This window comes from Ornithorhynchus anatinus, chromosome X1 (assembly GCF_004115215.2).
Source record: "Ornithorhynchus anatinus isolate Pmale09 chromosome X1, mOrnAna1.pri.v4, whole genome shotgun sequence".
Taxonomy (NCBI): Eukaryota; Metazoa; Chordata; class Mammalia; order Monotremata; family Ornithorhynchidae; genus Ornithorhynchus; species Ornithorhynchus anatinus.
In genome coordinates this window covers 88,473,512-88,543,090 of record NC_041749.1, presented here as the reverse complement: position 1 = coordinate 88,543,090, position 69,579 = coordinate 88,473,512, and the positions used below count along the sequence as shown (strand labels likewise).

The 69,579-nt window shown below is 53.4% G+C and overlaps 2 protein-coding genes and 1 non-coding gene across 5 annotated transcripts; 1 reads left to right on the top strand and 2 right to left on the bottom strand.

The window, feature by feature from the left end:
• Positions 1–11,229: 11,229 nt before the first annotated feature.
• On the bottom strand, positions 11,230–11,367 carry LOC114807066. The gene has a single exon (XR_003755119.1). It is a non-coding gene; the product is annotated as a small nucleolar RNA SNORA7 (small nucleolar RNA).
• Positions 11,368–15,717: 4,350 nt separating this feature from the next.
• Positions 15,718–29,747, bottom strand: MCM2 (minichromosome maintenance complex component 2). The gene is made up of 16 exons (XM_001518378.4): positions 29,665–29,747; positions 28,569–28,813; positions 27,451–27,626; positions 26,664–26,921; positions 26,009–26,228; positions 24,210–24,417; positions 23,769–23,903; positions 22,034–22,225; positions 21,384–21,477; positions 20,597–20,847; positions 20,287–20,413; positions 19,420–19,532; positions 18,739–18,990; positions 17,453–17,635; positions 16,928–17,083; positions 15,718–16,816 (listed from the first exon to the last, which is right to left on the bottom strand). The coding sequence occupies exons 1-16, from the start codon at positions 29,668–29,670 to the stop codon at positions 16,706–16,708; spliced, it is 2,727 nt and encodes a 908-aa protein (XP_001518428.3). The 5' UTR covers positions 29,671–29,747; the 3' UTR covers positions 15,718–16,705.
• Positions 29,748–48,503: 18,756 nt separating this feature from the next.
• TPRA1 (transmembrane protein adipocyte associated 1) lies at positions 48,504–64,377 on the top strand. 3 transcript variants are annotated; one of them, XM_007664819.4, is made up of 11 exons: positions 48,504–48,605; positions 55,316–55,467; positions 55,933–56,065; positions 56,832–56,918; positions 57,114–57,186; positions 57,664–57,743; positions 58,856–58,966; positions 59,738–59,798; positions 60,162–60,264; positions 60,564–60,644; positions 62,707–64,377. In XM_007664819.4, the coding sequence occupies exons 2-11, from the start codon at positions 55,328–55,330 to the stop codon at positions 62,942–62,944; spliced, it is 1,107 nt and encodes a 368-aa protein (XP_007663009.2). In that variant the 5' UTR covers positions 48,504–48,605; positions 55,316–55,327; the 3' UTR covers positions 62,945–64,377. The 3 variants fall into 3 exon arrangements, with proteins under 3 accessions (XP_007663009.2, XP_039766281.1, XP_007663008.2); XM_039910347.1 differs by lacking the exon at positions 48,504–48,605 and adding an exon at positions 48,676–48,750 and having other exon boundaries at positions 62,710–64,377; XM_007664818.4 differs by lacking the exon at positions 48,504–48,605 and adding an exon at positions 48,676–48,750.
• Positions 64,378–69,579: the final 5,202 nt, after the last annotated feature.

Genomic DNA, 69,579 nt, shown 5'->3' with positions numbered 1-69,579 from the left:
ATGGTGGTATTCGTTAAGCGCTTACTATGTGCCGAGCGCTGTTCTAAGCGCTGGGGTAGATACAGGGTAATCAGGTTGTCCCATGTGAGGCTCACAGATAATCCCCATTTTACAGATGAGGTAACTGAGGCACAGAGAAGCGAAGTGACTTGCCCACCGTCACACATCTGACAATGGCAGAGCCGGGAGTCGAACCCATGACCCCTGACTCCGAAGCCCAGGCTCTTTCCCCTGAGCCACGCTGCTTCTCAAGTGCCCTAATCATTAAGGTACTTGTTAAGCGCTTACTATGTGCCAAGCACTGCACTAAGCCTTGGGGTAGGTTCAAGTTACTCAGGTTGGCACAGTTCCTGTCCCAAATGTGGCTCACAGTCTAAGTAGGAGGGAGTAGGATTTAATTCCCATTTCCAGAGGAGGTAACTAAAGCACAGAGAACACAGAACACGGGAGGAGAGGATACCTTGATTCTATTTAGTTGCCATCGGTTTTTACGAGATGTTCTTCCCCTTGACTCTATTTATTGCCATCGTTCTCGTCTGTCCGTCTCCCCCGATCAGACCGTAAGCCCGTCAAACGGCAGGGACCGTCTCTATCTGTTGCCGACTTGTTCATTCCAAGCGCTTAGTACAGTGCTCTGCACATAGTAAGCGCTCAATAAATACTATTGAATGAATGAAAGTAAATTGGGTTGGACACAATTCCTGTCCCACATGGGCCTCACAGTCTCAATCCCCATTTTACAGATGAGGTAACTGAGGCCCAGAGAAATGAAGTCACCTGGCCAAAGTCACACAGCAGACAGACGGCAGAGCCGGGATTAGAACCCAGGTCCTCCGATTCCCAGGCCCGGGCTCTTTCCACTAGGCCAGCAAACAAAATTGAGACGGACCAATTGGCTAGATGAAAGGAGTATGGGGGCAAAACCAAGACCTGTTAATATTTTGGGAGAAAGGGAGTGGTTAACGGTGTGAAAATTAGCTGAGAGGTCGAGGAGGATCAGGACTGAATATAACCTTTCGGGTGGGACTGTGAGGAGGTCACTGGTGTCTTTAGAAGACACAGTTTCAGTGGAGCCAAGGGGTCCAAAGCCTGACTGCGGTGGATTGAGAAAAGAGTTGGTGAAGAAGAAATGAAGCTGTGTGACCTAATGGATAGAGCACAGGCCCGGGAGTCAGAAGGACCCGGATTTTCTAATCCTGACTCTCTTGTCTGCTGTGTGACCTGGGGCAAGTCACTTCACTTCTCTGTGCCTCAGTTATATCATCTGCAAAATAGGGATTAAGACTGTGAGCTCTGTGTGGGACAGGGACTGTGTCCAACCTGATTAACTTGTATGTACCCCAGGGCTTAGTACAGTGACTGGCCCCTAGTAAGTGCTAAGCAAATACCATCAAAAAAAAGAAGGTAGTGAGTGTACAGGGCCCAGCTCTAGGAGTTTGGAGAGGAATGGGAGCAGGGAGAGGAGTGATAGCTATCGTGGGCCATGGGGGTCAGGAGAGGGCTTTTTTAGAATGGGGGAGACTTGAGCATGTTTGAAGGCAGAGGGGAAGGAGCCACCACAGAGTGAGAGAGTGAACATCGCAGGGAGGGAGGGGAGGAGAGTAAGAGAAAGTGCTTGTAGAAGATGAGACGGGATAGGTTCAGAGGCGCCGGGAAAGGGAGTAGTCGTGTAGAGCAGGCAGGAGACCTCCTCTTGAGGAACACTGAGGATACTGCAGTACTACTGATGGTATTTGTTAAGCACTTACTATGTTCCAAGAGCTGGGGTAGATACAAGCTAATCAATTTGGACAGAGTCCCTGTCCCACATGGGGCTCACGGTCTTAATCCCCATTTTACGGACGAGGTAACTGAGGCCCAGAGAAATGAAGTGACCTGCCCAAAGTCACACAGCAGTAGAATATTGAAGGGTGAAAGGGAAGGCTTTGGAAAGTTCTTGCCTGATGCATTCGATTATCAGGAAAGTAATCGGAAAGATCGCCAAGGGTTAGGGAGGGAGGCGGTGGGGGGGGATTGAGAACTTCCAGAGGGAATTGGAAGTTTGGGTAAATTGGTGGAGGCCCGGGGGGCATGTGGGTCAATGAGGAATAGTAGAGTTGTTGAGTAGAAAACAGAATGGAGTTAGAGCATGGCAGAGTGAATCTGTAGTTATGAGAAGGACGTGGTTTAGTGGAAAGAGCACGGATTGGGGAGTCAGAGGTCGTGGGTTCTAATCAGCGTGGCTCAGTGGAAAGAGCACGGACTTTGGAGTCAGAGGTCATGAGTTTGAATCCCAGCTCTGCCACTTGTCAGCTGTGTGACTGTGGGCAAGTCACTTAACTTCTCTGGGCCTCAGTTACCTCATCTGTAAAATGGGGATTAAGACTGTGAGCCCCACGTGGGACAACCTGATTCCCCTATGTCTACCCCAGCGCTTAGAACAGTGCTCTGCACATAGTAAGCGCTTAACAAATACCAACATTATTTAGAGAAGCAGCGTGGCTCAGTGGAAAGAGCACGGGCTTTGGAGTCAGGGCTCATGAGTTCGAATCCCAGCTCTGCCACTTGTCAGCTGTGTGACTGTGGGCAAGTCACTTAACTTCTCTGTGCCTCAGTTCCCTCATCTGTAAAATGGGGATTAAGACTGTGAGCCCCACGTGGGACAACCTGATTCCCCTATGTCTACCCCAGCGCTTAGAACAGTGCTCGGCACATAGTAAGCGCTTAACAAATACCAACATTATTAATCCCGGCTCCGCTTTGGGCAAGTGACTTCACTTCTCTGTGCCTCAGTTACCTCATCTGTAAAATGGGGATTGACTGTGAGCCCCATGTGGGACATGGACTGTGTCCAACCTGATTAGCTGGTTTCTATCCCAGTGCTCAGAAGAGTGCCTGGCACACAGTAAGCAGCGTGGCTCAGTGGAAAGAGCCCGGTCTTGGGAGTCAGAGGTCATGGGTTTGAATCCCAGCTCTGCCACTTGTCAGCTGTATGACTGTGGGCAAGTCACTTAACTTCTCTGGGCCTCAGTTACCTCATCTGTAAAAGGGGGATTAAATGTGAGCCTCAGGTGGGACAACCCGATTACCCTGTATCTTCCTCAGCGCTTAGAACAGTGCTGTGCACATAGTAAGTACTTAACAAATACCAACATTATTATTATTATTATTCATAGTAAGTGCCTAACAAATACAATCATTATTATTACCCGTGAGAAGCAGCGTGGCCGGTGAGAAGCAGTGCTGCCCAGTGGACGGAGCACAGGCCTAGAAGTCAGAAGGACCTGGGTTCTAATCACAGCTCTGCCACTTGTCTGCTGTGTGATCTAGAGCGAGTCGCTTAACTTCTTTGTGCCTCAGTTACCTCACCTGTAATATAGGAATTAAGACTGTCAGCCCCATATGGGACGTGGACTGTGTTCTACCTGATTAGCTTGTACCTATCCCAGGGCTTACAACAGTGCCTGGCACATAGTATTCATTCATTCATTCAATAGTATTTATTGAGCGCTTACTATGTGCAGAGCACTGTATTAAGCGCTTGGGATGAACAAGTCGGCAACAGATAGAGACAGTCCCTGCCGTTTGACGGGCTTACGGTCTGATCGGGGGAGACGGACAGACAAGAACAATGGCAATAAACAGCGTCAAGGGGAAGAACATCTCGTAAAAACAATGGCAACTAAATAGAATCAAGGCGATGTACAATTCATTAACAAAGTAAATAGGGTAACGAAAATAGATACAGTTGAGCGGACGAGTACAGTGCTGTGGGGATGGGAAGGGAGAGGTGGAGGAGCAGAGGGAGAAGGGGAAAATGAGGCTTTAGCTGCGGAGAGGTAAAGGGGGGATGGCAGAGGGAGTAGAGGGGGAAGAGGAGCTCAGTCTGGGAACGCCTCTTGGAGGAGGTGATTTTTAAGTAGGGTTTTGAAGAGGGAAAGAGAATCAGTTTGGCGGAGGTGAGGAGGGAGGGCGTTCCAGGACCGCGGGAGGACGTGACCCAGGGGTCGACGGCGGGATAGGCGAGACCGAGGGATGGTGAGGAGGTGGGCTGCAGAGGAGCGGAGCGTGCGGGGTGGGCGGTAGAAAGAGAGAAGGGAGGAGAGGTAGGAAGGGGCAAGGTGATGGAGAGCCTCGAAGCCTAGAGTGAGGAGTTTTTGTTTGGGGCGGAGGTCGATAGGCAACCACTGGAGTTGTTTAAGAAGGGGAGTGACATGACCAGATCGTTTCTGCAGGAAGATGAGCCGGGCAGCGGAGTGAAGAATAGACCGGAGCGGGGCGAGAGAGGAGGAAGGGAGGTCAGAGAGAAGGCTGACACGGTAGTCTAGCCGGGATATAACGAGAGCCCGTAACAGTAAGGTAGCCGTCTGGGTGGAGAGGAAAGGGCGGATCTTGGCGATATTGTAGAGGTGAAACCGGCAGGTCTTGGTAACGGATAGGATGTGTGGGGTGAACGAGAGGGACGAGTCAAGGATGACACCGAGATTGCGGGCCTGCGGGACGGGAAGGATGGTCGTGCCATCCACGGTGATAGAGAAGTCTGGGAGCGGACCGGGTTTGAGAGGGAAGATGAGGAGCTCAGTCTTGCTCATGTTGAGTTTTAGGTGGCGGGCCGACATCCAGGTGGAGACGTCCCGGAGGCGGGAGGAGATGCGAGCCCGAAGGGAGGGGGAGAGGACAGGGGCGGAGATGTAGATCTGCGTGTCATCTGCGTAGAGATGGTAGTCAAAGCCGTGAGAGCGGATGAGTTCACCGAGGGAGTGAGTGTAAATGGAGAACAGAAGAGGGCCAAGAACTGACCCTTGAGGAACTCCAACAGTTAAAGGATGGGAGGGGGAGGAGGCTCCAGCGTAGGAGACCGAGAATGATCGGCCAGAGAGGTAAGAGGAGAACCAGGAGAGGACAGAGTCCGTGAAGCCAAGGTGAGATAAGGTATGGAGGAGGAGGGGATGGTCGACGGTGTCAAAGGCAGCAGAGAGGTCAAGGAGGATCAGAATGGAGTAGGAGCCATTGGATTTGGCAAGAAGGAGGTCACGGGTGACCTTAGAGAGAGCAGTCTCGGTAGAGTGGAGGGGACGGAAGCCAGATCGGAGGGGGTCTAGGAGAGAATGGGAGTTAAGGAATTCTAGGCATCGATTGTAGACGACTCGTTCTAGGATTTTGGAAAGGAAAGGTAGTAGGGAGATAGGACGATAACTGGAGGGGGAAGTGGGGTCAAGAGCGGGTTTTTTTAGGATGGGGGAGACGTGGGCATGTTTGAAGGCAGAGGGGAAGGAGCCCTTGGAGATTGAGTGGTTAAAAATAGAAGTTAAGGAAGGGAGGAGGGCAGGGGCGATGGTTTTAAGAAGGTGAGAGGGAATGGGGTCCGAGGCGCAGGTGGAGGGGGTGGCACTTGCGAGGAGGGAGGAGATCTCCTCTGAGGATACTGCAGGGAAGGATGGGAAAGTAGGGGAGGGGGTCGGTGGGGGGGAGGGGAGAGGCGGAGGGGTGACTTTGGGGAGCTCAGACCTGATCGTGTTGATTTTCGTGAGGAAATAGGTGGCCAGATCATTGGGGGTGAGAGATGGGGGAGGGGGAGGAACAGGGGGCCTAAGGAGAGAGTTAAAGGTCCGGAACAATCGGCGGGGGTGACGGGCATGGGTGTCGATGAGGGAGGAGAAGAAGCTTTGCCTGGCGGAGGAGAGGGCAGAGTTAAGGCAGGAAAGGATAAATTTGAAGCGTGTGAGGTCGGCTTGGTGCTTGGACTTTCGCCAGCAGCGCTCGGCAGCTCGAGCATAGGAGCGTAGGAGGCGGACGGAGGAGGTGATCCGGGGCTGTGGGTTAGTGGAGCGAGAGCGGCGGAGGGAAAGGGGGGCGAGAGAGTCGAGATGAGTAGAGAGGGTGGAGTTGAGAGCGAAGACCTGATCGTCGAGAGTGGGAAGAGAGGACAGGGCGGCAAGGTGAGGAGAGATGCTATTGGAAAGACGGATGGGATCGAGAGAGCAGAGGTCTCTGTGGGGCAGTAGCGAAGATTTGCAGGGGGAGGGAGTGTGAGAGATGAGGCAGGTGAGAAGGTTATGGTCAGAGAGAGGGATTTCAGAGTCGGTGAGGGAGGAGATAGTGCAGCGGTAGGAGATGACGAGATCGAGGGTGTGACCGAGTCGGTGAGTGGGCGCGGTATGGTGGAGGAGGAGGTCGGCAGAGTCGAGGAGGGATAGCAGGCGGGCAGCAGAGGAGTCGTCGGGTACATCCGTATGGATGTTGAAGTCTCCAAGGATCAGAGCGGGCAGAGAGAAGGAGAGAAGGAAGGTGAGAAAGGGGTCAAGGTGGTTGAAGAAGTCGGAGGTGGGACCGGGAGGGCGGTAGATGACGGCGACAAGTAACTGGAGTGGGTGGTAGAGGCGAATGATATGGGCTTCGAAGGAGGGGAAGGAGAGGGAGGGGGGAGGAGGGATAGTGCGGAAGCGGCAACGGGGCGAGAGGAGGAAGCCGACGCCTCCTCCCTTACCGGTGAGTCTGGGGAGTGGGAGAAGGAGAGGCCTCCGCCGGAGAGAGCGGCGGCGGAGACCGTGTCTTCGGGAGAGAGCCACGTTTCCGAAAGGGCGAGGAGGAGGAGAGAGCGGGAGAGGAAAAGGTCATGGATGAAAGGTAGCTTGCCTGTAATAGAGCGGGGGGTTCCAGAGGCCACACTTGAAAGTAGCTGTGGGTGCAAGGGGAGGAGGGGGGGGAAGGGCGGGGGGAGGGGAGGGTTTGGATGGGAAGGAGGTGGCGGGGCCCTGGACCGGGAGAGGGGGATGAGGGGTGGCGGTGGGACAAGAGGACTGGGATGGGGCATGGGTGGGGAAGAGAGAAGGGGGGAGGGGGTGAAGAGGGGGTTTGGTGGGGGGAAGAGGAGGGGGAGGGGGAAGAGGGGTAGCGCTGGTAAAGTGGGGTTCTAGGGCGGGAGAGGGGAGGGGGGGAGGAGACAGAGGAGAGAGCGGGAAAGAGCTGAGCGAGAGAGGGGAAGGGGAAGGGGAGGATAGGAAGGGGCGGGAGGGGGGAGGTGGGGAGGAGGGACATGGCGAGGCCAGAGAGGTGGGTGGCAGCACTGACAACAATAAACAGTAATAAACGAAATCGGTAATATAGCAACATGATACAGTATGATAGTAGATGCTTAACAAGTACCATAAAAAATTGATAGCAGTAGTTAACCCAGAGCCTAGATTTCCACCAGCTATTTGTTCTGCCACCACATGGACACAGGAGAAGAGGGTGCAGATCTGGGGATTGGAGATGCAAAAGCAACCAATGGAGAAGAGGGCAAGGGGGTTGAGGTTGGTGGAGAGGGTCGAGTTTAGGGTGCGTACTTCTGAGTCAAGGAATGGGAAGGCTGAGAGGGAGTCGAGGAAGGGTGAGATGGTCTGGGGGTGAACCAAGTGGGTGTAGAATATGGTTGTGGTGACAAGGGGTGAGGACTGAATCGGGGGTGTGGGTAAGGCGGCAGGTTAGAAAATTGCAGTTGGAAAGTGGTAAATTGGATTGGGTGAGGTTAGAGATGAGGAAATGTTTAGAGATAATTAGATCAGGGTGTGTCCATGCTAGTGAGTGGCTGAGGTGGGTATAGCAAAGGGTCAGTGGGGTCAAAGGTGGAAAGGTGGCTGTTGGGGAGTGGGGTGGGGTCATCAGTGGAATCATCAACACAGAGGTTGAAGTCCCCAAAAATCAGAGTAGGAGAAGGAGGTGAGAGGAGAAAGGTGAGAAAAGCATCAGTATCAGCAAGAAATGCAGAGGTGCAACCCGAAAGGCAGTAAATAGCAACAACTGGTAGCTGTAGAGGGTGTTAGAGATGGACGATGTGCTATTCAAAAGAAGAGAAGGAAAGAGGGATGAAGGGGGGGGGATGAGATAGAGTTAAAGTGACATCATGGGGTGAGGAGCAGGTTGACTCCTCTTCCCTTTTCCCCTTAAAATGAGAAGAGCAGAAGAAGATGGAGAGAGAGAGAGAGAGAGAGAGAGAGAGAGAGAGTTATCCAGGGAGAGTCAAGTCTCAGGGATGGCAAGGCAGAGAAGGCCAGGAACAGATCAGCAGGGGTTTCACAGACCATATTGGTATAGAGTCATTTTGGGGTCCGGGGGTTGAGAGGAAGATGGTGAGGGAGGAGGCAAGGGATGGGGTGAGGTGCCAGAGAGTTTTGAAAGGGTAGGGAGGTTTGGAGAGGAGGCAGGAGAGGGTAACGGGGATGGGTGAGAGGAAGAAGGAGAATCAATCAGTCAATCAATGGTATAGTATTTATGGAGTGCTTACTATGCAGAGCACTATATTAAGCACTTGGGAGAGGACAATAGAGTCGGTAGACACAATCCCTGCCCTCAGAGGGACAGATCATCAACGCTATGGGGTTCAGAGCAGTGTGTCTCTGATTCATTATATTCTCCGTGTTATTTCCTTCTTTACAAAAAAAACTACAACAGAATACTACAATTACTACAAGTAGATCATCTAAATAAAGGAGGGCGTATCACTGAGTCCAACATGTCCTCAACCCTTATTGTTCCGTTTCAGAAGAAAATGCCAAATGATATGAACTTCCAATGAATGAAAATGTACTCAATCCGTAAATCAGTCAGTGGTATTTATTGAGCACTTACTATGTGCGGAGCACTGTAATAATAATAATAATAATAATGTCGGTATTTGTTAAGCGCCTACTATGTGCCGAGCACTGTTCTAAGGGCTGGGGTAGACCCAGGGGAACCAGGTTGTCCCATGTGGGGCTCACAGTCTTAATCCCCATTTTACAGATGAGGTAACTGAGGCACCGAGAAGTGAAGTGACTTGCCCAAAGTCACACAGCTGAAAAGTGGCCGAGCCGGGATTCGAACCCATGTCCTCTGACTCCAAAGCCCGTGCTCTTCCCACTGAGCCACGCTGCTTCTTACAAGAGAATTAACAGACCCTTCCCCTGCCCAGAGCGAGCTCACGAGCTAGAGAAATAGATGAATCCATTATGGACCTAGAGCCAGAGAATATTCTAATGTGGTTTATCCTTCAGGGCGCCTCAGTTTACCCAGAGTTCTATTTAAATACCACTCCATTAACCCCTCACCCAAGGCAGCTATCCCATTGCTTGTACCCTGCAGCTCCCCTAACCTGGTCTCCAGCTTTGTGTACCCCAGCTGTAATGGCCACGGCCCAGGATCCCCACTGCATCTAGCCCTCCAAATGGACCACGAGAGCCAGCAAACATCTTGGACATCCGCTAAAAGGACAGAGTTTGATGAGCGCCGAAGGGGGGCGGGATTAAGCCTTCAGTAGCCAACCCTAGCTCCCGAGGTTCTTCAGCCACTTGCCACGGGCTCCTTTCTGTTCTCGGCTGCCGTTGCCATGGCAACCCCAAGGCCACCAAGATGATTAATAAGTGCGGCCGCCCGTTCTCGGTTTCCACGGCAACCCCGAGTACTAGGGACAAGCTCAGGCCTGAGCATTGACTGGCTTAATTGGAAGAGCTATGGAAGACTCTTGCTTGAATCGCCGGGACCTTTGGCAAGAGGGAAGAGATGTCTGGTGATTCTGAGAGGGACATCGAGACAGTCTTGACAGTTAAAAGCCAACGTGGATTGCCTCAGGAAACATCCTTCTATAACAAACCGGTCTCACGGTCAGTAAAGCATAAGGTAAATATTAAACACCCACTGAAGGCAGAGAAGTACTGCAGGGCCACCCAAAGGACAGTTCAGTTTGACAAACCCTGGCCCCATGCTTACAAGGGGGCCCTGCCCCACCACCTCTCAACTTCTGCTGCTGCCGAAAGCAAGGCGCAGAAATCAGCCAAGGCCCTAGCTAGATGAAAGAATGGAAAAGATATGGTCCTTACCATCAAAGATCTTGCAATGGGGAAAATAGGATAAGCACAAACATCAACAAAATGCATAAGTAATAGAAATGTGTATTACATATATATGTATATATATATATATATCTACATATATATATATATATAGATATATATATATATATATATACAGGTTTCAACCTGTTTTAGAAACTATATTCCTGTACTCTGAAGGTTTCAGGAGAAAACTGGTTGACAGTCACAGACGTAGAGAAGCACAACTGCAAAGTGAAGGGAACATGAAGGATAGTGACAGGAGCATATAAACCTAGAAAAGATCCATAAAAACACATATGACAGAAATAGAACATAGCCATTTCGTTTACGGAGACGCGAGCACACTGGAGATGAAAAATCTTCCCATCTGAAATTCATGAACATCCAAAATTCTTAAGCCACTTCAGAATACAACTGTGGCACTATTTTTATTCTCCCCTTCTCTCCTAAATTCCCTACAGAAATTTCAGTCAATGTTCATTCATTGTTTATAGCATGCACACATTTTTGCAAATATTAAAAACAGAGATCACTGAGAATCCGCATTGGCCAGACAACACTCTGTCAGGCCTCGGGTAGCTCAGATACGTAAAAATCCCAAACCTTCATATTGCTGATGGCAAGACCTATGGCTTGTGAATTTTTGATCATCTACTTCTACGTACATAAGTGATAAGGGGCAGCTGGAATGGTCTGAATAATAGGAGCTAGGGGAGGGAGGTGACCTGGGAAAGCTTCCTGGAGGAAATAGGTTTTTAGAAGAGTGAGAAATGAAGAAGGGCATTCAGAGTTGTTTGAGGCTGGGTCCCTTCAAAAACATGAGCAGAAGAAAGCACTGTATACTGCGTGACGGGTGTAGCGAAGCTTGATCGAAGATAAACTGGGAGACAAGGGAAGTTAGTTTGGGGGGCAGAGAAGGGAGGAGCAGTTAGTTGGAATCCTGAAATAATAATAATAATAATGATAATGATGATAGTATGTGTCAAGCACTGTTCTAAGCGCCGAGATCGATATATCGGGTTGGACACGGTCCCTGTCCTACGTGGGGCTGGATAGAGTACAGACCTGGGAGTCAGAAGGTCATGAGTTCTAATCCTGGATCTGCCACTCGTCTACTGGGTGACCTTGGGCAAGTCACTTCACTTCTCTGTGCTTCAGTTCCCTCATCTGTAAAATGGGGATCGAGATTGCAAGCCCCCCATGGGACAGGGACTGTGTCCAACTCGATTTGCCTGTATCCACCCCAGCGCTTAGTACAGTGCCTGGCACGTTGTGTATCCATAGTTTTCTTGGTAAAAATCTGGAAGTGATTTACCACTGCCTCCTTCCCCGCAGTAAACTTGAGTCCCCGCCCTTAACTCTCTCCCATGCCACTGCTGCCCGGCACAGTTGAGTTTTGACCTGTCACAGATGACCTTCCACTCTCTAGCCAGTGGCCAAGCTAGGAATGGAATGGACAGGCCTCTGCTCGACTCTACCTCCCATAGTCGAGACTGGCAGAGTACTGGAAACTCTCCAGGTGCGACCCTGAGAGAGGGGGCCTGGCACATAGGAAGTGCTTAACAAATATCATCAAGATGAGGTAACTGAGGCACAGAGTATTCATTCATTCGTTCAGTCGTATTTATTGAGCACTTACTATGTGCAGAGCACTATCCGAAGCGCTTGGAATGTACAATTCGGCAACAGATAGAGACGATCCCTGCCCACAACGGGCTCACAGTCTAGAAACGGGGAGACGGATATCAAAACAAGTAAGCAGGCACCAATAGCATCAATATAAATACATAGAATTATATATATATATATATATATATATATATATATATATATGTATATAAACACACACACACACACACCAGAACAAGTAAAACAGACATCAATAAAAATAAATAGAATTATAGATATGCACATATATACACAAGTGCTGTGGGCGGGGTGGGGGTAGAGCAAAGGGAAAGAGTAGGGTCGAGGTGGCGGGGAGGGGGAGCTGAGGAAATGGGGGTCTTAGCCACAGCCCCCTCTGTCCCCACAGCAACACAAGCTCTTGAGGGCAGGCTAGGACAGACAGAGCCGACCCCATCCGATCACGCGTTTTCAGTTCATTCATTCATTCAATAGTATTTATTGAGCGCTTACTATGTGCAGAGCACTGTACTAAGCGCTTGGGATGAACAAGTCGGCAACAGATAGAGACGGTCCCTGCCGTTATGACGGGCTTACAGTCTAATCGGGGGAGACGGACAGACAAGAACAATGGCACTAAACAGCGTCAAGGGGAAGAACATCTCGTAAAAACCGATGGCAACTAAATAGAATCGAGGCGATGTACAATTCATTAACAAAATAAATAGGGTAACGAAAATAGATACAGTTGAGCGGACGAGTACAGTGCTGTGGGGATGGGAAGGGAGAGGTGGAGGAGCAGAGGGAAAAGGGGAAAATGAGGCTTTAGCTGCGGAGAGGTAAAGGGGGGATGGCAGAGGGAGTAGAGGGGGAAGGGGAGCTCAGTCTGGGAACGCCTCTTGGAGGAGGTGATTTTTAAGTAAGGTTTTGAAGAGGGAAAGAGAATCAGTTTGGCGGAGGTGAGGAGGGAGGGCGTTCCAGGACCGCGGGAGGACGTGGCCCAGGGGTCGACGGCGGGATAGGCGAGACCGAGGGACGGTGAGGAGGTGGGCGGCAGAGGAGCGGAGCGTGCGGGGTGGGCAGTAGAAAGAGAGAAGGGAGGAGAGGTAGGAAGAGGCAAGGTGATGGAGAGCCTCGAAGCCTAGAGTGAGGAGTTTTTGTTTGGAGCGGAGGTCGATAGGCAACCACTGGAGTTGTTTAAGAAGGGGAGTGACATGCCCAGATCGTTTCTGCAGGAAGATGAGCCGGGCAGCGGAGTGAAGAATAGACCGGAGCGGGGCGAGAGAGGAGGAAGGGAGGTCAGAGAGAAGGCTGACACGGTAGTCTAGCCGGGATATAATGAGAGCCCGTAACAGTAAGGTAGCCGTTTGGGTGGAGAGGAAAGGGCGGATCTTGGCGATATTGTAGAGGTGAAACCGGCAGGTCTTGGTAACGGATAGGATGTGTGGGGTGAACGAGAGGGACGAGTCAAGGAGGTCCCTGAGGCACAGAGAAGTAAAGTGACTTGCCTAAAGTCACACAGCTGACAAGCGGTGGAACCGGGATTAGAACCCATGACCTCTGACCCCCAAGCCCGGGCTCTTTCCACTGAGCCACGCTGCTCACCATTGCGTGTTCTCCATAGAGTAGACACACAGCACTGAGGATTTTTGATAAGGAGGATGATGGCGAAGCAGTGTGGCCTAATGGATAGAGCACGGGCCTGGGAGTAAGAAGGACCTGGGCTCTGATGCCGGTTCCGCCACCTGTCTGCTGGGTGACCGTGGGCAAGTCACTTCACTTCTCCGTGCCTCAGTTACCTCATCTGTCAAATGGGGATTGAGACCGTGAGCCCCATGTGGGACATGGACTGTGGCCAACCTGATTAGCTGGTATCCATCCCAGTCTCAGTACAGTGCCTGTACAGTACAGTACGGTTCAGTAACAGATTCCCCCTCTAAAAAAAATTGGAGCTGGCATCCACTCTGCTTGGCGATCCACAACTCGCTCTCCCACTCAGGTAGCTTGCCGCAGCCAGAATTATCAGTACAAACAGCTTAGGGGGCAGGAGGAAGGGGGAACCCGGGCACACTCATGCTTTAGAGGTACTTCACTGTTCCCAATCAGCAGGGGGTGGGAAGCCCACCCGGGACAGCGGACGGACGCCTGGGTCTCCGACCCCGGGGCCCGGCTGCTGCAAAGCCGAGCCTGAAGCAATCACCACGAGAGGGCTCCTGGGCCCGAGCCAGCATGCAGGTTGCTACATTTTGGCTTTCCTTTCTGTTTTGTTTCCTTTTTTCCTTTCTCATTCCCCTCACACTTTCCTGGTCACTGCTCTCATTCAGCGATTCAGGTGGCTATAAACCCAGGAGCTCTGCCCCTCCGAGGAGCTGCTAAACCCCCCTTCTTCCCACCCCTTGGTAACAACTGAAGTCAGCAAAGGGTCCCTGGCGAACCCCCGCCTCCCCCCCCCACACACCCCCCTCCCCCCCGGCCCCCAGCTACCCAGCCCAGACACCCAATGAAAGGATGGTGGCCCGAGGTTGGGATTACTCAGGGTTCACACCCAAGCCCCCTCACAGGCCCACAGACCCAGTTTCAAGTATCCAAACTCACAGACCCCGGAGCACACACGCTCTCCTGCACTCCAGCTGTCTGTGGCTCCCAGCACCCCAAGCAGTGGCTAGAGAAGCGTATGTAAAATCATTCAGGATCCACCCACATCTCCGCAGACAGGCTTCGGTTGGGGCCCGGCAGGGTGAGTTCGCAGGGGTCTCACTTCTCATTAATCTTTCAGCAGAAGTAAGCTCCCAGAGCCATGAATAATTCAACCAACTCCCCGCTCAGCCTCTGGGTCCTGGGAAGGGGAGAGCAGCAGCAGAGCCGGGCAGAGGGCCAGATCTCCAGGCTCTGCCGGTACCCGGGGTTGCTGTTAGAATTGGGTGTCCTGAAGGACACACCACACCAGGGACCTGGATGCGTTCCGGAAGTTCGGGAGGCGGCGGGCTGCGCAGATGGGTGCGTGCCTAGCCTGTGTTTATCTTCATTTACTCTTATGGGCACGTAGTCCTTACTCCAGAGCGTGTGGGTCTCCATGGGAAAGAGACCGCGTCTCAGTGTGGGTGGAGAACGGCTGGCTGGCGAGGCGTATGTGACTCACGGCCCGTGTGCGTGCGCTGTGCCGCCTGTGTGCTCATTTACTCGGTGTGCAGGTCAGTGGGTACAGCCCCTCTGGGAGCAACTGGCAATTGGCTTGCCGTCGGCTGGCCCCCCCACCGGCGCGGCTGCGGAATCGGGGTAGGAGTTAAGACTTGGGCTTCCTGATTTCCAGTCTGTGGAGATGAAGTTCCTGTTTCCCGGGAGGGACGGCCCCCAAAATACAGCCGAGCACCAGCGTCCTAGAAGGGGCAGGGGATCATCTTTCCCCACCCCTTCCCGGGTGCTCTGACTCCCTTAGGGGGTCTGCGAAGTCTGCCCTGGGGATGAAATGCTCAGGGAGGAACCAGCTGGAAAACCAGGGCCCAACTGAGTAGGAATCCAAGGTCCTAAACTGTACTGGGTTAGCATCTGAGCAGATTCCACTGCGATGATCTGAGCCCAAGTTCCCTCTAGAGCAGGTTAATGGACAATCGTGTGTGTGTGTTTGGGGGGGGGGGGATACTCTTCAGCCAGGGATTGAGAACTCCTCTCCATTTTGCTTCTGTGGAAACAAGACGTCCAGAGAGGTTAAGCACCTGGCCTTCAGTCGCACGGTAAATGAGGGACAGAGCTAACCGCTTAATTTCAGTTGACCTGGAACAGTGCCCTGAGTAAACAGCGCCCTAAGGGTAAGGCCACAAAAAAACCCAGATCATCTCCTCGTCTTGTACTGTCGAGTCATCTGACCCATGGACACTTCTCTCCCAGAACGCCCCGCCTCCACCCGCACTCGTTCCGGTAGTGTACCCATAGAGTTTTCTTGGAGAAAATACGGAAGTCGTTTACCATCGCCTCCTTCCCGGCAGTAATCTTGAGTCTCCACCCTTGACTCTCTCCCATGCCGCTGCTGCCCAGCACAGGTGAGTTTTGATTTGTAGCGGATGGCCTTCCACTCTCTAGCCACTGCCCAAGCTAGGAACGGAATGGGTATGCCTCTGCTTGACCCCCCCCCCGCCCTCCCGTCCCGGAAACTCTCCAGGAGCGACCCTGAGAGGACCTAAAAGTTCCAGTCAACGCAAAATGAGTCTGCCACCCAGGGCCACCTCCCAAGCAGGTCAGGGGAGCTCCTAAACCCAGACACCAGTGCTGAAAAAAGCAACTTTATTTAAGAATATGTCTCTCTCACACATACATACATACACACACACACACACACGCGCGCGCGCGCTCCATCAGAGGTGATGATCCAATATACAAGCAGGGAAAGAGGCAAGAGAAGAACAACAGGGACAGGTGTAGGATGTAGGGAGGGAAAAGGAAGCAGTGAGGCAGGCTGCATAATCAGCTTCATTGCTGAGTTGCTGCAGCAAATCACGCCCCGCATGATGCTACCGGCGCCTCTCTTCTTGCTCCTCGAGCGGATGGTTAGAGCGTACAGGCAACAACGATACTGCATTTTAAGCTTGGGGAAGCCAGCCAGCCAATCAGGTGGGCTTGTTTAGCACAAAGCCCGGTCCTTCGACCCATCAGTTCTCTATCCTTAAACCCACGACGCACGGCAGACAAAAGGAAAGACGCTCAGCCACTGGGGTTCTCTGAGAAGAGACTGCAGTGTCACCTGCTTGCTAGGCCAGGAGTGGCAAAAAGCCACCTTGAGCCCAGAACTGCTAAAGGCCGGGAAGTCCAGGGAGGGTGGCTGAAGGGCTGGTTAACAGAGGGAGCAGCAGTTCTCATCACTGTCTGAGCGGGCTGGGGCCAACTACCTTTGGGTCAGTGTCCCCCAACTGCCTCTTCCCTCTCTCTCACTCACTATGGCCGTTCTACTCTAAACCCCACTGACAGGACCTTTTCAGAGCGTAGGCTGCTTAGGAAAGGACCGAACCCAGGCAGTGAATAGGTGGACACAGAGTGTGGGCATCAAAGAAAGAAGAAAAGGTCACATGAACTCACAACTTCACTTCCCAACAGCAACAACCTTCCCCTAGTCACAGTCAAATCACTACAGTGACCAGGCTGTGGGGGCCAGGGGTCGAGCCCTGTCCCTCCAAGGGCAGCTGAATTTAGAGTCTATTGGCAGACCAAGCCCCCCACAGAACCAGGTTGGCTGCGGGGGCCGGGGGCAGGCGGGGGTCTCAGAACTGCTGGACGATCAGCTTCCGCTTCAGGTCATGGCTGAATTTGTTCATCCGGAAGAGCTCGCTGTCATAGAAGGCCGAGAGGTTATGGATGTTGATCTGACGGGCCTGTAGAGGATGAAACGCCAGGGCGTCAAAGCATCGGAGGTGCTCCGTGAAGGGCCCCTTCCTTCCCCCTCACCCCCCGCCCCAGCTGAGTACCACCCATTTGGCCCCTACCTTGTCCACCAGATCCTTCTCGGGCACCTCAATGGTGTCTTGCTGAGCTCCGTAGCGGTTGCGCTGGTACATCACCTGTTCCGCCACCAACTGCTTCAGGATGAAGAGCAGCAGCTCGTTGTTGTCCCGCCGGAACGCTAGGTAGCGGGCGAAGGTCTGAGCCAAGAGAAGGGTGGAATGTCCAAATCGAACCATGCGTCATCCAGCGGCCCCCTCAACCCCCTCTGGCCACCAGTTTCCCCCGTCCTCCGCTGCCCGTGGCCCTCTTCTCCGCACCCGGCACTCCCCTCCACCACAGGAACGGGAGTAATATCCAAATGGCCCCCCGCAGAGAGGTTGGGACGGAGGCCGGGAAATCAAGAACGACTGTTGTGGTCGTCCCGCTGAGGGTCAGGCAGAAGGGGGAAGGGTATGTGCCGGGGTATTCGTGTTATTGGTGTACCACCCCTTCAACCCACGGCCTCTTCAGGTTCCTTCAGAGGGCAGGCCCACCCCCCCGCCCGCTCCTCTAGACGTCCTCCTCACCTTGCGCATGCTCCGCATGACGCTGAACTTCTGGGTGTCTATGAAGCTCTCCAGCATCACCCGGATGGCCATGTTCACATCATCCTCCACCACATAGTCCCGGAGGTGGATGCGGGCGTGGGCCTCTGCCATGCGGATCATCGACTCAATGTGTCGCACCGTGATAGGGATGCTGCCGGTGGCCTGGGGAGGGGTTGGAGGGAGAGAGAAACTATCAGGCACAGGGAGAAGAATCCAGCAACTAGCCCCCCACCCCACCCCCCACTAACTTTGCATCACCCCCTGGCTCCTCTCCCTCATTTTAAACCCTTGGGCTTCATGCTCCAGTCCAGGCATGCTTCAGTTTATATTCCCTTTAGGTCCCCCGGCATCCTGGAACTCGAAGGACAAAGAACTCTGAAACCTGGGCAATTTTAACCCTATTTCTCAAGTTGGTACGGTAGGGGGAGAGAGCAGGTATAAAGTATTTAGGGAGGATTCCAACCTCAGGAATAATCCTCAGACTTTCAGGCCCAACATCAGGACAATAGCCTTGGAAAGCCAAGTCCCTGTCACTCAGAGCCAGAAGCCCCAACCTACTGCTGAGGCTGCCCACCGTTCCTTAACCTGGGGGGGACGGGGATGGAAGGGGGACGGAGAGGACACAGTTGTCTTCTCTCTCTAGGGCCTAAATGGACTTGGAAGAGGTTTTGGGGGGTTTTTTTGGTTGGTGGTGGGTTGGGGGGGGGGGGGGGGTGGCTCCCCAGAGTGTCCTGTTAGGCTGGGCCCTCCCAGGGGCAGGTGAGGTGCAGAGGACAAGAAGACCATGAAATGTACATCGCCTCGATTCTATTTAGTTGCCATTGTTTTTACGAGATGTTCTTCCCCTCGACTCTATTTATCGCCATCGTTCTCGTCTGTCCGTCTCCCCCGATTAGACCGTAAGCCCGTCAAACGGCAGGGACTGTCTCCATCTGTTGCCGACTTGTTCATTCCAAGCGCTTAGTACAGTGGTCTGCACATAGTAAGCGCTCAATAAATACTATTGAATGAATGAAGACCATGTGAAAATGGGAGCTTCACTACAGTCTCCCTCTTCCATGAGGCCCACAGAAGACAGGGTCTCTCTGAAGGAGGGGAACCGATGAGACCCAACACCCACACTTGATGGGCAGCCCCATTTGCTCCTTCAGCACAAATTAGCAGGCCTCCAAAGGCCTAACCACAGGCTCTTCCGATATGCCTGCCGAGCAGCACAGCATCCCATCCCATCCCATCCTCCTTCCCCCTCCCCTCAGGACCCTCACCATAGACTCCTTTCGCAGGTCGCTGTACATCTTGGCCACCTTGTCCTGATCCATCTGGTTGAGCTTGGGGTGGACTTTTTCCTTGGCGTAGATGATGTATTTTTTCAGCACCTCCTGCGGGAGGGGGTCCACTCCATACGTGTTGGGCAGGGCCGGCTCTGGGTCCCTCCCGTTGACGACCTCCTCCTCCTCCTTGTTGCTGGGGTGGTGCTTGACGTGGCTGCCGACGACGAAGCGGGCCAGCATCTCGTCCTGAGGGGAGGACAACGAAAAGGCTGCCGTGGCGGTTCTCCAAGGCCCGGGGGGAGGGAGACCCCCGTCCTGTCCCAAGCCACCGTCACTTTCCACTTCCCTTGCCCGGCTCTCGGCAAGTCAGTCAACGGATTAACTGCAAAGGAGCAGCTGGGAAAGAGGCTGTGGCTGATGCGAGAGGGGTATAAGAGGATGCTGTGGACAACCACAACCCCAGCCTGTGGCTCGGTTCCCTCCCTGGCTTGTTCCTCGTCTCTGGGCAGAAAGCTCTCCCCGACTCCTCTGCCCGCTCGCATCCCCCTCCGTAGCCCCGAACTTTTTTTAGCCTGGGGGGAGGTGGGGAGGCCCAGCCTCCACTCCCTTGCACTGCCCAAGCCCTCCAGGCCCGTGGGCACACTGCAGCTTCTTGGGGCTCGAGTCACTCCGCACCTGTACAGGGTCCACGGTGTCTCTCACCACGCACAGGACGTCGAAGCGGGAGATGATGGGCTCCGTGAGGTCCACGTTTTCCGAGAAGGTCAGCGACGGGTCGTAGCGTCCACCTGTGGCACAAAAGGAAGCCGATGGGGTCCAGCTCTCCCAGCCTGGCGAAGCTGATTCAGCTGGGATCTCTCTAGCCCCCTCATTAGGGGCGACTGCAGAGCTGAAGAGAGACGCTGAAGAGAAAAGGACGGGATCCCTCTCGGATCCGATCACCACATGGGGCACCCTCCAGGAAGCGGGGCAGACAGAGGGCCTTCCCCTTCCTCTGAGGATGTGGTCCAGCAGGGCAACCGCCACACGGTTCCTCCGAGCATCCCGCTGCCACTCTCGGGAGAGAGGATCCTGAGCTGGTCGGCCCATGGGCCTTGAACCGGCCGTGGCCTCGCTGAAGCTAAGAAAGGGAGGAAAGTGGAGCAGAATTGTCTCTCTCACCGCAACCGGTCCTGGGCAGAGAACCCGAGGACCCTGCTGCCTCCCAGGGTCACCATCTTCCTCCATCTCGGACACCAGAAGAGAGGGCCGGGGAGTACCCCCTTTTGGGCCCGGCCTGGTGGGCCTCAGGAGGCAAGACCTTCTTCTACCTATCAGCCTGCTGGAGGGGTAAGAGTCACCTTAACCTGAGGTCAGGGCTTAATCTGGACCGGGTCACGCCACTTCAGTCAGGAAAAGAAAACGACGCAATCACGTCAGGCCCGACTCCGCTTTGGCTCCAAATTAAGCACCGCCTGGGGTGGCTCTTTGGGGCTTCTGGCCCCTACCCCCAGACCCTGCGCCTGGAGAGCTACAGCCTTCCCTCCACCGGCTGCCTGGTACCTATGGGGTTAGCAGCGGCGATGACGGTGCAGCGCGCCTGGAGGGAGGTGACGATGCCAGCCTTGGAAATGGAGATGCTCTGCTGCTCCATGGCCTCGTGGATGCTGGTCCTGTCCTGGTCGTTCATCTGCAGCACAGCCAAGTTCCCCTCTTAGCCCGGACCCCCACCCCCATGGAGCCTACGGGGGCTGGGCCCAGCCAGCCCCTCTGGATAATTCTCTCCACTGGCAGCTGGATCGCCCTGGGCTCGGAAGCAGCCGGGCCGACTCGCCCGGAGTCCCCCGGCGACCCGGGGAGGCCCGGCGCTCACCTTGTCGAACTCGTCAATCAGGCACACTCCTCGGTCGGCGAGCACCAGGGCCCCCGCCTCCAGGGTCCATTCTCTGCTGACCGGGTGCCGCTGGACGTAGGCGGTGAGACCCACGGCGGAGGCCCCCTGGCCAGTGGTGAAGATGGCGCGGCTGGACACCTTCTCCACGTACTTGAGGAACTGGGACTTGGCTGTGCCGGGGTCCCCGCACAGAAGCACGTTGATGTCCCCCCGCACTTTGTGCTTGCCACCTGGAGGGAAAGGAGAAGGGAGCTCAGAGGGTGGGTGGGAGGGGCCGGCCTCAGATTAATCAGGTCGCTCTGGGCAACGTTCGCTGCCTGGACCGGAAATCCTCAGGTCTGAACTGTGCCCGGCCCGCGGGTGGCCTCCGGATTCCGGCACCAGATCTGATCCAGAAGTGAGCCTGGACTGAACCGCACGGGGATGTAGGGGCTCGCTTTCAACCCATACAGGTGTGGTTGCCCTGCAGGCTGCTGGAAGGGGGTCATCCAGCCACTGAAAATCCCATCCCCACCTGGCCTGAAACCTCGGGTGCACGGGAAGGGTCGGAACCCGACTGAGTTTGAGTCCGGCCTCGTGCTGGGCCGACCGTAAGGTCCCATCACCGGACGCTGCCCGGGCATTAAACACAGTCTCCCCAATCTGGAAGCATCCTCGCAAACCCTGCGAGCCTTTTCACCGGCTCAGCTCCCGGGTGGAGAGAAGGGACCCAGAAACGGGCTCTCTAGGAGACCACCATCTGACACGACGCTCTACCCTTATTCACCTGGGTTTTTCGGTTCCCCTCCGAACAACGCGAGGGCAAGGCCCCTCTTGATGTCTTCATGCCCGTAGATAGAGGGGGCAATGCTGGCAAAGACCTGGAGAGAGGAACAGGGAGTCAGTGGAGGCTAACGTCTCTGCCCTTTTGGGCCTCAGGGACACGGCAAGTCCAGTATGGTTACACAGCTTATCCCCGAGATCTCAGAATTTCCCTGAGAAGGCTTTCATTCATCCCTGTAGCTTAGGAGGCGCCAATGGGAAACGAAATCAGGAACGGGAGACTGAACTGACTCTGGGGCACACAGCAAGATAGGGTTATGACCCAAACATTCAAACTCTCAGACAATTAGCTTACGCATGCACCCTCTCCACTGCTAAACACTTTCCCTTTTTGCAGCTCCTCCTCAGGCTTTGTGGGGCAGGATTTCTCCCTGATTGACGGAGAGTCTCTAACAGTTCTATGCGCCAGAAAGAGCTCTGCTCCACGAAGTGGGCACAGGCTAGTCGGAGTTGGCCTGTACCATTCCCCGGCCCCGCCTCTCCTTCCGGATCCCGTGCTGCTTGGGCTGGGGACTACAGAATGGGATCACCCCAAAGCAGCCTGCTCCTCACCTCCCAAAGCGGCCTTCACCCTCTCCTGGGCTCCATACTCACCTTCTCCCCAATCTGCTCATCTTTGGACAGGCTAATGATGGTCTTCACATCCTCGTCGGTCAGCTCCCCGACAGCTACCTTGTCATCCTTCTTGGCCACGTGATTGGCCAGGATGACGGTGGCAAAGACGGGGAAGCCATTGGCGGTGTTGAGGGAGCCGTCATAGTTGTTGTGGTAAATCCCTGTCAGTTCCTGGTCAGAAATGGATTTGTGGCATTTATTAAGTACTTACTGTGTGCGGAGCACTGTACTACGTGTTTGGGAGAGTACAATACACCACAGTTGGCAGACACATTCCCTGTCCGCAATGAGCTTACAGTCCAGAGGGAAGGAGGGAGGAAGAGATTAGCAGTTCACTCCACGTGGCATGAGATTGGGACCAGACTCTTCCCCTGCCCAGCTGGGTCTCCAGCACACATTTCTTACTCCATTTTACAGAACAGGAAACTGAGACACGCACTGGTGAGGTGGTGAGGTAAGCTGCCCAAGATAAACAAGTGTGTCAATGGCAGGGACAGGTCTAGGATTCAGGCTTCCCCTGCCCAAACCAAGGTGCTTGTCTCCGCCCCCTCTCCCCCCTCGTTTTGCCCAGTGGTATCCACGTGGGATACTGGGGTACCACAGGGAGAGCATCTGAGAGGGAGGGAGGGAGAATGGAAAAAAACCATACTTTAGTGGGAAGGACATAGGTCTAGGAGTCAGGAGACCTGGGTCCTAGCCCCGGTTTTGCCATAGGCTTGCTGCGTTGACTTTGGACAAGTCACTTGACCTTTCTGTACCTAATTTCTCACCCAGAGAAGCAGCGTGGCTCAGTGGCAAGAGCACGGGCTTGGGAGTCAGAGGTCATGGGTTCTGATCCCGGCTCGGCCACTTGTCAGCTGTGTGACTTTGGACAAGTCACTTCACTTCTCTGGGTCTCTGTTACCTCATCTGTAAAATGGGGATTAAGACTGTGAGCCCCACGTGGGACAACCTGATCAGTTTGTATGCCCCGCCCCCCCCCCAGTGCTTAGAACAGTGCTTTGCACATAGTTAGCGCTTAACAAATACCATCATCATCATTATTATTATTATTTAGAGAAGCAGCTTGGCCTAACGGAAAGAGCATGGGCCTGGGAGTCGGAGGACCTGGGTTCCAAACCCAGCTCTGCCACTTGCCTGTTGTGTGACCTCGGGAAAGCCGCTTAACTTCACCGTGTCTCAGTTACCTCATCTGTAAGATGGGGATTCAATACCTGGTCTCCGTCCCGCTTAGCACACGGTAAGCACTTAACAGATACCACAAGTGTTATCTGTAACATGAAGACAACCACTCTTCCCTATCTCCCAGGGATGCTGTGAGGATAAAATGAGGCCACTGACATGAAAGTGCTTTGGAAAAATAAAAGTTCTCCATCAACTCAAGATATTATCAGACTAAAAAAGAAAAATCAATCTGTTATCACCCCACACAAGTCTCACTAAATCGAGTGAGAACCGATCAGCAGTTTTCATCAGCTAAATACATCGATCGATGCTTCTTGTCCTTGGCTTTCGATACTCTTCCCTGCCGTATAGTTTGAAAAAAGAATTCTAAAACAATCAAAAATAGACCACTTCTGGGTTCCCGTGCAACAACTATATCTGAATCTACTGGACCACGCTTGACCTGCGTCACTGATGTTCTCTCCTCGCCCCACCGTCACATCAATCCATCTCCAAAGGGCTCATCGTGCATTCCCCTTCCCTCACTCACAATCTCATCTCCCGGTTTGCAGCTGTCCACCAGGTCAGCGAGGAGGATGGCGTCCTTAGAACGGGGAAGCCTGCCCGCGGCCACTTTTCCTGGACTCTCTTGGATTCGGATGCGCTGGTAATTCTGGTAGATGGTCTGCCGGGGACACCACGGGAGCTCAGAACAAGCCCTCCCAGAATGCCCTCTCCCTGTCGCTTCGGGGGAACACTCATCCCCGTGTATAGTGATTGGGAAAGGAGACCTCGTTGAGGCAGGGGGCTGGACCAGGAGACCTTCTGAGCTCCAGGATTCTATGAAACCCCTCTCGCTCATCTTCTCCCGGGTGCACCGGGAGAAGCAGGATGGGCCCGCGCTGGCCCTGCCCCTCAGACCTGGCAGCATGCGGCCGTGCTCTCTAATGAGGACGGCCAAGGGCTGCCCACGGGTGGCGTGACTCCTCACCTCTTCCATGTTCACTTCGAAGGGGCCTGTCGACTGACACTCGGGGCAGGAGCCAGGCTTCACTTCCTGATTCTGAGACTGGCAGAAGGGTCCCAGGATAAAGGTGCACTTGTTGCAGTTGTATTTGACCATGCTGAGCTGGGGCAGGACTCCCGTGCAGCTCGTCACCACCCCGCTGGTCCGGATCAGCTGATTCAGGTGGAGCTGTCTGTTGCAGGAGGAAGATCAGACACATGGATCGTAGAGGCCATCTGCTCGAGGTCTCCCCTTTGTGCCAGCCCACATTTTGCCAAGATTTGCCTCCTCAGTAGTCTGTCTGTGTCTCTCTCGCCTGCCACCCCCACCCATTCTCCCGCCTAAAGGAACTGCAGGACTTTAACTTTAGAACCCAATTACCTGATTCCCCCTAGAGGAACTGCCCCATCATCCCGCCCCACAATCTATATTGGCATCCCAATTCCTGGAAGGACAGAAAACTCTAGTAGACTAGCACTTAGCTCTGCACACAGTAAGCGCTCAGTAAATACGATTGAAAGTGTTTTCCAACCAGGGCCACGATGAAACCAGTCCCACTGCCGGTACTTTAGAGAACACAGGCGGTGCCCGGCCCGAGCCCCTTTTGAAACCACCAGAATGTTTGCTGCGCCACAAAAGGAAGTTGAGAATAACCTATTTGCTCCTTCAGAGGCCTTCAAACTTCCCTAGGGGTACCGCAATATAGCGGCGGCAACTTCTGCCGGTCTCCCCGCCGAGAGAATTCCGGGAAGTCCGGCAAAAAGCAGAACGGCAGCAGAGCAGGTGCCGAGAGAAGCTGCTCCTGCAGTCGCCAACTCTGACCCGAGCCCCAGAAGCACAAACTGCAGGGAGTAAATGATGGCAGCGATCTGCAGAAATTTCTCTTTGTAGTACTCAGTGGTAACGGTGTTTATCAAATGCTTACGGTGTGCAGAGCACTGTACTAAGCAGGGGGAAAGAATACATGGGTAGAAATTGGGTACGTCTCCTTTACCCCCTTCCGGGGAGCCCCGCTCACCTGTTCTGGTATCAGTGAGCGTTCTTCCGGGTGTGGGGAACGGAAAGGGGAGGGTAAAACGGGGAAGAGGTGGTCAGAAGGGGAGTATTACAGAGAGAACCCTGAGATCGCAGGTACGGTATCTATAAAAAAGGTTGAGGGCTCATGCTGCTTGACTGTAGTACTGGTAGAATTTATTGAGCGCCCACTGGGTCCAGTGCACTGTACTCTAAAAGGCAACTGGAAAAACCAGAGACCAATCAAGTGACATGCTTCCTGTCCACAAGGAGCTTACAATCTGGGCTCTCTGAAAGGGACTGCCATTGTTAAAAAGACTATGTCCCCCGAAGTGTGGATTTTTCATCTCTCTGATGGTTTGGGCCCTGAGTTCCCTCTCTACCGCTAGCTGGTTGTTTGACCTTGGGCAAATCATTTAACCTCTCTGCCTCTGTTTTCTCATCAATAAAGCAGGTATGTTGTTGAGGACAAAACCAGGTAAGTAAAGAGGGCTGTGGGAAAATAAAAAGCGCTCCACAAATCTGTGGTGGTATTATTACTCTAGGTCTCTCAAGGGTTCCGCTTTTCTCCAGAGGGCTTCCGGCAGTATAGGACAGAGGCCGGAGTAGCATTTAATAATAATTATGGTATCTGTTAAGCGCTCACTATGTGCCAGGCACCGAACTAAGCGCTGCAAGTTCGCAGAGCACTAGCGGGAGTTCACAGGGTGGCAAACGACTCCTCGGATCTACTGCCTCAAACGGGACCTTCCGACCCCCAGCTTCCTCACCTGAGAGAGCGTAGCTCCTCCACCAGGGGTAAATGGGAGATGCGGACGTGGATGTGGCTGGCAATACGGTCGTATTTTGGGTACATGGCCAGCACCACTTCGCGGGCGGCCTCGTCAAAGATGCGCAGCAGTTCGGCTGGTGCCTCGGGCAGAAAGTAGGCCAGGACGTGCTCCCGGGCTGCCAGGTCCTCGTAATTCACCACCAGACTCTCGCGGTTCTCTATGGGGGTGAGGGAAAAGAGGTGGCTAGCAGGATCCCCGGCCCCCCAGCATCTCCTTGGCCCCGTGGGCACAAGCAGCGTTTTTCCAACTCCTCTCGGCCACGCGAAATACCCGGTGGACCACCTTAACGCCTAGCTGTCCCCCAACGATCCGGTCCCAGACATCCACCTCCAGAGTGCGGGGAGGGTAGCAGTATGGCCTCGGTCCCCCTTACGGGCCCACTCAAAGGCAGGGATCGTGTCTATTTACTCTGTCGTACTCCCCCCAACACTCAGTCCAGTGCTCTGCACACGGCAAGCACTCAAATATCACCGATTGATGGAGTTCCACGTGGGCGGGGAGGCAGGGGGAGGGAGGGAGGGAGGGAGGGAGGGAGGGAGAGAGAGAGAGACAGAGAGCAAGTGTGCACAGTGGGATGGTCCCAGACCCACACCTTTGCACATGTCACTGATGCGTTCCTTGAAGACGTTGTGGCCATGCCCATCCACGTGGGTGCGCAGGAAGTTCTTGAATCGGTGGTGGATTTCCAGCCGCGGGCCTGCCATGCTCACCCACTCCCTCACAGAGTGTCCCTTCAGGTCTTCTAAGTTTTCGATACTCTCTATCATCTCCTCTTCTTCACCCTCTTCCGTGGCCCTCTCCACCAGGCGCCGCTTCCGGGCCGGCCGGCCCTCTTCCTCCTCGTCACTGTCTGGGGGCCACACGGAGCAGAAGAATGAGGGCACTGACCTCTCTCCCCCTCACGATGGGTCACTTCTGCCGGTGGTGTGCCACTCTCACTCTGTCGCCCTCTACCCGTTATGCTTTTAAGATCATCGCGTACTACCCCCCCCCCCAACTTTCTTCCAACCCTCCCGATTATTAGCCTCTGCCCCCACGATGACCAGGGGCAACATGAGAGAGTTTCCATCAAGAGTCCGACAACCCTCTGGTTATCCGAAGAGAAAGGCATTACTGCTCGGGGTCTGGATCTCCCCCCGGCCCGACCCCCACCGAAAAAAAAAAAGGGCGGACAGAGGTTGGGTGCTGAGTCTCCCAGGTAGAAAAGAGTCACCACGCCCCCCCCCACCGGGATCTGCGCTCCCAAGATCTGTCCCACAACCCAGAGCACTTCTCCCTAGACCAGAGTCCCGGTTCAGAAACGGGCAAGGGCAGGCTGAACTTAGAGAGGGTTCGTCCACCTCCCTAGCCAGAGGGGGGGACCTCCCCTCCTCCCATACCATAGAGGAGTCCTCGGCGCATGCGGCCCAGGCCCCGATCCGCCTCCCGGTCCCGCTGTCGCATGACCCGTTCGGCTGCCTCCCTCTGACTGGCCGTCAGCTCCTCCACGTCCTCGTCGTCCAGAGCCAGCCCCTCCGCCTCGTAGGTATCCAGCTCGGGAATAGCACGGTAATCCCTGGAGAGAGAGACAGACGCACGCACGCAGGCAGAGTCAGCCCAGGAAACCCGATCCACCTTTGGGGGGTGCAAAATCCCACCCTTAACACACGACCCACGACTCGATCTATCCCTCCATAGCTGAACTGGGGTCGACGCTTCAACGGCGAAACTTCACTCGGGGCAAACGGCCTGTTGGCTGCAGCCTGTCCCCCGGAAGGGGTTGACAACCAGCACACGGACAGAATTTCCCCGCTCTCTAAACGGGGAACCGAGAAATCGGTAAGGCATCTGCCCAGAGGGACGCGCTTTCTGATAACTGTTAAGCGCTCACTATGCGTCGAGCACGGTTCTCAACTCTGGAGTAATAATAATGTTGGTATTTGTTAAGTGCTTACTATGTGCAGAGCACTGTTCTGAGAGCTGGGGTAGATACAGGGTAATCGGGTCGTCCCACGTGAGGCTCGCAGTTAACCCCCATTGTACAGATGAGGTAACTGAGGCCCAGAGAAGTGAAGTGACTCGCCCACAGTCACACAGCTGACAAGTGGCAGAGCCGGAAGTCGAACCCATGACCTCGGACTCCGAAGCCCACGCTCTTTCCACTGAGCCGCGCTGCTTCCGAGTAGCCAGAAGACGATCAGGTCGGGCAGTCCCTGTCCCACACGGGGCTCGGAGTCTACGTAGGAGGGAGAAGAGGTACGGAGTCTCCATTTTCCAGATGAGGGGACTGAGGCATACAAGTCAGGTGACTTGGCCAAGCTCACACGGCGGGCAAGTGGCGGTGCCGGAATCGGACCTCAGGTTTTCACCTCCCCAACCCCGTGCTCTCTCCGCTCGGGCCTCTCCCGTTGGCTGCCCGCAGAACGCCCTCCCTTCGGGCATCACCGGATGCCCCAAGGCGGGTGGCGCAACCTCTCCCCGCTCCAGCCCAGCTCTGCCTCTCCCAGGGCCCCCTTACCTCTCCATCCCATCGCCAATCAGCTCCTCGGCATCTTCCTCCTCCTCCTCGTCCGGGAGCCCTTCGGTCCCCAGCAGCCCCTCCGACTCATCCTCAAAGGGGGGCAAGTCCCGGCCGGGACTGGAGGTCAGGGCGTCGATCCCGCCACGGCGGGAGCTGCGCCCGGGACTGGACGTCAGGGCATCCCCATTGCGCCGGTACCTGGCAGCCGGGCTGGAGGTGGCATTGGAAGGCTCCGAGGAATCCTGCAGAGAGGCCGGCGGCACGGTCAGCGGGGGTGGCCCACGTGGCCCGGGGGCGGGCGGGGATCGTCTCTATCCGTTAGCCCGACTGTTCGTTCCAAGCGCTTAGCACGGTGCTCCGCACACACTGAGCGCTCGCTAAATACGACCGAATGACCAAGGAGATCCATCCGTTCGATCGTATCTACTGAGCGGCCCGGGCCAGCTCGCGGAGGGCCGAGGCCTTTCGTTCAACGATTGGGCGCTCGCTGGGTGCCGGGCACCGTACCGAGCGCTTGGGAGGGTGCGACGCCACCGTAAACGGACACGTTTCCCGCCCGCAAAGGGCTCGCGGCCTAGAGGCTTTCGGTTTCTCCCCACCTCTCCCCGAGGAGGGAAATCGAGCGATCGATGCTATTTCCGGGGCGCTTACCGAGTGCGGGGCACCGTGCTAAGCGCTCGGGGGAGGACAATAGAACGGAGGCGGGGGGGGGGGGCGGGCACAATCAATAGGTTCGATCCCGGCCTCCACAGGCGGGAGGGGCGTTTTCGGCTGGCCCTGGATCGGAGTCCCTCCTTCTACTCTTCGGGGAACTGGAAAGGGGCCGACCACGACGGCTGGAGGAAATCCTACGGGACTGCCCTCGTTCGGCACGGGAAAGATGGGGCTGCCAAACTGATGGGAACCCGAGCTTGGATCGCAAGGCAGGGGAGAGAAAGGCCCACTTTGGGGGGAGGGGGCAGAGATCGAAAAAGGAATCGCCGGCGGCTTGGTGAGCCTCCCCTGAGCGAGACAGGGTACCGCCGGGCGACCCCCCCCAACCTCCCCGGGCCCGGCGCGCCCGCCGTCGGCCTCCCCCCCGGTCCCCGCTCACCGCCATGGCCGCACGGCTCCTTCTGCTTCCTCGGACGGTTTTCGCGCGAAATGGGCTCACGTGACCCCGCGGAGCCCGGGAAACCTCATGAATAATGAATACCGCGTGATGACGTCCCCTCGTCACGTGGACGGAACGTGGGCGGGGATAATTGTGGTATCGGTGCGGCGCCTACTCATTCATTCATTGTTCAGTAGTATTTATTCATAATGATGTTGGCATCTGTTAAGCGCTTACTCTGTGCCGAGCACTGTTCTAAGCGCTGGGGGAGATACGCGGTCATCAGGTCGCCCCACGTGAGGCTCACAGTTAATCCCCATTTTCCAGATGAGGGAACTGAGGCCCAGAGAAGTGAAGTGCCTTGCCCACGGTCACACAGCCGACAAGTGGGATTCGAACCCATGACCTCTGACTCCCAAGCCCGTGCTCTTTCCACTGAGCCACGCTGAGCGCTTACTATGTGCGGAGCATTGCACTAAGCGCTTGGAATGGACAATTCGGCAACAGATAGAGACGATCCCTGCCCATCGACGGGCTCACAGTCTAATCGATATAATAATGTTGGTATTTGTGAAGCGCTTACTATGCGCCGAGCACCGTTCTAAGCGCTGGGGGAGATACGGGGTCATCGGGTTGTCCCCCGTGAGGCTCACAGTCTTCATCCCCAGTTTCCAGATGAGGTAACTGAGGCCCAGAGAAGTGAAGTGACTTCCCCACAGTCACACAGCTGACAAGTGGAAGAGCCGGGATTCGAACCCATGACCTCTGACTCCGCAGCCCGGCCAATTTCCACTGAGCCACGCTGCTTCGCTGTACTAAGCGCTGCTGGGGTCGATGCAAGCAAAGGGGGGTCTCAATCCCAACTTTCCGTTTCCCGGCGTGCGCGGCAACAGCCGTAACATTGACGGCAGTAGCAAAATGGACAGCTTAACTTCTCTTACCTTAACTTGTCTGTGTCTCATTCATCCAGTCGTATTTATTGAGCGCTTACTGTGTGCAGAGCACTGTACTGAGCGCTTGGAAAATACAATTCGGCAACAGAGACAATCCCTGCCCCCAAACGGGCTCACGGTCTAAATTAGGGGAGACAGACGAGTAAACACAGCAAGGAGACGGGCATCGGTTACTTCACTGTAAAATGGGGATTGAGGCTGTGAGCCCCCGTGGGACGGGGACTGTGTCCAACCCCGTTTGCTTGTATCCACCCCAGCGCTTAGTACAGCGCCTAGCACATAGTAGGTGTTCCCCGTTCACGCCTCTCCCGTCGTCGACCCCTGGACCATCTCGTCCCGCTGTCCTGGTATGCCCTCCCTCCTCACCTCCGCCAAACTCTCTTCCCCTCTTCAAAGCCCTACTGAGAGCTCACCTCCTCCGGGAGGCCTTCCCAGACTGAGCCCCCCCTTTCCCTCTGCTCCCCCTTCCCTCCCCCTCCCCCTCTGGTCTTCCTCCTTCCCGTCCCCTCAGCACTGTGCTCTTTTGTATATATTATTTATTACCCTATTTATTTTGATAATGAGGTATACATCTCCTTGATTCTATTTATCTTGATGATATTGTCTTGTTTTCGTTTCGTTCTGTTTGGCTTTGCTGTCTGTCTCCCCCGCTTAGACTGTGAGCCCGTCGTGGGGCAGGGATTGTCTCTATCTGTTGCCGAATTGTGCATTCCAAGCGCTTAGTACAGTGCTCTGCACATAGTAAGCGCTCAATAAATACTACTGAATGAGAGATTGAATGAACAAATGCCATAATTAATTACCAAAACACGCCATAACCTTTCTAGACTGTGAGCCCCTTGTTGGGCAGGGATTGTCTCTATCTGTTGCCGAATTGTACTTTCCAAGCACTTAGTACACTGGTCTGCACACAGTAAGCGCTCAATAAATATGACTGAACGAATGAATGAATGAACAGCAGTAGCAACAGCAGCAACAATGGTAGCAGCAACTGCTTCCGGGGTCCAGTGCTTTGCACACAGTAAGCCCTCAGTAAATACAATTGAATGAATGAATAATAATAATAATGTTGGAATTTGTTAAGCGCTTACTATGTGCAGTGCACTGTTCTAAGCGCTGGGGTAGACATAGGGGAATCAGGTTGTCCCACGTGGGGCTCACAGTCTTCATCCCCATTTTACAGATGAGGTAACTGAGGCACAGAGAAGTGAAGTGACTTGCCCACAGTCACACAGCCGACAAGTGGCAGAGCCGGGTTTCGAACCCATGACCTCTGACTCCAAAGCCCGGGCTCTTTCCACTGAGCCACGCTGCTTCTCTATAAAGCCTCTGGTTTGGCTAGGAGCCACCGCCACGTTAAACGAGCTGAAGACGAGAAGCAGTGCGCCTAGTGGATAGAACACGGGCCTGGAAGTCAGAAAGACCTGGGTTCTAGTGCTGCTCATCCACTTGTCCGCTGTGTGACCCTGGCCAAGTCACTTCCCTTCTCTGTGCCTCAGTTACCTCATTTGTAAAATGAGGATTAAGACTGTGGGTCCCAAGTGGGACAGGGACTGGGGTCCAACCTGATTAGCTTATATCTAGCCCAGCGCTTAATATAGGTCCTGGCACCTAATATGCGGATGATGCCCAAATCTACATCTACTCCCCGTTCTCTCTCCCTCCCTCCAGGCTCACCTCTCCTCCTGCCTTCAGGACATCCCTACTTGGATGTCCCCACGCCAACTCAAGCTCAACACGTCCAAGACAGAGCTCCTTATCTTCCCTCCCAAACCCCGTCCTCTCCCGGACTTTTCCGTCACTGTAGACGGCACAACCGTCCTTCCCGTCTCACGAGCCCATAATCTTGGTGTCATCCTTGACTCGGCTCTCTCATTCACCCCACGCATCCAATCCGTCACCAAAGCCCGCCGGTCTCACCTTCACGACATCGCCAAGATCTGCCCTTTCCTCTCCATCCAAACCGCTACCGCGTTAGCACAGTCACTCCTCCTATCTCGACTGGATTACTGCATCGGCCTCCTTTCTGACCTCCCAGCCTCCTGCCTCTCCTCACTTCAGTCCATACTTCACTCTGCTGCCCGGATTATCTTTCTACAGAAACATTCAGGGCACACCACCCCTCCTCAAAAATCTCCAATGGTTGCCTTTCAACCTCCGTATCAAACAAAAACTCCTCACTATTGGCTTCAAAGCTCTCCATCACCTTGCCCCTTCTTACCTCACCTCCCTTCTCTCCTTCTACATCCCAGCCCGCACACTCAGCTCCTCTGGTGCTAACCTTCTAACCGTGCCTCCATCTCTCCCGTCCCACCACCGACCCGTGGCCCGCATCCTACCTCTGGCCTGGAACGCCCTCCCACCTCAAATCTGCTTTACAATCACTCTTCCCCTCTTCGAAGCCCTACCGAAGACCCCCCTCCTCCCAGGGGCCTTCTCAGACTAAGGCCCCTTTTCCTCAGCTCCCCCTCCCTTCCGCGTCATCTCGACTCGCTCCCTTTGCTCTTCCCCCACCCCCCACCCCACAGCACTCGTGTACATATGCATATATCTATAATTCTATTGATTTCCACTGATGCCTGTTGACTTGTTTTGATATCTGTCTCCCCCCTTCTGGACCGTAAACTCGTTGTGGGCAGGGATTGTCTCTCTTTATTACTGTATCGTACTTTCCAAGTGCTTAATACAGTGCTCTGCACACAGTATGCGCTCAATAAACACGGTTGAATGAATGAATGAACAAATACCATTTAAGAAAAAAATAAGTTGGACTATGTATCACTTCCCCCAACTGTGTACTCTCTAATTTCCCCTCTTCTGCTCATTCCCCCCATACATCCTCCACTTTAGAGAAATCGATTGAATTGTGCTAAGCTGCCGAAACATCCAAGTCCCCTGGTCCTTGCCCCTTTATGTCTAGAAGATTTAAATCTAAAATGAATAACAACTCCATGGCTAGACTGTGAAAGGGCAGTTGTCTACGAATGCTCAGAAAGTTGCCCAAAGCAAAGCACAAGTTAAAAGTCAATACCAAAGCCCCCATGTGACTTTGAGAGGTGCAAGTCTCCAATGGCTCTGTATCCATGGGGTTTGTGGTTTGGCTGCAGGGGCTTTGAAAATATAGCAGTTTTGCTAAAATGAGAGTTTTCATTATATGATTTGGATGTCACGTGATGGAAAAATGAATGGCATTCTTCCCACGATCCACATGTGCAAGCAGACTTGATGTAGGAGGAAATAGTTGTGTGTGAGTGGGTGCCATTGGAGGAGGAATGATGATGTTAGCCTTACATTGTTTACTGTACCATAGAGTAAGCGGTTTTGCCACCGTAGAGTATTTAATACAGTAAAAGGCAATGAATGGTGAGGTTGTAGAGCATTCTGCAAGTGGTGGACAAAATAATATGGGAGTTTATTTTCTATATTTATCCCGTGTCCGTCTATCCTCTTCAATCTATGACCTTTGGATGTTTGATATTTGCCTCAACCCCGCAGCATTTATGTGCATATCTTCATATGTTATGAGAAGCAGCATGGCGTAGTGGATAGACCACGGGCCTGGGAATCAGGAGGTCATGGGTTCTAATCCTGGCTCCGCCACTTGTCTGCTATGTGACCCCTGGCAAGTCACTTCTCTGTGCCTCAGTTCCCTCATCTGTAAAACGGGGCTTGAGACCGTGAGCCCCACGTGGGACAGGAACTGTGTCCAACCCAATTTGCTTGTATCCACCCCAGCGCTTAGTACCGTGCCTAGCACATAGTAACCGCTTAACAAATACCACAATTATAATAATAATAATGGTATTTGTTAAGCGCTTACTATGTGCCTAGCACTGTTCTAAGCTCTGGGATAGATACAAGGTTATCAGGTTGTCCCACGTGGGGCTCACAGTCTCAATCCCCATTTTCCAGATGAGGTAACTGAGGCCCAGAGAAGTTAAGTGACTTGCCCAAAGTCACACAGCTGACAAGTGGCGGAGCCGGGATTAGAACCTATGGCTTCTGACTCCCACGCCCATGTTCTTTCCACTGAGCCATGCTGCTTCTCTATTATTATTATTATAAATTATTTATTCATATGAAAGTCTGCCTCCCCTTCTAGACTATAAGCTCATTATGCGCAGAGAACATGTCTGCTATTTCTGTTGTATTGTATTCTCCCAAGTGCTTAGTTTAATGCTCAATAAATAGTAAGCGCTCAATAGTAAGCTCCATCATGGTTGTATATTTGAAACACCTACCCCCATCCCTTAATTCCCATTGAATCAATGGATGATATAATGTGATTTTCCCATAATATAGCAAGAACAGTCCCCTCGGCGCCCCCCACCCCTAAACACACACACTTTCCCAGCCTGCACTCTGCACTGGATGTAAATGAGGGAAGCAGCATGGCTCAGTGGAAATAGCCTGGCCTTCGGAGTCAGAGGTCATGGGTTCGACTCCCGGCTCTGCCACTTGTCAGCTGTGTGACTGTGGGCAAAGTCACTTCACTTCTCTGTGCCTCAGTTACCTCATCTGTAAAATGGGGATTAACTGTGAGCCTCACGTGGGGCGACCTGATTCCCCTGTATCTACCCCAGCGCTTAGAACAGTGCTCTGCACAAAGTAAGGGCTTAACAAATACCAACCCTATTATTAAATGTAGAATGTATGGGGGTGCGGCAAGCAAGGGGCCAAGGAATACATCCCTGCCCCAAGATTTGGGCAGACCTAGTTACGATAACAGCTGCCAACTTTTTATTTTAAGTGTGAGAAGCAGTGTGGACTGCCGGATAGACCCCGGGCCTGGGAGCCAGGAGGACCTGGGTTCCAATCCTGACTCTACCACTTGTCTGCCATATGACCTCGGGCAAGTCACTTTACTTCTCTGGGCCTCAATTACTTCATCTGTAAAAGGGGGATCAAGTGCAGGTGAGACATGGACTGTGTCCAACCTAATTAGCTTGTATCTACCCCGCTGCTTAGTAGAGTATCTGGCACATAGTAAGTGCTTAACAAATACCATGAAAAAAAGTGTGAGAGTGTGAAAGGGGCAGGTTCTTCAGAGAGCAGCAAACAGGATGGGGTTTGGGAGTGGAAGGCAGACTCCAAAGAGCTAACAGGCACAATTTGAAGTCTTTTTGATGCCTGTTCAGAAACTCTTTGCTCTCTTCAGCCTTTTTAAGTCTCGTCAGAGATCTAGAATGACTGAAGGTAGGAGTCTGTTGGGGGAAGACAATGGTTTTGCCCCCAGGGTTGGAAAATCATGGGAGGGGGTGGGGGGGGGGGCGGCAGGAATTAGCACCTAAGACCATAACTCTCACTGGATTTCACCTACAGTGAAGAGATATTTCTCTTTCCCTCTCCCTCGGTCTCTTTCCATTCCCCATTTTAGAGGATGAACCCCTTGAGGGCAGGGACTCGCCTGCTCATTTTCATTATAATTTCCCCCATTTGTACAGTGCTTCGCCCGTTGATGTATAGTTAATCAATCATTGGGATGGGGATAATATAGGGAGGAGGACTGGTTTTGTGACTTGATAAGTGTCTTGAGCTGCTCATCGGGTGTTTGAATTATTGTTGTTACTGTTTTTGACATATCTATAGTTCTTTTTCTCTGAAACTCCATAATCTCCTTACCGCACTCTTGAGATAAGCAGATGGCTTTTTTTTCCGCCTCTCCCTCATAGCGTAGTCATGTTACTGTCTGCAATATAATACTATATACAAAATATAAACATGTAACATTTCCTATCTAAAAGGCAGTTCAGGACTCTTTCCATTCCGAGCCAAAGGCTGCGGTTTAGAGATACAGTGGGAAAAGAGGAAGCAAAATGGCAGGCAAAGCCAGAAAGCATGGAAAGCCCTACCTCATGTACCAAGGGGTAACCAGTATTTCTTAGAATATTTTGCTCTCCTTCAGGGCAAGTAAAAATTCTTCACCACAAGTCAGCTTAGAGAAGCAGCATGGCTCAGAGGAAAGAGCACGGGCTTTGGAGTCAGGGCTCATGAGTTCGAATCCCAGCTCTGCCACTTGTCGGCTGTGTGACTGTGGGCAAGTCACTTAACTTCTCTGTGCCTCAGTTCCCTCATCTGTAAAATGGGGATTAAGATTGTGAGCCCCACGTGGGACAACCCGATTCCCCTATGTCTCCCCCAGCGCTTAGAACAGTGCTCGGCACATAGTAAGCGCTTAACAAATACCAACATTATTATTATTATTAGCTTCCCTCATTTGCCCCAAACTTTCCTTCCCAGGACACAAATCTACAAATCTTCCCCCACCCTTCAACCTCGCAAGACAAGCATGGCGTAGTGGATAGAGCACGGGCCTGGGAATCAGAAGGTTATGGGTTCTAATCCTGACTTGACCTGGGGCAACACGCTTCATTTCTCTGGGCCTCAATTCCCTCATCTGTTAAAGCAGATGCAGCGTGGCTCAGTGGAAAGAGCCCAGGCTTGGGACTCAGAGGTCATGGGTTCGAATTCCGGCTCTGCTACTTGTCAGCTGTGTGACTGTGGGCAAGTCACTTCACTTCTCTGTGCCTCAGTTACCTCATCTGTAAAATGGGGATGAAGACTTCCCCAATCTTCATCTGTGAGCCTCACGTGGGACAATCTGATGACCCTGTATCTACCCCAGCGCTTAGAACAGTGCTCTGCACATAGTAAGCGCTTAACAAATACCAACAATAATAAATAGGGATTTAGACTGGGAGCCACATGTGGAACGGGGACTATCCTTGTACCTATTTCAGCGTTTACAACAGTGTTTGACACATAGTAAACACTTAACAAATATCATTATTATTATTCTACTCACTTCTAGAATTTTCTCCAGCTCCCTTGAACCTATATGCACACAGATTCATGATCTTCTTTCAGAGGTGCCCCCACTTCATGCCCTCCCCTACGTCTCAATGCTTGATCTCTCTCTCTCTCTTTCTCTCCCTATTCCCACGCCTGGAAATATACTCCTCCCTGGGACATTCCCTTACTTGGGGCAATCCCTTCCTGACTCCAGGATGACCGCCCTCCGTCTCTCAGCTCACACCCTCTCCAGGGCCACCCATTGGTGACCTTTCCACACCTTCCCGCTTCTTCCCTCCTTCTCCCAACTCACCTTGGCTGTGCTGAGATACGGCAAGGGTGGAGCCATTTCCACCGTTTTAGGGGCATAGATCGATCAATCAGTGGCATTTATTGAACACCTACTAGGTCCTGCACTAAGCTCTTGGGAGAGTACAACAGACCCCAAGGGCTCAGTACAGCGCTCTGCATACAGTAAGTGCTCAAAAATTCGATCGACTGACAGAATTAGCAGACACATTCCCTGCCCGTAACAATGAGCTTACAGTCTAGAGCAGGAGACAGACGTTAATATAAATAGATTATTTATAAAGTATAATTTAAAGATAAGTACAGAAGGGCTGTGGGGTTGAGGGTGGGGCAAATACCAAATGCCCAAAGATCACAGATCCAAGTGCCTAGAGAAGGGAGAGCATAGGTAGGTGAGGAGTGTGTGTTTAGGGGAGTTGGAGCAGGCTCAAGGAAATGAGGGATACAGATCCCTACCACCATCAACACCCCCTTCCCTTGGCCACCTGGTTCGGTTTTGAGATGTGGCAGTGACTGGGAGGGAGGGAAGGGGGAGGAAACGCAGGGGAGATGGGTGTATTTCCTCCCTTCTCCTCCAGCACAGTCGCCTGGGCTTTATGGCAGGAAAAAGAGGACTGGGGGTGGGGGGTGGGGGGGGGGGGAGGGTGGACAGAGGGACAGGGAGCAGGGCTGAGGCAACAGGTGCCAAAATGCCCAGGTATGGTCCTGCTCTTGATCCTCCACTGCATTTCAGTGGATTCCGATCCCTACGTGTAGCATGCCGACGAATACCAGTCTGAGGGAAAAAAAGTGGTTCCTTTCCCGTCAGATTTTTCAGATATCTCATCAAAGTAGGCAGTTGGAGATTTCTTTCAAAAGTATCCCCGGGACTGGGCCACAGGACATGGGCATTCAACTTCACCTCCAAGTTGATGAAACTACAATTTCTAAGCATTCTAATCAACACTGGCACCTCCCTCCCACCTCCCACTCTCCACAACATCCCAGCCTCACAGCTCTTCAAAACTCTATCCTCCTGAGAGGTAGCAGCCCTTGTGTGTCCCCCTTCCCTGAGAATTCAGGGAATTATACATTGGGCCCAATGATACCACATTGCTCTTCCCATTGTCAACACCCCTTTTTCGCCAATTTCCCTAACCTATCCAACTGTCCACTTGAAAATTCAGGGCCCACAGGGCCCTATTTTCACCCCTTTAGCATTGTTTGCCTTTAAGAGAGGGAAAGTTCCAGAAGACTGAAAGTCCTCTTCCAGGAAGCTGCCCTGATTAATCCTCCACCACTCTGGTTGTGGCATTCCATTAACCACCCTCAGCACATATATCTATATTGGTTTATTTATTCATTCTTTCACGTTTGCTTAACGTTGCCCTTACCAGATGCACCTATGTTTTCCCTCTTGTTCCTATTATGTGTGCGCAATTCTATCTTCCCCATTAGAGTGTAAACTCCTCAAGGGCAGGGACCATGTCTTCTACTTTTACTGTATGCTTACTTCCCAACACCTAATCCAGTGCTCTGCACACAGTAGGTGCTCAATAAATACCAATGGTAGTGATGAAATAGCAGAAGAACAGATCATGGGACAGGTTTCAGTGGAAATATGCTTAATCCAAAAGAAAAATAAGTTATTTGTTGTTTCATAAAAGATGGAGTATCTGGATTGAGTGATAATCAGTGAAGATACACAACACCTTACTCATTTTATCATCGTCAGTGTGGTACTTATCAAGCACCTCCTCCATCCAGAGAATTGTACTGAATGCTTAGGAGAGTACAGTGGGAGCAAGGCACATTTTGGGGGCATGGGGGTGGGAAGAGGTTATGGTATTTGTTAAGCATCTACTATATGCCAGGCACTCTACTGAGCGCTAGGGTAGATACAAGATAATAAGCTTGGACACGGTCCATGTCCCGCAAGGGCTCATAGACTTAATCCCCCTTTTACAGATGAAATAACTGAAGTTCAGAGAAGCAAACTGACTTGCCCTCGGTCACACAGCAGACACACGGTGGAGCTGGGATTAAAACCCAGGTTCTTGATGACGATGATGATAATATTGATGATGATAATCCTCACCATTAGCTTTAAAACACTCCATCACCTGGCCCCCCTCCTACTTCGCCTGGCTTCTCTCCTTCTACAACCCAGACGGCACACTTTGTTCCTCTAGTGCTAACTTTCTCACTGTGCCTCAATCTCTCCTCTCTCACTGCTAAGCCCTAGCCCACATCCTGCCTCTGGACTGGAACGCCCTCCCTCCTCAAATTCATTCATTCATTCATTCAATAGTATTTATTGAGTGTTTACTATGTACAAAGCGCTGTACTAAGCGCTTGGAATGTACAAATCGGTAACAGACAGAGACAGTCCCCTGCCCTTTGACGGGCTTACGGTCTAATCGGGGGAGACGGACAGACAAGAACGATAGCAATACATAGAATCGAGGGGATGAACATCTCATTAAAACAATAGCAAATAAATAGAATTAAGGCGATGTACATTTCATTAACAAATAGGGTAATGAAAATATATACAGTTGAGCAGAGGAGTACAGTGAGTTGAGCAGACGAGTACAATGACTCTCCCCCCCTTCGAAGCCTTATTGAAGGCACATCTCCTCTGAGACGCTTTCCCAGGCTAAGACCCCCCCCCCCACTGCCTCATCTCCCACTCGCTTCTGCGTCGCCCTGACTTGCTCCCTTTGCTCTTTCCCCCTCCCAGCCCCACAGTGCTTATGTACATATCTGTAATTTATTTGTTTGTGTTGATGTCTCCCTCCCTCCCTCTAGACTGTTAGCTGGTTGTGAGTGGGGAGTGTGTCTGCTTATTGTATTGTGCTCTCCCAAGCGCTCAGTACAATACTCCACACACGGTGAGCACTCAATAAATACGATTGAATGAATGAATAATTGTGGTATTTGTTAAGTGCTTACTATGTGCCAGGCACTGTACTTCCCTAGATGCTGGAGGAGATATAAGATAATCAGGTTGAACACAGTCTCTATTCCTTGGTTGATCTTAATGATAATAATAATAATTATTATATCAGCTGGACCTCTGGGAGCCTCAAATTATTTACATGATAAAATATTTACAAAATAACATATTTTATAAATATTTAGATAAATATTTAGATAGAATATAAATATGTTATACATGAATATATTATATACTATATATTTATATAAACTATATTTATATTTTTAATATATTTAACTATAAATATTTAGATAAAATATTTAGAGAAGCAGCGTGGCTCAGTGGAAAGAGCACGGGCTTGGGAATCAGAGGCCATGGGTTCGAATCCCGGCTCTGCCACTTGTCAAGCTGTGTGACTGTGGGCAAGTCACTTAATTTCTCTGTGGCTCAGTTACCTCATCTGTAAAATGGGGATTAACTGTGAGCCTCACGTGGGACAACCCGATTACCCTGTATCTACCCCAGCGCTTAGAACAGTGCTCCGCACATAGTAAGCGCTTAACAAATACCAACATTGTTGTTAGTATTAATATTAAAAGGCACCTGCTGAACATGTTACTAAAAGGTCACAGACCTTATAATGAAATCTCTTCTTTTTGTATTTACTGGTTCTAGTCCATATTTAGATATTTAAATATAAACATCTAAGAATGGACTAAACAAATGGGAGAAGCAGCGTGGCCTAGTGGAATGAGCACGGGCCTGGGAGTCAGAGAACCTAGGTTCTAATCCCTGCTCCCTGCCTGCTGTATAACCTTGGGCAAGTCACTTAGCTTCTCGGCGCCTCAATTGTCTCATCTGTAAAATGGGGATTCAATCCCCGTTCTCCCTCCTCCTTGGACTTTGAGTCCCGTGTGGTACAGGGACTGCGTCCCAGCTGATTGATTTGTCTGTACCCCAGCACTTAGAATAGTGCTTGACACGTAGTGAGCGCTTAACCAATACCACTAAAAAAAGGTAAACAGGTAGTCATTTATTAATACTGTAAAGCACGTAAATTGACAGCACTGCTTATTATTAGTCTCGCAGGAAGGAAATTTACTGGAAATGCTCCATAGTAGCAAACCAGGCCTTGGAGATCTGGGGCTGGCTTAGGTATGATTGGTGCCCTTTGACCCTAGCTAAGTAGCATCTGCCAGGGTCACTCTTTCTTCTGAAGTCAGGGTCAAACTTAGGCTCTGGCATTGGGCGAAGAATAGATTATCTGGAATTTAGGATTTACCCAGTGTTAAATTAGTTTCCATAGCAGATAGACAATTCAAGCTTCCTGTAACCCAAACAACCAACCCCAATCAGGAAACCCCCTCCTTATCTAGATTTTTGAGCAAACAAAAGCATCAATTTCCTATAAAATCCTGTTCCAGGGGTAAGGCGATGTTCCATAAGAAAAAGACAACACCCAGCAACGGAAATCAGAGACAACAGAATAAGAAGAAACCCCAATTATAATCACGACTGTAAATTCAGTTGCCAGGGCATTATGTGCTACTTTAATTTTGGCATGGATCGGGAATTGAGCCCAATCGTAGCCATTAAGTCAGAGATCAAAATACTGGGCTAAAGTACGTGTTTAATTATTCACACTATTGGGAGGGGAGGGGAATTACCCCCAATTTCGCTTATCCATATGGTGGTTTTCTCTTCATTTGACCCTTCACCGTATATTTCCCATTCACCAAGAAAAGAAATGCAGGTGTGACTGACAAGTCACAGACACGCGGACAAGGTGAAGGGGAGGCACAGAAACAAGGAGAGGGGGAAGCTGGGAAGGAAGGGAAGAGCTTGGAGGAGCAGTGTGGCCTAAAGGAAAGACCGTGGGCCTGGGAGTCGGAAGACCTGGGTTCTTAATCCCAATTTTGCCCCTTATCAGTCAATCAATCAATCACTTGCTGCTGTGGGACCGTGGGGGAACCAATTTACTTATCTGTGCCTCAGTTTCCTCATCTGTAAAATGGGGATTCAATGATAATAATAATAATTGAGGCACAGAGAAGTGAAGTGACCTGCCCTAGGTCTCACAGCGGACAAGTGGCGGAGCCGGGTATAGAACCCATGTTCTTCTGACTCCCGGGCCCGTGCTCTATCCACTAGACCACGCTACTTCTCTGTTCTTTTATTTTTTTTATGGTATTTGTTAAGTGCTTACTATGTGCCAGGCACCACTTCTCTGTGCCTCAGTTACCTCATCTGTAAAATGAGGATTGAGAGGGTGAGCCCCATGTGGGACAGGGACTGTGTCCCACCCGATTTGCTTGTATCCACCCCAGTGCTTAGTACAGTCCCTGGCACATAGTAAGCGCCTACCAAATGCCACACTTATTATTAGTTATTATCATCATTAATTAATGTTGGTATTTGTTAAGCGCTTACTATGTGCCGAGCACCGTTCTAAGCGCTGGGGTAGACACAGGGGAATCAGGTTGTCCCACGTGGGGCTCACAGTCTTAATTCCCATTTTACAGATGAGGTAACTGAGGCACAGAGAAGTTAAGTGACCTGCCCAAAGTCACACAGCTGACAAGTGGCCAATCCGGGATTTGAACCCATGCACTCTGACTCCAAAGCCCGTGCTCTTTCCACTGAGCCACGCTGCTTTAAGCACCGGAGTAGAGATAAGATAATCGGGTTGAACCCAGTCCATGTCCCACATAGGGCTCACCGTCTTAATCCCCATTTTACAGATGAGGAAACCGAGGCACAGAGAAGTGAAGCGGCTGGCCCAAGACTCTGCTTTCCCTCCAGCGGGCCAGGAGAGCCTCGCGGCAGGGAAAGAGGAGGAGGGGAAGGGGCCTGGAGAGGAGGGGCTGCCGTGATCTGTGTGCTCTGTGAGGTGATGGGGGCACGGGGAGGCGAAATAGCTCTGTGTGGCCTCTGGCCTGCTCTACCCAGCCACCCTTTAACATGGAAGACCCGGATCTGCATTGCTGGCCCAGGGTTGAGCTGGGCCTCTGTGCAGCGATGATGCTAAATTGAAACTGGTTGGAGAGCTATGGTTTTGCAGGCCCCACCTCTTCTCAGAGGCTGCACCTCAGTTGACTTTCATTCTCTCCAGGCGAGACCGCCATGTCACTCCATTTATTTATTGTTCTTATCTTTATGGTCCTTATTAGGAACTGACTGTGTGCCAGGTACTATTCTAAGCGCTGGGCGGATACAAGCTAATCAGGTTGGACACAGTCCCCGCCCCACATGCGGTTCGCATCTTAACCCCCATTTTACAAATGAGGTAACCTAGATCCAGAGAAGTGAAGCGACTTGACCGAGGTCACCCAGCAGACAAGTGGGGGAGCCAGGATTGGAATCCAGGGCCTTCTGCCTCCCAGGCCCGTGCTCTATCCACTAGGCCACGCTGCTGCTCCGTGCTGCTTCTCGGTCCAGACGGCATCTGTGGAGCTGTGACTGGGGTGAGCAGAGCTGCTGGCTCCTTTCCTGCTGAATGGGAATTCGTGCAATATTGGCTGCTTTCCACCAATGCCGGGGAGGAAAGAAATGGACCTGGAATCCTTTTCCCCGGACTTGGCATAGGTACCAACTCCATGATGGGGGCCGGTGCCCTCACGGGTCTCCAGCTGTTTGGGTGAAACCCTCGTTTTCTCCCCCCGCATCTTTTTGGGCCGGAGGCCCCGTCTCACGATTCCCAGCTCCCGCAAAAGACGCGAGAGCTTCCGAGCGGGGCCGAAAAGACCTGAAAAAGAGGCTTTAATCATAATCGCGGTGGGTGTTTGTGAAGTGCTTACTCTGTGCCAAGCCCTGTGAGTGGATACGAGATCATCAGGTCCCCTGTCCCTCATGGGAGTTCTCTGACCCATTCAGCTTGTGAAGCCTTGCCTGTCTGCCCCTCCCAAGCCCCATCCCGCTTGCTCCCTCTCGCCAAAGCTCCGCTTCCTTCTGATCCTACTCTCTAAATGAAAATAGACAATAGCAAGGAGAAGAAAAGGAGGCAGAGAGCGATTTTGCAAGGGGGCAGATTTCCTTAACCCCAGGTGGGTGGGGGAAGAGGGGCTGCCCCTGTTCTCATTCGGCCGGGTGGAATTGATTCGATTTTTGACAGTCTCTCAGGAGGGAAAAATAAGCTTTTTCCATAGCTGGGGACTGATAGAGGCTACTCTCTTCAGCTCCATGAAGGCGATACCAGTGACAGATTGCTGCTCCGTGCGTGGGTGCGGTTGAGTAAATTAATTTTGACCTTTGGTTTGTTGTTGCTCCTTGCTGCTCCTGGGACTGTTTTGGACAGTGCCTCTTTGGCTTGTAAGTGGAGTGAAATTATTTATTTTTTATCTATTATTTTATTTGTTTATGAATGCATATTAATGTCCTTCTCCCCCTCCAGGCTGTGAGCTCCTTTTGGGCAGGGAATGTGTCTGTTTGTTGTTATACTGTACTCTCCCAAGTGCTTAGTTACAGTGCTTTTCACACAGTAAGCACTCAATTAATATGATTGAAAGATACTTTGGCTTGGAGGAGTTTCAAGGAGGGTGAGTAGCTTGGTCTATATAAGCTTCTATATACAGAAGCTTGTGGCTTGCCTCTATAAAATACGCTGAAAAAGATTGGATATTTGCCCTCCTTTCTGCAATGCCTGTACCCTCGGGTCTGGACCTCTTAAGCACTAAGATACCCTTAATCTCAGCAGATGTAAATACACATCTTTATACTCTGCCACTTCCCCTATCTGTAATATATTTTAATGTCTGTCCCCTCCACTAGATGTAATCTCCTCGACAGCAGGGACAGCGGGTACTAATTCCATTGTGTTGTATTCTCCCAAGCTCTTAGTACAGTACTAGATATATAATAAGCACTCAATAAATATCATTGATTGATTACTCGGTCAGCGTCAGGGAATGGGTCAGACAAGAAGAGTTTTAGAAGTCTACCGTGACCAACTATTTCACTGTGGAGTAGATTTCGGGTCACGGGGAACGTAAGAACTTGATGAACTTTCCAAGGACTCGAGGCATTAGACCAGAACCACGGTGCAAAGATTTTTCTCCCTTCTTCAAGTAGGGCGGTAAGAAGCAGTTTCACCCTTGAGGGATAGCACCAAGTCACTGGAAGGGCCTCTGAGCGCCGCAGAAATCAACTGAAATCCTGAGAAAAATCTCATGAAATGTTATGAAAAGAATATACGGATTGGGGTGAGAGCTGTGTAGTCTATGGGGACACTTGTGTTTATGGATAGATATGTTGTTGCTAGAAACTCTGAACATTTATTTGTGTGTTGCCTCCTCCATTATGCTTTATGAAGGCAGCCTTTTATTTCTGCTTAATTGTTTCATCTTGATTATTTGGGGAAACAGCATGGCATAGTGGAGAGAGCACAGGCCTGGGAGTCAGAAGTACCTGGGTTCTAATCCTGGCTCCGCCACCTGTCTGCTGTGTGGGCAGTTATGTCAGTTAACTTTTCTGTGCCTCAGTTACCTCATCTGTAAAATGGGGGTGTGAGCCCCATGTGGGACAGGGACTGTGTCCAACCCGATTATCTTCTATCTACCCCAGCATTTAGCAATGCCGGGCACATAGTGAATGCCTAACAAATACCACAGTTATTATTATTATTATTATCGCTATTTCTCTTGCATCTAGTTCAATGTTAAGCGGTGGTGGTGGTCACGGTGGTCCCGAACAACCTTCTTCACTGCTGTCAGATTTAGACCTGCCACAGATATCATTTCCAGCTATTTGAGCAATTTTGTAAGCAGTACCTTTTTAAACGACGGGAAAGAATCACCGACAATGAGATTCTGGAGGAAAGCCGTCTTATTAACAGTGAAGCACTTGGCTCCTTTGAGCTGGACACAAGCTGAGGGTCAACAGCAAGAACAGTCGCTGAATAGATTATTCTCTCTCACACACTTAGTACGGTCCTCAGCACACCTTAAGTGCTCAGTGAATAGGAATGATTGAGTGATAGTGAGCTGAAGTTGGGTGACCACAAAGGTACACCGTGATATTATGGGCGAATGCCTTCCAGGACTTGGACTTCAAGCAAATAGCATGCCTGAGAAACTCGGGGAAGAAATGGCAACCTGGCGATCAGAAACGGGCTGGCTTCCTCTTGTTATTATTATCATTTTGGTATTTGTAACGCGCTTACTATATGTCAAGCACTGTTCTAAGTGCTGGGGTATATACAATTCAATCTGGTCGGACACGGTCCCTGTCCCACTTGAGGCTCACAATCCAAACGGGAAGGCAAAGAGGTATTGAATCTCTATTTCACAGTTAAGGAGATCGAGGCACAGGGAGATGAAATGACTTGCTCAAGGTCACAGAGCAGACGACTAGCAGAATCGGGATAAGAACCCAGGGCCTCTGACTCGCAGATCCGTGCTCTTTCCACCGGGCCATGAGGCTTCAGTGAGTGAAAGACTTGCGATCATCCCAACTGCACAGTCCCCTATTATTTCGCCAGAGGCAGAACTTCCACAAGCAGTAGGCTCTGCAAACCGGCTCCCCCAACAAACCCATGCCGAGAAGCATCGTGGCCTAGCGGATCCAGCGCGGGCTGGGAGTCAGAAGGACCTGGGTTCTAACCCTCTCTCTGCCACTTGTGTGCTGGGTGACCTTGGGCAAGTCACTGGACTTCTCTTTGCCTCCGTTTCTTCTACTACAAAATGGGAATCCAATACCTGTTCTTCCTTCTACTCCGACTGCCAGCCCCATATGAGGCATGGACTGCGTCCAGCCCCATCAGCTTGCGTCTACCCCCCGGCTTAGTTCGGTGCTTACCACCTAAGAGGCCCCTGGCAGATCCCAAAAGAATAAAATAGAATAAAATTCATGCGCAAGGACTGGACTGTTGACCAAGCGACGATTTTTTCGGGCAGACGGGCACGTGTAAGTAAAATCTCCAAAGATGAAGACCCATTAAGAAGCAGCGTGGCTCAGTGGAAAGCGCCCGGGTTTGGGAGTCAGAGGTCATGGGTTCGAATCCCGGCTCTGCCACCTGTCAGCTGACTGTGGGCGAGTCACTTCACTTCTCTGTGCCTCAGTGACCTCATCTGGAAAATGGGGATGAAGACCGTGAGCCTCACGTGGGACAACCTGATGACCCTGTATCTCCCCCAGCGCTTAGAACAGTGCTCTGCACATAGTAAGCGCTTAACAAATACCCACGTTATTATGCTCCCTCTACCCCCCCCCCTTCACCTCTCCGCAGCTGAACCCCCTTCTCCCCCCTTTCCCTCTCCCGTCCCACCCCCTCAGCACCGTACTCGTCCGCTCAACTGTATATATCTTCATCACCCTGTTTATTTCGTTTAATGAGATGTGCATCACCCCGATTCTATGTATTTGCCGTTGTTTTTATGAGAGGTTCTTCCCCTCGACTCTATTTATTGCCATCGTTCTCGTCTGCCCGTCTCCCCCGATGAGACCGTGAGCCCGTCAGGTGGGCAGGGACTGTCTCGATCTGTTGCCCATTTGTACTTTCCAAGAAGCGCTCAATAAATACTATTGAATGAATGAATGATCTGTGTGTCCCGTACATTCGAGCGGGCTTTGGTGCCCCTGGTGCTCAGTGTTTTCTCCAGATGCCCAGTTTCCCAGGCCCGGGCCCAGTCCAGAGCTCCGGCAGGGTAGCTCGACCCATTCTCTAGCCGAAAACGGAGTTTCCATTGGGTAGCCTGGCTATTTACTTTCTCTTTTAAGCCGCGCCCGGGCCGGAGACACCGTCCTATTGGTCGAACCGGGGACGGAGAGGCGGACCTATATTTTTCAGTTAGGGATCGCTCCTCAATCCCCACCACCGAATCGGCCGAAGAGCCCGATTCTTCCCTCCCGGTTGCGGCTTTCCGCGGGGGCCGTGCCCCCATCCTCGAGGGGAACTTCCATCCCCGGAACTCAGGAGGTTCTCGAAGCTCAGAGTCCGGCGGCGGGAGGATGTTTTTGCGTTTCGGTGACGGGTGAGGCTCTTTAGGGACGGTCCCCTGTGGGAAGGGCCGGCTCCCCGCTCCTGCCCCTCCCCCGCTCGATGTGTCTCCGGGTAGGAAGCGCCGGGAGGCCGGGGCGCGGCAGCCGTCGGGTGGACGGGACCTGAGAGGTGCTCGGGTAAGGAGGTCGAGACCGGGGAGCCCCCCCCCCCCCCGCGGATCGAGCTGGCTCGGGAACGAAGCCCTCCGCCGCTGACGATCGCCCGGAGGCGGGGAGGGAGCACGCTTTATCCTCCCCGCGGAGATGCATTAAGACGTCCCCCGTGTGGGGCAGCGGGGTGCGAAACGCCGATGGGGAGGTTGCATCCCTGTAAGTTCTGGCCGAGGGCGGGTTTTTGTAAGAGGCCGCCGTTTCTAGTAGGGCGGACGAACCAGGTGGGAATTGCTGTAGAGTCAGGGTCCCGGCTAGAGTGAAGCCCTCCCTTGGGGAGACCTTTCCCCCACAAATCTAACCGGTGCCATCTAGCAGAATGAGACCGGGGGGTGGCTTTCAAAAGCTATTCTAGGAAGCGGTGCCATCTGTTGGCGTCAGGATCGGCTCCTCGAGGGAGACGGGACCTATTTCCCGATCTTGGGCAGGAGCCGGGGCGGGGGGAAGGGTGCCCTCCATTCCAGCCGTCGCCCTTTGGCGGGGCCCCGCGTTCAACCTGCCATCCCCTCTCTCAGAAGGACTCAGTGGTCGGAAGTGGATTTGGCCTGGATGTTGCTCTTCGCGAGCCGATCTGCCCGGAGCCCCCGGTAAAACCCTTCCCGGGTGAGAAGCCGGTCAGCTTTGGAGACTGGAAAGCAAATATTATGCAGACGGGGCGGGGAGGAGTCACCCGAAGAGGTGGGCACGCCAGAGGTCGAGTGATTTAATCGCTGCCGCAATGTTTGGATGCGTTTTTTCACCTTGATCTCCTCCCACGTGGGGGTGGTGACGCGGAAGGTGAGTGTAGTGTCGTGAGGCTGGGGGAGCTGGGATCGGGTGGCCCCGATGCTGCGAACCAGCTGCTTGACTGTGACTCAGGCCGAAGAGGGGACAGGTTATTCTTGCTTGGCCTCCCCCCTTCCCATTTCCTGCTCCTCCAAATTAGTTGAAGCCACAGCATCCCCGACTCGGCCCCGAGTTGCGAGCACGCTGATCTCTTCCATCCCCAGCTGCGGGTTCGCGCCTCTGCGTTTCCGCGGGCCCTTTTCCCGACGGAGCATTCGTGCAGGGCTTGGCCGGCCGGTTCTTCTCCTTCTCTTCCCCTTTTCCTCTCCTCCCCACCCCCGTCAGTTTTGTCTTCAGTCAGCCTCGGGACAGTCCTCTCTCGTACTTCTGCCTGCAGCTCGGGGACCTCTCGGCAGCCTGACAGGGGCCTGGAAGTGATAACGACCCTGGTATTTGTTAAGCGCTTACTCTGTGAAGAGCGCCGTTCTAAGCGCCGGGGGAGATACGGGGTCATCGGGCCGCGGGAGGCTCACAGTCAATCCCCATTTTACGGCTGAGGGAACTGAGGCCCAGAGAAGTGAAGTGACTCGCCCACGGTCACACAGCTGACGAGGGGCGGAGCCGGGAGTCGAACCCATGACCTCCGACTCCCAAGCCCGGGCCCTTTCCGCCGAGCCACGCCGCTTCTCTACCGTGCGCTGGCTTCCAGGGCTCCAGAGGGAGAGGATGAGATGCCACCCTCCCTGCCTCTTTTTAGTTCGGTAAAATGGCCGAAGCGTCCCAGAGTCTCTCCAACAGTTCCCTCCTCCCCGGGAAGCCTCGCCGCGGGCCGCTGACCCTGGCGACTCTCGGCCTCTCGTCGACAGCCCGAGAAGGTTCCCGTTGCCCACCCGGCTCCCCTCGGCTGGGAATCCCGACCCTCGCGGAACCGCATTAGGCTCCGTCGCTTGAAGCGGATTTCGGGTTTCGGAAGGGGCCTGTCTGCTCAGACCCTCTCTGGAGCTCTCAGTTTCCCCCTCTTCTAGCTTCTCCATTCAGCCCCCCTCCTGCGTGCCTCTCCCGTTTCGACTGCCGTAGATCCTGCCTCTCTGCCGCTCAAACGGGCCTCCCCCTAGGTTTTCGAGAGGCACGACCGCTGAAAGGAGGAGGAAGGAGCTGCTCTGCCGCATGGCGTAGCGGATAGAGCGAGGGTCTGTGAGTCAGAAGGTCGTGGGTTCTAATCCCGGCCCTGCCACTGGTCTGTCGTGTGACCTTGAGCAAGTCACTTGGCTTCTCTGGGCCTCAGTTACCTCATCTGTAAAAGGAGGATCGAGACCGTGAGCCCCACGCGGGACAGGGACTCTTTCCGACCCGATTTGCTTGTATCCACCCCAGCGCTTAGCGCGGTGCTTGACACGCAGTAAGTGCTTAACAAATGCCACAGTTGCAATTATTAATATTACCCCTAGAGAAGCAGCAGGGCGTAGTGGATAGAGCACAGGCCTGGGAGTCAGAAGGTCATAGATTCTGATCCTGCTCCACCACTTGTCTGCTGGATGACCTTGGGCAAGTCACTTCACTTCTCTGTGCCTCAGTGCCCTCGTCTGTAAAATGGGGATTGCGACCGTGATTTGCTCGTACCCACCCCGGCGCTCAGTACAGTGCCTGGCACGTAGTAAGCGCTTAACGAATACCATAATTATTATTATTATTATTATCCCAAACCCAAGTTCCAGAAGAGGGTCGGGAGCAGTGGGGCAGTGGACCCCCAAGAATAGGCCTCGTTCTCTTGAGCGCCTGCCTCCTGAGGACTATCAATCAACCAGTGGGAAGCAGGGTGGCTCAGTGGAAAGAGCCCGAGCTTGGGAGTCGGAGGTCATGGGTTCGAATCCTGGATCCGCCACTTGTCAGCGGTGTGACTGTGGGCAGGTCACTTGACTTCTCTGGGCCTCAGTTCCCTCATCTGTAAAATGGGGGTTAACTGTGAGCCTCACGTGGGACAAGTTGATTACCCTGTATCTACCTCAGCGCTTAGAACGGTGCTCTGCACGTAGTAAGCGCCTAACAAATACCAGCGTTATTATTATTATTGAGAGCGCACCGTGTGCAGAGCACTGCACTGAGATCTTGGGATAATACAACACAACACGTTCCCTGCCCACAAGGAGCTTGCAGTGTAGAAGGGGAGACAGACATTAATATAAATAAAGAAATTACGGATACGTACATAAAGTGCTGTGGGACTGAGGGTGGGGTGAATAAAGGGTACAGATCAAGTGCAAAGGTGATCCAGAGGGAAGAGGGAGTAGGCAAGATGGCAGCTTCTGCTTTTAGAAAGCAGCGACACAACCTTGTGTTACACTTTCTGTTTGGCTCCTAAACCTTTGACCTGGAAATCAATAGGAGCGGTGCTTCTGCCTTTACTCCCAGGTGGGGACTTTGTAATCTGAGCGCCAACTTGGAAAGAGCAGGTGACCCTGCCAGACTTGTTTTCCCTGCTCTTGGCCTCTGGTGTGATACGCATCTTGTGCGTGAGTGTGGGGGGGGGTGGTGGCAGGGGCTGGGACAATTATGAGCACTGTCCCAGCTGGACAGGAAAGGAGGTTTGCTGGGCCAGCAGAGACAGGGTCGGCCCCTTTCCTCTCCAATTCCCTGAAGAGTCCCTCCGATCCAGGGCCAGCCGAAAACGCCCCTCCCGCCTGTGGAGGCCAGGGATCGAACCTATTGGTTTGTGGCTTTCCCCCCTTCTGGTCCGACGTGGACTAATTAGGGTCTGCCACACTGGCCTCCGGACCCCCAGGCGATGTGGCCAATCGCCGGAAAGAGGGCGATGAAGGTGCCTTGCTTCCAGAGCGCCAAAAATAACCAGTTTCCGTGAGCGATAACATCCGCCCTCCGGGTCAGGATTAAAACGCGCCGAGCGCCTTAGTTTCTCGGAAAGAAGGCCCTCTGGAGGAGAAATCAGTCTGAATGATTCTCTGGTCAAAGCAGGAATCCGACATCCAGGACTGATGGATTGTTGTTGCTTACGGGCCACTGTACGTTTTCAGGTGCTTCTACCATTATGCTTACAGCTGACTCTCCTCCCAGCAGTCCTGCGGGTTAGGTGAGTATTGCTCTTTCCAGGAGGAGTCTGGGAAAAGCGAGACCCGGAAAGGTCAAGGGGCTGGCCCGAGATCACCCCGCAGGTCTTTGTGCTAAGGACAAAGACAAGAGCTCTCCTCTGTCGTGTCCCGCCCGTTCCTCTCCCACTTCATTAGCGTGCTCCTTGACTCTTGGCCTCATTGAGGTTCTCTTGACTTCCCCGGGTTTCAGCTCCTCCGAAACACTGGAGTCAGGGAGGCCTCATCCTTGGGTTTTAACTGAAGGGTTGACAGAATAAAGCACGAGGCACGGAACACGTGACATCCATCCCCTGCCGACCGGCTGGCGGGGGTGGGGGGATTCTAGGGGCAGATCCAACTTGCTTTGCCCACAGCAGAGTGGATGCCAAGTTATCAGTTAAGAAGATGATGCTTGATTTGGCCTATGTGTGTCGGGCCAGGAGGGGGTGGGGGGAAATGGAAGGGGGCCGGGGTAAGCGGGAGGAGAAGGAAGGGACAGAGAAATGGGAATTTTAGTCCTCTGGGCCGGAGTGAAGTCAGGGTCCAGGCCGACCGAGTGGGGCCCTGCCTTGGGCCCCGGGGCAGAGAAGCAGCATCGTGTAGAGGATAGAGCACAGGCCTGAGAGTCAGAAGGTCATGGGTTCTAATGCCGGCTCCGCCACTTGTCTGCTGTATGACCTTGGGCAAGTCACTTCACTTCTCTGTGCCTCAGTTCCCTCATCTGTAAAATGGGGATTGAGACCAGGAGCCCTATGTGGGACAGGGACTGTGCCCAACCCTATTATCTTGTACCTACCCCAGCTCTTAGAGCAGTGCCTGGCACATAGCGAGTGCTTAACAAATACCATTATTTTTATTATTATTATAATTATTGGGCCCAGGGTCTGTAGCCTGGCTCTTGAGCTATGTTGACAAACAAGCCTAGGCCCTGTGCTGCCTACACCACCCACTGCCCTGTGAAAGAATGCACCGCCCTCCCTCTCCCAGGCCGCTCTTGTGCCCTCCCTCCAAGGTGGTTGGGGAACCGGTTTTACCAAACTGACGCCTGGAGGAGTGGCTTTTTTGGGGTTCTACCTTGGTGGCTGGCAACCGTATATTTATACCCTTAACTGGGAACTGAGTCCAGGCTCCCAGATCCTGGCTCAGATGATGCTCTGTGTGCAGTCTCTTCTCTGACTTCTCGTGTCTGGGAAAGGACCGGCAAAGCTTAGGACTGACAGAGGGCCTGTTGGCATTCCCCCACTCCCACCCTCTGCTCTACCCCCTCCCCCTCCCCACAGCACCTGTGTATATTTGTATATTTTATTTATTGCTCTATCAGTGCTTTGCACATAGTAAGCGCTTAACATATACCATTATTATTATTATCTATTGTATTAATGACGCGCACATATCCGTGATTCTATTTATCTTGATGCTAATGATGCCGGCCTACCTGTTTTGTTTTGCCGTCTCCCCCTTTTAGACTGTGAGCCCGTCGTTGGACAGGGATTGTCTCTGTTGCCGAATTGTACATTTCAAGAGCTTAGTACAGTGCTCTGCACACAGTAAGCGCTCAATAAATACGACTGAATGAGTGAACGAATGAGGGGAAAGTGACTGAAGCCCCAGGGAAAGAGCAAGCAGGTAGGGTGTGGCCAGCCATCCCCATAACAAGAATCCTCCTCCTCCCTGGGACTCAACAGGATGGAGTTGCCATGAGCAGAGGCTGCCTCACAGGTGGGATTTAGAATGGTGAGACCCTTGGGAATCACGGAGAGGTCTTGGGGTTATTTGGGAATCGCTCCTCCTCCCCTCCTAATGCTGTGCATAGAGGCCATCTTACTCTCCGTGCCCCTCGCTTCCCCAGGAGGTGCCAGCCACGGTCATGCGGGGACTGGTGGGGTTCCTGGGCTGTCCGGCCCAGCGGTCGGTGCTGCGGGACAGGGCCCGCCCTGGGGCCCATCACTGGCTGGATTTGAATGGGGAAACAGGGCAAAGCCAAGTGATGAACTTCTGGAAACCAGAAGGGGGTAGCCAGCCGGCCAGGAAGTAGCAGATTTCCTCAACAGGTCTTCTCTCCGGTTCCCTCTCTCCCAGACTCAGGGGCAGCAGCTTTCCGGCTTAGCCGACGTTAGATGGTCTATTAAATGAACTCCCAGAAGCCTGCGGCCATTGTCCAAGAGAGATGCGGGGGATGAGGGGGCCGGTGGGGAGGGTGCGGGGAGGGGGTGTGTGTGTGTCTGTCCGTGTGGTGGGTTGGGGGGGCTCTCCCTCCCCTCTGACTGGGGACACAGCTGGGCAAGAGTTTTCTTCCTCGAGGGTGGCTTAGTGGGAGGGTGGGGGTGGGGGTGCCGTCACTGTGCTCCCATCCCTACTACTGTGAGGCAGTGAGGGGTGCGAGTCCTTGCTCCCACACGAACCCCTCTCTTCCCTTCCCCTCCAATCCCTGCTGGGCTGTGCAGGCACTAGGAAAAGCAACACCGGGGACTGTTTGGGTCAGAAAGGGTCCAGATCTCCGCTGGAAGGGATCAGGAGGTCATGAATGGTCTGCCAGGGAAGAGGGAGCCTTGCCCTAGGGCCTAGGCAGGGAGCCGGAGCGGGGATGTGGGTGGGGGAGGACAGAAGGCTCCAACCCTGCCCAACTCACCTCTCTCCAGCAAGGCAGCTAGCCCATCTCTCCTCTGCCCCGGTTCTACCTGCAGAGAGAAGGCAGGATGCTCCCCTCCACCACCGTGACCGGGTGGGACAACGGCAGCACCACTCAGCTGCCGGCCACCGGGCCACCCTCTGACATGAACATCTCCGTGCCGCATCGCTGCCTGCTCCTGCTGTATGAGGACATTGGCAAATCGCGGTGAGCGGGGCAAACCCAGAAGGAGGAGGGGGCACTGCGGGTGGGGGGTCAGCGTGGGTCGGGGGGCTTCGAGGGAGAAGAGAACAGACTGGGCGGAGGGATGAATTGGGGTCGGGGCCGGGGAGCCTGCAGGTCTGTGCTTCCAGGACCCTTGGCTCCTTGGGGAGAGGAGATTTGGGGTTCCGCAACTGGTTCACCCCTCCCCCTCCACCCTGCCAGCCCGACCTCTCTACAGAGACTTGGGGATTTGTTCATTCATTCGGTCATTGAGCGCTCACTGCGCGCAGAGCACTGTCCTAAGCTCTTGGGAGAATACAGTACAGCAGTAAGCAGACAGGTTCCCTGCCCACAACGAGCCGTGCGATCGCACCGGTGGCCGGGTCCTCGGGCCGCAGTCGCCAGGCCTTCTTGGGGTGTGGGGGGAGAGGCCCGGCTCACGCCGTCGGGTGGCTGTGTGCGGTGCAGGGTGCGATACTGGGACCTCATGCTGCTGATCCCCAACGTGCTGTTCTTCGCTTTCCTGCTCTGGAAGCTGCCCTCTGCCCGGGCCAAGATCCACGTCACCTCCAGCCCCATCTTCACCACCTTCTACATCCTGGTGAGTGCTTGGGCTCCGGCCGGGCCTCTGTTCGCATTCTCTCGCCCTCATCTCCCCTTCTTTCCCTTCTCTGCTCTCCCCTTTTCTCGGCCTCTTTGAGGTGGAGGGGTGGGGAGGTGCAGATCCCCAAGGGAATCTCTCTCCTGTTGGAGCCTCTTCTAAACACTCATCTCCTCCCCTCTCTGGGCTCAGGTTTCTCCTGGCTCCAGTCTCTGCCCCTTGGGGACTGTTTGGGGAAATGAGATCAGTGGCCTGGGGAAGCAGCAAAGAGAATCCGGCCTGAGTGGGCCAGTTTTCTCTTCCCAGCTTTGAGAAGCCCTGTCCCCGCTACTTGAACATCAGGGGGACGCGTAGCCTGACAGGTGGAAAGACTTGTCCCAACCCCAGAAGCGGGAGTAGGTGGACGAGGAGAATCGCTGACTGTACAGTGCCTCGTCTCCCTCCCTTCGCTGCCTTGAGCAGCCCCCATGTGGGACAGGGACTGTGTCCAACCTGATTAATCCCAGTGCTTAGAAGAGTGCCTGGCACATAGTAAGGGCTCAACGAGTACCGTTATAAAGATACACACGCACGAGTAATGTCCGTTTAGGTTAAAGCAAAGCTGTAACCTAGGCTCCACTCAGTTTCCCCTTCCTCTACAGATTGAGGCCCCCCCCTCCCCCCCTTGGGTTGGGCAGTATAGCCGGTGGTTTCTGAAGGCAGCCTGGCCTTAAATGCTGGTGCCGGGGCGGGCCGGGTGACCTGCTCACTGGGCCTGTTTTCTCAGGTGTTTGTGGTGGCTCTGGTGGGTATCGCTCGGGCCGTGGTATCCATGACAGTCAGCGCCTCAGATGCCGCCACAGTGGCCGATAAGGTGAGTCCGGGGTTCTGGGGCCGGGGGGAGGCTCCGGTCGGGGGGGGGGTCGGCCGTCCTCTTGGTGGCAGAGAGGAAAGACGTGGCCCGATCTGGAGGGCAGGTCAGGGGATCCCTCCCAGGGCCTGATGTGCGGGGCTTCTCGGTTCAGTCCTGCTAACGTGTGGCCCCTCTCCCCGGCTCTGTGCGTTTCAGATCTTGTGGGAGATCACCCGCTTCTTCCTGCTGGCAATCGAACTGAGTGTGATCATCCTGGGCCTCGCCTTTGGTACGGGCAGAGTTGGGGCTGCTGGTCTGGGAGGGAGCTTGGGGATTGTGAGGAGGGAGCGGTGATGGGAGGATCATTGATGGCAAACTGCTGGGCACCACCCCTCAAAAGAGTTAAACCCCAATCCCCCCTAAGTCTGGCAGGGATCCCAGTTTTAGGAGCATCAATGTGGTGTGAATGGTGCCCTCTCCCCTGGGACGGGGGGCGGGGCGGGGAGAGGCTTGCTGAGTTGTGGGTCTAGTCGGGACCGGGCCAGGCCGGTGGCTACGTCCTGATCTGGGATAGCCCTCGGGCCAAGCCCCGAGCTATCTTCGGCTTTGGGAGCCGGGTCGATCCGAGGGATGACTTGGGGGCTGGGCCCAGGTTGGCACCGAGACCGCCCCAGCGTTTCTTCCCATCTGAGACTGGGTGGACCCGGGTGCCAGCTGGGCCTGATTTGGGGCTGTTGGGGGCTGGGGGCGGCGGGGCTTGTTTCAGGCCACCTGGAGAGCAAGTCCAGCATCAAACGGGTCCTGGCCATCACCACAGTGCTGTCGCTTGCCTACTCGGTCACTCAGGTGAGTGGGCAGGAGAGGAAGCCGAAGGAGGAAGCTGCTGCTTTGGCCTTCCGTCTGGGGAAATGACCTGAATTTCGGTGGGGCGGGCCCAGCCGGCTGACGTGGGTGGCCAGCTCTTCAGAATCTCCTCCCAGTAGGGAAGAAGGGTCCAGAGGGGAAGCTGGCTCTGGCCCTACCCGCCCCGACCTCCTCACCCTGGGGATTGATGGCTCATCGAGCACACCCTCCCCTACTCCCCTCCCTCCCCCCCCGCCAATCGGGGAGCTGCAGGCCTGATCACGGGATCAGCCATTCCTGCCCAGATGGCCCTGCTGGCCCTCGAGGGTCACACTTTCCAGCAGAGTTGGGCTGCAGAGGTTGTCCTGCCTCAGGCCTCACTCCCTGACCCCAAGCTCAGTACTCCCCCTTCCCTTCCTGACCCCGTGCTCACACGGCAGTGAGATCCGCTCCTTCAGGGGTGTCTTGGGGAGGATCACCACCAGTGAGTAGACCTGAGGGAGGAGAGCAATCGTAGGAGAGCAGAAGAGAGAAAGGGACGATTAGACTGTAAGCCCGTCAGAGGGCAGGGACCGTCTCTATCTGTTGCCGACTTGTTCATTCCAAGCGCTTAGTACAGTGCTCTGCACATAGCAAGCGCTCAATAAATACTATTGGGTGAATGAATGAATGCCTTGGAAATGAGGTATGGGCCCAGCTGGGGATTTGGGTCAGGTGTGCTCTGGTCTGGCTCTAGGATTTCAGTCAGTCCATCAGTCCTTACGGTGTGCAGAGCACTGGACCGTGTGCTTGGGAGAGGACAGAAAGCTCCATCCCAGCCTGCTGGTGTGGGTGTGCAGTTTGAGGGGTGGTTCAGATTAGCTTCCACTAGGAGAAGACTATGCTGGCCAGGGCTGTTGGAAGAATCAGCCTAGAGGGCAAGAGTCTAGCTAGGGCTGGGGAAGGGGTGAGCATCAAAGCGGGCCAGGAGGCAACCGCAGATAGAATATGCTGGGAAAGCTGCTCAAGGAGGTCCCCGGAGCCCCCGACGCTGACATCTGTCACACGACCACCGTTACGCCCAAAGAGCTGGAGCTCTTTGTAACCTGTGACTTTTCTCCCTTAATGCCCCGCAGGGGACCTTGGAGATCCTGTACCCTGATGCCCACCTTTCGGCTGAGGACTTCAATATCTATGGGCATGGTGGGCGCCACTTCTGGCTCGCCAGTTCCTGTTTCTTCTTCTTGGTGAGGGAAAAGTGGTTGAGAGGGAGAGGGGAGCGCCAGCCGGGCTCTGTTCAGGAAGTACGGGAGGGAGGAGGAGGAGGAGGAGGAGGCGGCGGCGGCGGCGGCAGCCAGAGGTTGGGGTTCCTGTCCTCTGAGGAGCTCACTTGGACCCGCCCAGAAGATTCTATAAGAGGATCAGGTGTCTCAGGGCCCAAGATGAAAGTGTTCAGCTTAGCCTCCGAGAAAAGCAGCGTGGTCAAGTGGAAGGCACCCGGGCCTGGGAGTCAAAGGACCTGGGTTCTAATCCCGCTTCTGCCACTTGCCTGCTGTGTAACCTTGTGCAAGTCACCTCACATCTCTGGGCCTCGGGTTGCTCATCTGTAAAATGGGGACCAAATACCTGTCCTCCCTCCCACTTAGACTGAGAGCCCCATGAGGAACAGGGACTGTGTCTGATGTGGTTATCTTATATCTACCCGAGTGGTCGCTACTTGCTCAACAAAGACCACAGATTATTATTATTATTACTACTACTAATAACTGTGTTTGTGGTGTTGGTAGAGACCATGAGGGATTGTTCTAACTGTCCCCTTGGAGTCTAAGCAGCTGATTCAGGGCTTAACGAAGACCCCACCTCGGGTTTCCTAGCTCTCATGCTGCCTAGAGGCAGAGAATTGAATCCAAGCACCCGTGATGGGGCTTTCCTCTCGTTCTTTGCAGAGAAGGCTCTCCCTGGGGACAGGCCCGTCCTGGTCTCAACACCCCTTTCTCTCTTCTGCTCTCCTCCCTCAGGTCTACTCACTGGTGGTGATCCTCCCCAAGACACCCCTGAAGGAGCGGATCTCACTGCCGTGTGAGCACGGGGTCAGGAAGGGAAGGGGGAGTACTGAGCTTGGGGTCAGGGAGTGAGGCCTGAGGCAGGACATCCTCTGCAGCCCAACTCTTTTGGAAAGTGTGACCCTCGAGGGCCAGCAGGGCCATCTGGGCAGGAATGGCTGATCCCGTGATTTAAACGGAGCCGATCCCTTTGCCCCGCAGATGAGTGGCGTCCCTTGGCCTTCAAACAAGACCGAGGGGCCGAGGCCGGCCGGAGTCTGTCTTGGGGCAGTTATTCCCGAATCCTCAGATTCGAGCAGGGGCTGGTGAAGAGCGGTGGCTTCCGGGGGAAGGACGGCCCCGCCGAGGCTGTCGTCTCACCCCTCCTGTCCCCTTCCAGCCAGGAAGAGTTTCTACGTCTACGCAGGAATCCTGGCCCTGCTGAATCTGCTTCAGGGGCTGGGCAGCACTCTGCTGTGTGTGGACATCATCGAGGGGCTGTGGTACGAGTTAGCGGGCTAGAGGAGGGGGAGGCTGGGTGGGCGGGGAGTTTGCTGCCCATTGGCCTGCTGGTGGAACGAGGGGGTGGGGCCTCAGTGAGAAACAGAACGCATCAGCGCTTAGGACAGTGCTTTGCACAGAGTAAGCGCTTATCAAATGCCATTATTATATGGGGACTAGGGAGGAGGGGATGGGAGCAGGCTGGAGGAAGGCCTGGCAGTGTGGCCCCCTCACCACCTGCTCCCTGAGGGGATGCCTGGCAGGAGCCTCTGAGCTTGATCCCTGTCTCTTCTCTCTTCAGTTGTGTGGACGCGACCACCTTCCTCTACTTCAGCTTCTTTGCCCCCCTCATCTATGTGGCCTTCCTCAAGGGCTTCTTTGGGTGAGTGGCCCCAGGGGCTTGAGGTTGGGAGGGCGAGGGGATGAAGCTGGGCCAGAGAGTTTGGAGTCCAGCGCCTTCTCTGGCACCCTTTGGACACCATCCCGTGGCCCGTGTGAAAAGGCTGGGCCCTGGCTCCGGCTCCCATCCCGGTCCACATCTTCGCGTCTCGCTACGTAGCTTCCCACCAAAAGTTGCCCCAGTAGGAGGCCCGAAAAGCGGTCATCAGATGGTCCTGGAGAGGACTGGTGTCTTCTTCTATTCTCCTCCAACGCGGGAAGGATGGAAGGTGTGTCTGGTCAGTGGTCCCTGAGGAGCCAGGAGGGCCAGGGAGGACATCCCAGTTTCACAATCGTGTTTGGCAAAAAAAAAAATATAGTCATTTTTGATAGTTAAATATTTCCAGGCAGGGGCCCTCTTGTGACCTGATGAGCTCCTTTCAGTGATGAGTTATTAATAACGATAATGTAATGGTATTCGTTCAGGCCTACTACGTGCCAAGCACTGTGCTAGATACAAGGTAAGCAGACTGGGACAGCGTCCCCGTCCCACATGGGGCTCACGGTTTAAGAGGGAGGGAGAGCAGATGAGGAAACCGAAGCGGCTCAGAGAAGTCAGATGACTTGCCCGAGGTCACACAGCAGGCGAGTGGTGGAGCGGAGATTGGAACCCAGGGCCCCTGACTCCCGCTCTTGTGGCTCTTCCACCAGGCCACGTTGCTTTTCCCTTCCTCCATTCCACTCCCTTACCAGGTTGCAAATCAGTCGAGAAGCTAGGGTCAAACTTATGCCCCGAGACCCGAAATAACTTCTCGTGCCCTTCCCGCCTTGAATTTATCTCAGATGCCTCTCCTTTTCTGGTTCGTCTCCGGGTACCCCAGCGTCGGAGACGCGATAGGCCTGACGGGTGGGGAATCTGCTCAGTTTGCCCTCAGTCAGATGCCGCACTTAGCCAGTCTCATGCACTTTCCCCACACCGGACCTTGGGAGAGCAGCAGAGACGGCAGCCCCTCCAGCCCAGAGCCGGGAGCCCGACTGCTCAGTGGCAGTCGGGGAGTGGTGCTCCTGGCTCCTTTTCGCTCCTCTTACTGCCGTCTTCCCGTACAAGGGGAGGAAGAAAGCATCTGGGTGAGTGTGAGACTCTTCGCTTCCGGCTGTGTCTGTCTCCTCTTCCTACCTTCTGCCCTCTGCCCCAGTGGAGGCCCACCCACTTACACCATATCCGCCGAGAAAGGATGGGGATATTCACCAGGTATCTTTCCTTAGGTCCCATTTTATAAATTTCTAGATAATTTAGTGGTGATTTGCAGCATTTTCAAGGTGTGGCCCACGTGTGACTTTCCAGCCCCTTCATGTAATTTATGGCCCACTGTGACCCATTTCGGAGACTTCCTTTTAGAAAGGGTTAGGGATGTTTAGGTTCCAGGCAGATATTGTCTCGGCTGGGTGCCCTCAGTCCACGATGAGAATTTGAGCTGTAATAGACCAATCGATGGTATTTATTGAGCACTTAACTAGGCGCAGATCACCGTACTACGCGCTTGGCAAAGTTCAGTACAATAGAGTTGGTAGCCACGTTCCCCGACTACAAGGAGCTCACAGCCTACAGCGTCTAAAATAGATCTTAAAATTACGTAGTATAATTTTTTTTTAAATGCATCTTTGCACAAAAGACTACACTTCGATCCCTAAAAAGGCCCCGTCGTCGGATTTCGTCTAGGCTAATTCTGGGGGAGGAACCTGACTTTCTCCCCGTATCCCCGACCGGTTGGGGAAGCATCAGCCTCAGCCGAGCACGGCTGAATGCGGACGGGAGGGTGCCGAGCCTCAGAGCTGAACTTCGGCCTTCCGCTGGCCCAGATCGGTATATGGTTTTGATCACGCAGTGCTGTCCCCCTCTAGATTATAAACTCATTCTGTGGACAGGGAAATGTCTGCTAATTCCTTTGTATTATACTTTCCCAAGCGCTTAGTTTCGTGTTCTGTACTTAGCAAGTGCTCAATAAATACCGTCGATGGATCGACTGCTTCTTTCACCCACCTCAGTTCATGGCTCTCGTCCCCAGCAGCTCAGAGCCCAAGATTCTCTTCTCCTACAAATGCCAAGTGGACGAGCCCGAGGAGACGGACGTGCACCTCCCCTACCCCTACGCCGTGACCCGGAAGGAAGGGACCGACACCAGCTGCTACTCCAGCACCCAGATCGACACGGCCGCCTACTTGGACGACGTGGCGTCCATGCCTTGCCACGTGGGCAGCGTCGACAGCGTCGACAGCGAACGCTGGAAGGCCATCAACGCCTGAAGCTCCCGGGGCCGGCCCTGCGCAAACCTGGGAGTCGTGGGACCCTCTCTCCGAGCTTCACCCCTCAGGGGTGTTTCCTCTTCATCCCATCTCCCTGCCGGCCACGGTCCAACCCCTCCCTGGGCAGGAGGTGGCTCTCGAAGACTGTGGCCACCTTCCTCCCTGCCCTCTCCCTGTTCTCCGTTGGGAGAACGTGACTGCTGCTCTCAGGGAACTGGACTTGACTTCCTTTTCCCGGGCCTGGAAAGAGAAGGGAGAACCACCCTCCCCGAGGCAAAGGGTGCCCTGGGGTATTGAATTCCTCTGGGCCGCGAGGGTTGGCAAGTAGAACCGACTCGGGGCCCAGATGCCATCTGGAGAGCCGTGAGCGCGGGCCCCACCGACTGGGGGAGATGAGGCCTACTGGAAAGAATTCGGTGCCTCAGGCTGAGGGCTGCTTGTTTGGCGGTGGGTCCCCACCGGCCAGAACTCTGCCAGACTTTTGGCAGAGGCCAGGTGCCTGATGGACCTAGAGGAAGGACTCAGGGAAATAAGTGATGGCTGCTTGGCGGGTTGGGGGGAGGGGTGCCCCCGACTGGGGGTTCATTTCTTCAGGGTTTCATTTTGAAGGAGGAAAAAGTTCAAACCTGACTGTCGACGCCAGGCAGGACCACTCTGGGAAGGTTGCGAGGGAATTGGAGAAGGGATGAGAACCCACTCGGTGGGGGGGAAACCGTCCTCTGCCTCTCCGGGCCCCTCTGGATTTTGCCCTGGGTTTGGGGCCCGGACGGGAGCGGACCGTGACCTTTCCACCGGCGGCAGAGAGGGGAGGCAGGGGAGAAGCAACGGGAGAGGAAATCCGTTGGGTTTCTCAGTTGGGCCCCTTTACTCTCTGCTGCTGAGATCATTTCGGCAGGGCCAGGTTGGAAAGCAGTAAACTGGCAGGAGTGCCCGCAGCGCCCGCCCCCCCAGCCCTCCACTGAGGTCTACAGCGTCGGAATTGGGGACGAGGTAAAGGAGTCGGGGAGGAGGACAGTTCCTCATTTTAAAAATGGATTTCCCTGACTGTGCTTTTATTTCAAAAGTTCTGTAGGATCCTTATGGCTGGGTTGAATCATTCCACTTGGGGTTGGGGATGAAAGAGAGGCGACGAGGCCCAAGTCCGGTCCTACTGTCCCCTCCTCCCCAGCTTCAGTCTGATTTTCCTTTCCACCTCCATAGTCCCCTGTTGCCAAGGTTCTTCTTAATCGCAGAACCCTCACCCCCAATTCCTGTTGCTGCAGTATTGTGGCCCCACCGGGTCCATGGGATGGGGGTGGGGGGGAACCTGTGTAAAATGAGAAGAGTTGTGTCTATTTTTATGTATGTTTAAAAAAAAAACAAAAACAAAACACATTAAAAAAACCACAAAAAAACAAAAACCTCTCAATAAAAAAAGTGTGTGGAAACTGGAATTTCAGGCTTGGCCTTTTAAGGGGAGATGGTGGCCAGCTGTGGGTGGGTGGCGGAGCTAGAGAGAAGCAGCGTGGCTCAGTGGAAAGAGCACGGGCTTTGGAGTCAGAGGTCATGAGTTCGAATCTCTGCTCTGCCACTTGTCAGCTGTGTGACCGTGGGCAAGTCACTTCACTTCTCTGTGCCTCAGTTCCCTCATCTGTAAAATGGGGATTAAGACCGTGAGCCCCACGTGGGACATCCTGATTCCCCTGTGTCTACCCCAGCGCTTAGAACGGTGCTCGGCACATAGTAAGCGCTTCACACATACCAACATTATTAGAGAGAGGGTGGCCGTACGCAGGGTGGCCAGCTATGGATTGTGGCCAGACTGAAGGGCCGGCAGAACCCCAGTTGGCATCATCATCCGTCTACACAGCTCAGCAGGGGAGCAGGGCTAGGTTGGGGTGTTGGGGCTGTAAAATGACTTGGTGGTGGGTGGCTTTCTTGGTCTTTTTGAGTTCTTGGACCGAGCTGAAGAAGAGCGGGGAGAATTGTAAGGAGCAGAGCATAATGTAGAGGAAGGGAGGGTCTGAGTCGCATGTAATAATAATAATAATTAGGGTGTTTAAGTGCTTACTGTGTGCCGGGCACTGTTCTAAGCGCTGGGGTGGATACAAGCTAATCAGATTGGACACAGTCCCTGTCCCACGGGGGGCTCACAGTCTCAATCCCCATTTTACGGATGAGGTAACCGAGGCAGAGACTTGCCCAAGGTCACGCAGCAGACAAGTGGCGGAGTGGGATTTAGAACCCATGACCTTCTGACCCCCAGGCCCGTGCTCCATCCACTGCGTCACGCTCCTCTCCCCGACTCCACAACGAGCTCGTTGTGGGCGGGGAGTGTGTCTGTTATATTGTACTCTCCCAAGCACTTAGTACAGTGTTCTGCACCCAGTAAGTGCTCAATAAATATGATTGACTCCTCATAAACCTCCAGCGGTTAGAGAAGCAGCGTGGCTCAGTGGAAAGAGCACGGGCTTTGGAGTCAGAGGTCATGAGTTCGAATCCCAGCTCTGCCACTTGTCAGCTGGGTGACTGTGGGCAAGTCACTTCACTTCTCTGGGCCTCAGTTCCCTCATCTGCAAAATGGGGATGAAGACCGTGAGCCCCACGTGGGACAACCTGATTCCCCTATGTCTACCCCAGCGCTTAGAACAGTGCTCTGCACATGGTAAGCGCTTAACAAATACCAACATTATTATTATTATTACCCACTCCTCACCACATCCAGCACCATCTCCTGAATATTGGCTTAAAGGTACCGAATCAGCTCTCTTCCTCCCTTGCTGTTCCTTGTTGGCGGCTTTCCCACCTTCAATCCCTGGCTAACACCCTTCCTCCTGCCCGGAACCCCACCCCCTCAACCCCCGTCAAATCCACCAGACCACCGTTCTCCCCGACTACTAAACTCTTCCGAAATCCCATCTCTTCCAGGAGACGTTCCCTGGCGAATTTTTCTTCTCCCCCAGGTCTCATCCTCTCAACCATCTCAGCAATTTTGCGCCACCTCAAAATCTACGGCCTCCCGAGCTCGGGGAACATTTCGGTGCAGCAGTGTGCGTACTCTACTTAAGCACTTCTTCCTACTTGTAAAGGATTTGTGGGGTCTGTTGCCCTCAGAGTGTAAGCTTCTTACGGGCTGGGATCACGTCTTCTGCCTTGAGGGATGCATACTCTCCCAAGGACATAGCACAGTGCTCTGCACAAAGCGGGCACCGAACAAACGCTAGTGAGTCAATCCGTAGCACCTGCCTCTCCCCCTGCTCCACAGTCCTGAGTTTAGCCCCTCTGACCCTTGAGACTTTAGGTCGTGGGTTCTAATCCCACCTCTGCCACTTGTCTGCTGTGTGACCCTGGGCAAGTCACTTTACTTCTCTGGGCCTCAGTGACCTCATCTGTAAAATGGGGACGAAGACTGTGAGCCCCACGTGGGACAACCTGATTACCCTGTATCTACCCAGCGCTTAGAAAAGTGCTTGGCACATAGTATGCGCTTAACAAATACCATTATTATTATTATTATTAATAGTAATATTATTATTAATAGTAATATTATTAAATCAACCCCTTGGTTGGACTGGAGAAGGGAGACCTCTTGTGGCTGCAATTGGGAAATGCAGCGGCTCCATTTTCTTGCCTGCTACTCAATCGCCTAAGCGCCGAAAGATGTTTTAATAATTATTATTATGGCATTTGTTAAGCGCTCACTATGCGCCAAGCACTGTTCTAAGCGCTGGGGTAGATACAAGCGAATCGGGTCGGACACAGTTCCTGTCCCACGTGGGGCTCACAGTCTCGGTCCCCATTTTACAGATGAGGCAACTGAGGCCCAGAGAAGCGAAGTGACTTGCCCGAGGTCACGCAGCAGACGAGTGGCGGGGTCGGGATTAGAACTCATGACCTTCTGACTCCCAGGCCCGTGCTCGATCCACTAAGCCACGCTGTCTTCCCTAGTGGCTCCTCCTGTTAGGAACAGAAAACCCAAAGGAAATCAAAACTTCCCCCAAACCTGGGGGTTGAGGGCAGAGCAGCTGAGTGACCAACAGTTCAGTTTAGATAATGACTAGATGACAGGCCAGTCACTACTTTGGGAGCTGATGATAATAATTACGGCTCGAACTGTGGGGTTGGAGAAGGCTGTGGCGAATCCCCCGGACAGCCCGAGAAACAAACAAATGGATTTTGGAGCAAATTAAACCAAAGTGGTCTTCGGAAGGTCAGACGACTCGACTCGGATTAGCATGTTTCGGGCACATAATCAGCAGGACGAATTCTCTGGAGAAGACATTAATGCTGGGGAAAGTTCAGGGAAAACGCGGAGGAGGCAGACCGGCGGCTAGATGGATAGAGACCATAACAACGGTAATGGAAGAACCATTAGAAAGGTCGCGGATTATGGCAGAGGACAGGACGTTCTGGACCAAGTAGATCCGTGGAGTCGCTACGAGTCGGAAACGACTCGACGGCACTTATTAATAATAATAATAATAATGATTAAAGCACTTAACCACCTTACCCCCTCCTACCTCACGTCGCTGCCCTCCCACTACAACCCAGCCTTCACACTCTGTTCCTCCGGTGCCAATCTTCTCACCGTGCCTCAGTCTCATCTATCTCACCCCCATCCTACCTCCGGCTTGGAACGCCCTCCCCCCTCAGGTCGGACAGATAATTGCCCTCCCCACCCCCCCACCCCCCCGTTCGGAGCCTTACTGAAGGCGGCACACTGAGAGGCAGCGCGGCTCAGTGGGAAGACCCCGGGCTTGGGAGTCGGAGGTCATGGGTTCGAATCCCACCTCTGCCACTTGTCAGCTGTGTGACTGTGGGCAAGTCACTTCACTTCTCTGGGCCTCAGTGACCTCATCGGTAAAATGGGGATTAAGACTGTGAGCCTCAGGTGGGACAACCCGACTACCCTGTATCTACCCCAGCGCTTAGAACGGTGCTCTGCACATAGTAAGCGCTTAACAAATACCAAATACCAACATTATTATCTCCTCCACGAAGACTTCCCTGACTGAGCCCTCCTCTCCTCATCTCCCACTCCCTTCTGCGCCGCTCGTACTTGCTCCTTCATTCACCCTCTCTCCCTTCCCCATGGCACATATGTATAAATCTGTCATTTATTGATTGATTGATTGATTGATACTAGTGTCTGTCCCTCTAGACTGAGCTCACTGTGGGCAGAGAATATGTTTGATGTTATATTGTACTCTCCCAGGTGCTTAGTACAGTGCTCTGCACACAGTACGTGCTCAATAAATATGATTATTAATGTTAATAAGAGTAATAATAACGATGATGATGGCACTTAAGTGCTTACTATGCGCCAAGCACTGTTCTAAGTGCTGGAGTAGATACAAGTTAATCGGGTTGGACACAGTCCTTGTCCCACATGGGGCTCACACTCTTAACCCCCATTTTTTACAGATGAGGTAGCTGAGGCACAGAGAAGTTAAGCCACTTGCCCATGGTCACACAGCAGAGAAGTGGTGGAACGGGGATTAGAACCCATGACCTTCTGACCCTCCGGCCTGTGCTCTATCCACTACACCAAGCTGCTTCTCTAAAATAGTAATGAGACGGTACTTGTTAAGTGCTCACTATGTGACAAGGAATCTGTCTTTGATAGAAAGAGGAAAATGTTAGGACGCTTTCAAAATCTACCCCTCCATCTGCGTTTCTGAGCCCATGCCTTCTCGTTTTATAAAAAAACTTGCACCCACTCTTCATTCATTCATTCAATAGTATTTATTGAGCGCTTACTATGTGCAGAGCACTGTACTAAGCGATTGGAATGTACAATTCGGCAACAGAGAGAGACAATCCCTGCCCCATGACGGGCTCACAGTCTAATCCGGGGAGACAGACGGACAAAAACAAGACAACATAATCACAATAAATAGAATCAAGGGGATGGACACCTCATTAACAAAATAATCAGGGTAATCAAAATATATACAAATGAGCACTGTTATGAGGGGAGGGGAAGGGAGAGGGAGAGGAGCAGAGGGAAAGGGGGCTTAGTTGAGGGGAGGTGAAGGGGGGAAGGAGGAGGTCAGAGGGGGAGCAGAGAGGGAGCAGAGAGAAAAGGGGAAGCTCAGGCAGGGAAGGCCTCTTGGAGGAGGTGAGCTCTCAGTAGGGCTTTGAAGAGGGGAAGAGAATGAGTTTGGCAGAGGTGAGGAGGGAGGGCTTTCAGGACGGACTGCGGGAGGCCGTGGCCCGGGGGGTCGACGGCGGGATAGGCGCGAATGGGGGACTGTGAAAAGAGGAGCGGAGCCTGCGGGGTGGGCAGCAGAAAGAGAGAAGGGAGGTGAGGTAGGAGGGGGCAAGGTGACGAAGAGCCTCGAAGCCAAGAGTGAGGAGTTTTTCTTTCGTGCGGAGGCTGATAGGCAACCACTGGAGTTTTTTAAGGAGGGGAGTGAGATGCCCGGGGCCTTTCTGCAGGAAGACGCTCCGGGCAGCAGAATGAAGAATAGACAGGAGTGGGGAGACAGGAGGAAGGGAGATCAGAGAGAAGGCTGACACAATAATGCAGCCGGGATATTATGAGAGCGCCGGGATTGTCACCTTGGGCCACTCTTGATGGCTCCTTCCCTCTTCCCACAACATTTACAGAACCCACCCCTTCCTCTCCGACCACAGTTCCACCATGCCGACGA

Coding starts and splice junctions, on each gene's coding strand:
- MCM2 (XM_001518378.4), bottom strand. Junction 18,991..19,419: donor ACACCGTGGACCCTGTACAG/GTGCGGAGTGAC, acceptor TCCTCCCCTCAG/GACGAGATGCTGGCCCGCTT. Junction 17,084..17,452: donor TCATGCGGAGCATGCGCAAG/GTGAGGAGGACG, acceptor CTCTTGGCTCAG/ACCTTCGCCCGCTACCTAGC.
- TPRA1 (XM_007664819.4), top strand. CDS start 55,328: ATGCTCCCCTCCACCACCGTGACCGGGTGGGACAACGGCAGCACCACT. Junction 55,468..55,932: donor GAGGACATTGGCAAATCGCG/GTGAGCGGGGCA, acceptor TGTGCGGTGCAG/GGTGCGATACTGGGACCTCA. Junction 59,799..60,161: donor GGAGCGGATCTCACTGCCGT/GTGAGCACGGGG, acceptor GTCCCCTTCCAG/CCAGGAAGAGTTTCTACGTC.